Consider the following 72089-nt stretch of genomic DNA (forward strand, 5'->3'; position numbering starts at 1 on the left):
ATGTTGCGGTGTGGCAGAAGCAACTACTTCCTTCTCCCCATCTCACTGGCCAATGTTTGTGCAATTTGTGCTTGAAAAGCCGGTGGCTTACTCGCCCTTGACATTAGGAACCTCCCCGATCACTGGTTTACTGTCATCGGTACATGGCAACAAGCATGCCTGTCCAACCTTTATATTTGCTTCCCTTTCCCCGAGATGGCTCGACACTGATCCAGGCTATCCAGCCACTCTCCTAAGCACCTTTATGGATACAAGATCACCCACCACTTGCTCAGGGTCGTCCAACAACCTCCACTACCTTCGACAACGATACAAGAAAAGCGATTAAGGTTGTCTAATTATTCATCGGTGTAAGTAGATCGGAGCAAGATATGGCATTAAGGTGGGTAGAGAAATCCATTCACACTATGTTCACATCCGACGACCCAATTTCCAGAATTCAAGCTTTCAGAGAAATCTGGCGCCTCACCAAGATGTCTCAAAGGTACCCATTTTTCTTCTCATCTCTAGCTTCTGCGATGGCTGAAAATGTGGCGGAATCCAAGCCACAGACAAGGACTGAGATAGAGATGGGATGGGGGAAGAGGTGAGGGAGGAACCCGTCCAAACCAAAGGCCGTAGGGATGAAATAGGGGAGAGGGACCAAAGGTGGAGGAGTCGATTGCTGCAATGAGTTGCAGCGGCGGTGATGAAACAGGGGAGAGAACGAAGGGGAAGAAGAACTGGTCACCGTGCTAGCAAGAACCAGGAGTAACCAAAAAGGCAACCTCGACATGGAGGTCACTATTCTGACTCATTTCCAATGGTCCATATCGCTTGAGCTGATGAAGGATCCGATCACGTTATCCACCGACATCTCTTACAACCGTGAGAGCATTGAGACATGGATTGAGTCTGGGAATCCAACATGCCTGGTTACCAATCAAGTGTTGAGAAGTTTGGACCAGATACCAAATCATGTCATACGGAAGATGATACATGACTGGTGCATCGAGAATCATCACTGCCGCCTCGAATTCGTGTAACCCCATTTGAGGTCTCACATATTCTTTCGAGGATTACGGATGCAGGTCGACATGGGACCAATTTGGGTGCCAGGAATTGGTGGTGGAGATCAAGAACCTAGGGAAGGAAAGCGAGCGCAATAAGCGGTGCACCGTGGCGAATGGGACGGGGCATGTTCTGGCTGCAACATTCGAGGCTTTCGCTGCGGCCTCATTCGAGAAGAACACCGATGTGCTAGAGGAGATCTTATTTGCACTCACATGGATGATTCCATTGGATTTAGAAGCTCAGTCTTACTTAGGATCCCCAGCTTCTTTACGTTGCATGGTATAGTTTTCCAAGTCTAGAGGTCTCTCAGGAAGGGGCCAAACCCCTCAACCTCTCCGATCACAACCCCCAAACCATGTTTGGCTATGGCAAATGAAAGTCATGTTTGGTTGTCTCTGTTGTACTGATTGTCCTAGGGTTCCAAGCAGGTTCGTCTACCCAAGGAGGGACCGTCTTTGGGTGGACATGGAAAGTTTATCGAGTCCCCATCGGGCAGTCCGGTGGTGAGGTTGTTGCCCTTAAAAGGATTTGGGATAACAAATTGGATGAGAAGTTGTAGAAAAATTCCAAGTAGAGGTGTAAATCGGGCCGTGCCATCTATGGCCCGACCCGACCCGGCATTATTGTACGGGCTGATGGGTGTGCTGGGCTTGGGGTTTCAAGTCAGTGGGTCGGGCTGACACAGCCCGCACTATCGTGTCGGGCCGCTTGTGGTCCCGAGCTAGCATAGCCTGGCCTAACCCATATATATTTTATATATTTAAATTATATATATATATATATTTATATATATTTATGTGTATATAATAGATAATATATTATATAAATTATAATTATATAATAATATATAGTATAAAATATATTAATAAAATAAACTATTTTTATCAAATTTATTATACTATTTTATTTAATTATTGTATACATCAAAATTCATATAAAATTAAAGTTTCAAGTTTAATTTTCATTTTTTAAATAAATAACTTTGGCCCAGTCCACAGCCTGGCTTGGCCCAAGGCTCAGCCCATGGACCAACCTGGCCTATGGGCCATGCCGGGCCGACCCCCCAAAATATCCCAAGGGAGGGAGGCACGGCTTGACATGCACTTTGCGTGGGCTGCATGTGGACCGTGCTATATTGGCCCAGCACGGCCCGTTTTACACCTCTAATTCTAGACAGAGGTTCAGATATTGGGGACAATCCGACACTCTAACATTGTGAAGTTAATGTGTTGTATTTCCGGTGAAAAATCAAGACTCCTGGCTTATGAGTTCATGGAGAACTGAAGCTTGGATCGATGGCTTTCACTTTGCTTTCCTGTAGTGAGAATTTAGAAAAGAAGGGAGTAAGCGAACAAGAGGGTACTGGTTGAATATGAGGTTACGGCAATGTGGCTTATAATAAAGGGATGGATGGTAATATTGGGTTTTAAAAAATTTATATGTCACGTGGTATTTTGAGAGAACATTAAGGGATAGTAATGATAAGGATAGAGTTAATCAATTGTTAGAAATAGTAGGGGAGTGATTTAAGACAATATATAAACAGCAAAGATATAGTTTATCAATTAGGTATACTTTAAGAAATTTGCCTAATTATTATCATTCATTCATAAAGAAGGAAAGCTTTAATGTTGTAGAGCCCACCCCGTTTAGTGTTGTGATGATTTCCTCTAATGTGTAATCTGGTAATTGGTTTCTAATTAAAGCTCTCGTTACTCGTTAGAGCATTCAAAGGCCGGAGGTGAATGGCACATTGGTGTCTGGTAGCCATGAATTACCGTCTATGAAGTTTCCTACGGTGAACTGTGATGCTTCAGCTGCACTAGTTATGACATGATAGCCACCCCATTTCACTCGGTTGGCTGTGGACGAACCCGGGCCTGTGTTCTGGAACTCCCCATAGTATAATGTATTCAGAGCAAAAGTTCCATTCCATTCCATCCAACCGGCCGGATTGATCAAGCTATCAAGAAACGTCTTGAGGATTACAGTTCGAGAATACAGCTGCCATGGCCTTCCAAGGTACGTCTCGACTGATCTCTGCACCGGCTTTAGGTCCGGAGCGGCTGTTATCCGAGAATTATGGATCACAATTCCGGTGGACTGGTTGGCGTTAAGTCGACCTTGTGCTGTTACTACGACGGTGCCGGCGATGGGCTTTCTGGCATAGATGTTACAGTCCTGTAGCACAGCAGCTGCATTTCCAAATATGAAATCAACTGTACCGTAAATATCACATTGCTTGTAGAATTGCCTGTTAGAGTGGACGTAGAGAGTGTCTTGATATCCTTCAAAACTACATCGGTAAAATACTGAGGCGTCCGACCCCGAACGAAGCGCCACTGCTTGGTGGTTCTGCGGTCCGGCAGTGTTCTGGAATGTGATGTCGCGAGCGATGAATCCATCTCCCATAACCGCTGAAATCAAGTTTTATTTCAGAGAATTGGAAAAACTAACTAACTTCATTTCGGAACAATATATATCATTAATACGCAAAATTACCAAAGCAACAACAACAGACACTAGGGCCAAAACTATACCAGAAACGCCACCAAACTAAGAACAACCAATAAACAATGAAAACCCACCATGAAACCCCGTGTTTTCGAGAATCCATTTTTTTTTTTTTTTTTAAATAAAACAACTATTGTTTAAAGTTGGATACACCTCTGTCACACACAAAGATGTATTAATACTTTGAACCATGGAGTACTCCCAAAACCAGCTCAACAACCTTTACACAGTGACCTTTCTTCTCATGCCACCTCTATCCCTTCTCCGGAAGCTACTAACTCCTCCGGTTTGAATTTTCACCACCACATCTTGAAAGGAGTCGGCCAAACTTTTTTGTTTTTCTATACCCTGCAGGAAGACAATCTAAACCATATGTCAAATGACCAATTTGAATCGTCACTCCCAGAGCTTTAGTCTTTAGCTGGTCCCAATTTAAACTTTGATTTTGCACAAGCTTTGAAGTCAGTCAAATTTTTTTGCTTTTCTATAATCTGGGTGCATTTCTTTTGTTTGTTTTCTCACTTTGTTATTAGTATTATCCATATACACCTCCTACACCCAGCAGGAAAACAATCTAAACCATCAATAATGACCAGCAACCTGAATCATCACTCTCAGAGTTTTGATCTTCCCCTTGTCCCAACTTACTCTCCTTTGATTTTGCACAAGCTTTTCGGCTTATCAACTCCAAAAGGCTTCCTAAGCCTCAGCCCCGACTCCACTCATAGTTCGATGGAATCTCAGTCATTGCATACTTCCCCTCTAACTAGATATCTTCTCTCTCACCTTAATTTATGGTGTAGTTTCTGCCTCGTAGTCATAATCATCAATGTTATTCCCCTTCATTGGTACTAGTCGTCGAGACCTGTGGCATGCACAGCTTTTATGTCTAGTTTATTCTAGAATTTTTTGGGGTTATCTAGTTTATTGATCATAATTCAAGTTGGACTTTAGTGAGATTGGCTAATATGCTATGCTTTAGATAAATTTATATTTCTTTTTGTATTTTGATGTTAAATTTTTTTATTAATGTTTAAAATTTTATGGTTTATAATTATTTTTGTATATTTTTAGGTAAGAATATTTTTAACAAAATATTTTTTGGTTTATAAGTATTTCTGAATAAAGTTGGTTAAGGGTAAATTTGGTATTTAAAGAAAATTAATGCATTACATGAACATTTTTCTATTTCGGATGTTAACCAAAGGAAAATATCTGCACATTTTTCAAAACAATATGGGGGAATTTTGTTAAGGTCAAAACATATATAGGGGAGGTTCATAGGATTGTTAGAAAACACAAGGAGGTTTTTATAATTTTTCCTATTTCTAAATAGAAGTTGATTTTAATTTGACTAAACTATATCAAAGGTTAATGAATTTTTATTAATCCTTATTAAATTTAATGAATTATATTACATTTTTTAATGGAATTTGTTCATTAGTAAAAAATAATATAAAACTAATAATTGTTAGATAATTTTGTATTAGTTTTATATTAAATTTATATGGATAATTAGTTTTTAATTAATCTTATTACATTTTGTTCATTTATTTGTTTTTATTATATTAATATAAATATTTTTATCAATAATAATTAATATTTTTTATCTTATTTAAGTATTTAATAAATTATTTTTACTATGGTTAATTAATTTCTTTTAAATCAAATGGAATATAAATAGATTATAATTTTTATGATATTTTATTCAATGTTTTCAACTCGTTGTTGACTTAGATGGTTAAACCATTTGAACCATCACTTGGCTTTATTTTTAATTCTAGATTTCCTAAACCCTACTATTTTGTCAAAAACTGTTGATTTGGCCAAAACCCATTCAACCTAGACAATTGAACCATTGATCCTTTTGATTTAGTCATTGGGTCATGGGTTACAATATACAATGTATTGAAAACTTCTAGAGGATATAACTTTGTGCTCAGTTATATATCTAATTGGGATGATCTTTTTCATTTTGGGTAATTTTTCAAGATTTTTGCAACCTCACTATAAAAAAAAACTCACTTTGTAGTCTCAAATTTCAATTTTCAACTCTTTTATTTATAAAAAAATAAAAATTAAAATGAAAGTACAAAATAAACCTAAAATAATATACACACAAAATGTAATTATATTATATCATATTATACATATACAGTGGATGATGTATCATTGTTTGATTTGACCAACCCAAATAATTGAACCGTTGACCCACATGACCTAAAAGGCTAAAGGCAAAAACTATTCAGCCTCCCAGTCAATTTTTAAAACAATGGTTTTATTTATTGAGTGAACTAAATAATATTTAGGGAAAATTCTGGATTAGTACCCTATACTTTGGGTTTAGTGCCACTTTAGTCCTCGAACTTTAAAACATGACAATTCAGTACCTGAACTTTCAAAATGTGTCAATGCAATACTTACCGTTAACCAGTCGTTAGGTGACATTTGAAAAGACACAAATACCCTTCAAATGTCATCTAATTTTTTTTTATTAACCATCCAAATATTGATAAAAAAATGAACAGTCGCAAATCCTTGATTCTTCCATTCAAAAAAGTTGGGGTGACCAAAATGCCCACTGAGACATGAGCCCAATTTTCTTGAATAGAAGAGGCAAGTGCTGTGAGGTTGGTAAAGGGGCCCTCTGCGAGGAGCAAACCTAAGGTGGCCAAAGAAACCATTGACAATTAGACTTTGGATTTTCTCCTTAGAGAGTGTACCTCAAACCAACCTCACAGGACATCCCAGCCATGCATTGCTGTTGCGATGGAAGATGTTCTCAATGCATGCCTGTTGCAATGCACAGTGCACGTTTTGTGAGAGAGAGCACCTCACAGCGCATAGCAGCCATGCATTGACAGCATCTTCTCGTGAATCACAACATCAAATACCGTAGATGTTCTGAATCCAACCCTGGACAGGCCTATTTCAGTTTAATTAAGCTTTACATCTAAGCAAGAACAGATGAACTTAACCTAACAAATTAAAGGAAATTAAGCTGGTTGAACTCACCAATTGTAGCAGAATTGAAAGTGGTGGCGCCACCCCCAACGCTCATGCTTCCGGTGATTACAGTCTTTCCTATGCCATCACCGGTAAACATCATATTTGGGGTGTAAACCTGCATATGCTCCTGATATATCCCTGCCTTCATATGTACAACATGCCTGCGGCCTGGCCCCACCCCGGACGGGTTCCACTTTGCCACTTCGTTGATTGCCTCACTAACAGTCTTGAAGTTCCCTGACCCATCTTGTGCCACCACAAGATCTGCCTTCCAAGCCAGAGAAGTTCTCTCCATCTGCAACAGCTTTCGATCTCTGGGCGATGCCCAAGTAGGGAAGCCATCGTCAAATGTTTCTTCCTTGGGCGGTGGCTTGTTGATTGCAAGGGCGTTGATAATTAAATTGGAGACATTATTTGACACAAGAGAGAAGATGTTGTCCGAGACACCAAGCTCCATGACACTGGTGCGGCATGTCTCGAGGTTGGTGAGAGCCGTGCTCAGCCATGTCTGCACATCATAATCAGTGCACATGGCACAAGGGTTGACAGTGAGATTGAGTCGAGCTATGGTGTTCTGGTAGAGCTCAGTGCAGTCTGCCCATGCAGCCTTCTCACGCCCATTGCTGAACTTGGGCTCATGCAACCTGTTATTGCTTTTAGCTTGGATTGCTTGGTCCAAGGTAATTTGCATTGCCAATTTCTTGAAATCTGAGTGACTTTTGAGGCCGGAAGAACGAGAGTCGTGAGCCATGTAGTCCTCGCAGTATTGGGGATAGGGTGTTTGGCTGCACCATGTTTTTATGTTCGGAGGAATGTCGTCGGAAAGTGACAGTGAAACAAGGACAGAAATCAAGACAAATGTTAGCAACTGATGGAACGCCATCTCTCTTCTTGTTGTCCTTCTTCTGGGTTTGCTTGGGGCTGATCATGTCTCTCATGGAGCCCTTTATATATATCCAGAGAGAATAGTGTTATAGCAGTAGACTTTAAGAGGCTGACACTATTTTTATACAGACAATAGAGATATTATGAGGTAGAGATTGCTAGGAACAAAATGCTAGGCACATTAATTGCACTCCACAGTCCACACCACTGTTTTTTGCCACCTGTGTTTGACACCTGAGACACGTCCCAAATGTGCCAAAGTAGTTGATGGGCATTAAGGAGTGGAGATCTGCTAGCAACATAATGCTGGGCATATATAGAACGTGTATGCATGTTTGATATCCATAGCTCTATATCATAGAAAATAATAAAAATAGAGTGTTCAGCCCCCAGATTTCTTTTTGAGATACGGGGGAGATTAAATGACTGAGATATATTTATTGTTGAATGGAATTTGCTTTTAATTGCTCAAGAAAATTAAGATTGGTTTGGTAGATTTCACTTCCATTTTTATACTTTCTTTTTCATTTCCCCTCATAGCAGGCTACGTGTGACCATATTTGTTACACACTTGTATGTCCTTAGCTTCAATCAGAAATATGTACATTATGAATTTATTGTAAATGAATAAAGTACACATTTGATTAATGTTCCTGTATTGTGTTTTTGTGTAATACCCTTAAACTGGACACTTAATGAGACTTGTATTAGTTTAGAATGTTCACAGCCATTGGGTAAGTCTGGGGAGATTTATCCTGCCAAGGCTAACACTGGTGTGCTGCCAATTGTTGGGGTGGTTTGTCTCAGCTACCAGGGTGAGACCCGAAGCACATGTAGTGTAGGATTAATAGAACCTTTGAACCGGACCAGATTTCCAGTATTGCCCTGGACCTTGGAGATAGATGGGCAAAATTGGAAAGTTACACTTGACCCCTAGATTCGATTATGATACTACACTAGGTGTCTGATTGGCTGTCTTTGATGTACCAATCAGTGAGATCCTTAGCGGGGGTCAAAACCTGGGTATGTTGGGATAATCCGAGAATTCATTTGAGTGTGTGATCATAATGACAGGATTAGCCCCTTTGTCGGACAAAGGTAATGATCAGGGATGCACTCTCTCTGATGGAAACCAAGACTGCCAGCAACCGATTTCAATTGTTGAGATTTTGTTTTGCAAAATATATTTATATAAAGATATATATATATATATATATATATATATATGTTATGGTTTCGAAATGATTTGCAAAAGGTTTTAATTCCCGGGATCCATGTAAGCAGAGAGTGCAACACTGTTCCTTGTAGTCGAGGGAGAGGTCCTCCTTTGTCGGGTAGTGTTTGATCATTATGGGCTGAGAGGTTAAGTGTAAGACCATTGAGGATAATACCTGATGGGCTAATCTTGCATTTGCCCACAGTCCCTGGGTGTTACAAGGTGGCTTGGCCCAGGGACCACTTAGGGTAAATGTTGGGCCCATAGAGCCCAAAAGATGGGTTTCAGGGGGTGCACTATCCATAACAGTGTATTCGGCCAGGCCTTGTAATAAAGGCTAGGCTGGGCTGAACCTATGTGGCTGATGTGTAGATCAATGTTTGGGTCCCACGCCATACAAGGAAACCCAACTGGGCAGCAGTTTGGAAGGCTAAGTGAGTACATAACCTTGAATGGGCCTTAACCCCATTTCGAATTGGGCTGATTTGATCAATCAATTAAAGGGGGTGAATTCTGAGATGGATCAGCTGATAGGATTGGGCCTAGACCCTATCCACTGAGATGGATCTGCAAAATCTCTCTTGCCGCTTCCTTTCTACCGCCGCCATTACCTTCAGTTCGATCTCCAGTTCTTGGGAGAAATCAAGATCTGATCTTGATACCAATCTTTTGAGAAAAGATTGATTGGAGCTATATTCACAAGCCATCCAATTGATTCTTGCGAAGGGTCAAGTTCTTTTAAAGAACATTGCTGATTCTACTCCATCCTGCACTGTGCCATCTTCAGTGGGAGCAGTCTTTGGATCCTTCCTTCGGCGTGAACCCCTCCATTGGGAGATACTAATTCTCCGTATCAGGTACATCCTCCCTCCTACTCCTTTTGGTTCAGATCTGGTTTGGTTCATGGTTCAAGATTGATCATTGAAAAATATTTTTTTCTAAAATAGGGAATTCGATTCCCTGCAAAGATGGGGGAAATTTTTTTGAAATTCGCCCAGTCCATTCCGCAAGACTTGGGCGTCCATGTGATGGATATCCCATCCCTTCAATATTTTGGTAACTCTCACAGCTCTCTCCCTGTTCAAAGTAACGTAATTTGATCAAATAACGAGGCTATAAAGGATGGGAAGTTTGTCCATCTTTGAAGACATGAAAGACCTAGTGGGCCAAATTTTAGAAATTCAAAGCTAGACACGTTTGTGAGGCTATTCAATGTGCAGACTACTTAGTTAATACTAGTACTAGCGGAGTAATCCTTGCTGACATGGGAGTGATACTGGACAAAATGTCTGACATTTCATCGAATAGAGATCATGTTAACAGAAATTGAAAAGAGCTTTTTTTTTTTCCTAATGTATACCAAATAAGCTCCAACTGAAAGAAAGTGTATTTTAAGAAGCCTGAGCAAATACCAAAACTTATATTCTAGGTCATTAAAGCCCTGGAATCAAAATATGGAGTTTGAGCAAAACTGGGAAAGGCATTAGAACATCCATAGGAGAAGCATAAGCCTAAGCTCTAAGTTGGTCTCTTAAAGAGATTGAGATGAGTAGAAGAACAGTAAGCCCTTTGAGCTCCCAAGTTCCATATATTAATTGCATGCTCTCCTGTTGAGAAAATTCAAGTTCACCGGAAAACAAACTGCCAATGGATTGTGAGAGTTGAACAATTGGGTTCTAGATCACGTGGAATCTCCTGCACTACAAAAAAAAAGACTTTTAGTGGCAGTAACTGCTGCTAGAGACTTTACCGGCAATCGGCAAACAGCCGCTAAAAGAACTGTCGGTAAAAGTTTCTAGCGGAAATTTTATGGCTACCGGTATAAATAAAAAATTGCCACTAATAATAAACCGACTATCGCTAAAAGTATTTTTGGCGGCAGTCAATGACATCTTTAGCGGAACTCGTGACTACTGCTAAAACCATATATATTTCTTTTCATATAAGTTTTTGATGATGCACAATCCGGTCGGTCCTGGCTGCCGGTTACCTCACCTCTGACGAGATTGGAGGTGCCTGAAACAAGGAAGAAAATGGAGACTTCCGGGGAGGAACCCGGTTGGAACACTCCGAAGCTCAAGTTAGTGCTCTTGAGGAGGCAAGGGAAATGAGGAACTTTAAGACCAGAAAGCGCAAGAATCACATACCTCATTCTTTGAGAGATGGGGGCCTTTTATAATCACCCTGTACACTTACTTCCATACCTCTGCCAGTTTGGGTATCATTACCTCCGCCAGATCGGGTGTCATTTCCTCTGCCAGATCGGGTGTCATTTCCTCTGCCAGATCGGGTGTCATAACCTCCACTGCCAGTTGCCAGTTGCCAGTTCAGGTGTCATAACCTCCACTGCCAGTTGCCAGTTCGGGTGTCATAACCTCCACTATTCCTTGTCAGGGCCATCTCTGTCACGTCTGAGATGGCGGTGGCAGGTGGCCGTTGGAGGGCGGATGTCATGTGTCGGACCCCTAATTAGTCAGGTGTGCCGCCTCCGTGGGCGTCAGGTACGGTTGTTCAGTCAGGCGACTTGGAGCCGAAGTGGTGTTCTATGCACCTTGGACTCAACCGGCCTGGGAGCACTGAGCTCACCCGAACTGGGAGCCTCGTGCTCAATCGGGCTGAGGACCTCGGATTTGAACGTACATTCTACAACAAAATCTGCCAAGGCTTGAGCTTTGATAGCGGTTCGGGGCTTGTATTGGAGATCGTACTCACTGAGTTCGATGGCCCACTTTGTCAATCGTCCAGAGACCTCGGGCCTGAGTAATACTTGCCTCAAGGGTTTGTCAGTGAGGACGATGATGGTATGAGTTTGGAAATACGGGTGGAGTTTGCAGGCCGCAATGACCAGCGCATATGCTAGCTTTTCTATCTCTGGATATCTTGTTTTTGCTCCTTGCAATATTTTACTAACATAGTAGATGGGTCGTTGGACCCGATCTGCTTCCTTTATCAGTACCAAACTAACCACTTCGTTGCTTGCCGAGAGGTACAGTTCTAAAACATCGCCCTCTTCGGGCCGGGTCAACACCGGGATGCTGGCGAGGTATCTCTTGAGCTCGTTAAATGCGAGCTGGCAGTTCAGGTTCCACTCGAATCCTTTGCCTTTTATTGCCTTGAAGAAGGGTAGGCAACGGTCTGCTGATTTAGACATGAAACGACTCAGAGTGGCTATTCTGCCGTTTAGCCTCTGAACCTCTTTTACTTCTCGGGGTTGTCTCATATCTAGGATGGCCTTTATTTTGTCCGGGTTAGCCTCAATACTGCGCCGGTTGACGATGTACCCTAGGAACTTACCCGAGGTGACACCGAAGACACACTTGTTTGGGTTTAGTTTCATGCTAAATTGACGCAGAGTTTGAAAGACAAAATGCAAGTCTTGTATTAATTCATGCGAAAGCTGTGTCTTGACGACCATGTCGTCTACATAACATTCTATCTTCATGCCAATTAAGGGCTGAAACAGCTTATTCACAACCTTTGAAAGGTTGCCCCAGCATTTTTCAGTCCGAAGGGCATAACCTTGTAGTAGTACAAGCCAAACTCGGTTATGAAGGTGGTTTTTTCCTCGTCGGACGGGTCCATCCTGATTTAGTTGTAGTCCGAGTAGGCATCCAGGAAGCTTAGCAACTCGTGTCCCGAGGTCGTGTCCACTAGGCGGTCGATCCTGGGGAGGGGGAAGCAATCTTTTGGGCAAGCTCGGTTCAGGTCGGTGTAGTCGACGCACACACGCCACTTGCTGTTTGCCTTTTTTACCAGAACTGGGTTGGCTACCCAGCTCGGGTAATGAACTTCCCTTATGAAGTCTGCTGTGAGGAGCTTCTCGACCTCCTCATCGACCGCCCTCCAGCGTTCTGGGGCTAAGTTGCGTTTCTTCTGTCTAATGGGTCTGACTACAGGGTCAGTATTGAGATTGTGAGTTCTGAGCATAGGGTCTATGCCGGGCATTTGTGCCGCGAACCAAGTGAAAACATTTAAGTTACTGAGTAAGAAGCGTACTAGTTCGGATCGCAGGGGTTCTTCTAGGGATGCTCCGACCTAAAGTAATCTGGCGGGGTCTTCTGCCGAGACAGAGATGGGAACAGTTTCCTCTGTTGGTGCAGCTCGCTCCTCGTTCTGTTCCATAGGTTGCTCCAGTTCAAGGTCGCTAGTTACCTTGGTCTTTCCCTTGAGGGCGGCAACGTAGCACTTGCGGGACTCGAGTCAATGAGTACTCGCCAGACTTCAAAGTCATTGATCTTCATCTTTATGACAAGTGCATCGTTGTGGGGGTAGTGGACCCCGCGCGCATCGTCTTCGGTGAAGAATATGGGGTCTTCTATCCTAGGCCATTTTGGGGGATTTTGTTCTTCTCTGGCGGCCTCCAGGGTTGATGCCCGAGCTGCTGCCGAGGTGCAACCTGCTACGAATGATCCTCCAATGATCACGTAGATTGTTCCCCGAACTGGTCTTTCCTCCAGGGTCTACTTCTGCGGTTCGGTTGGTCGGCTGCTAGACTCGGGAGCATCTCTGCTGTGTTCTCCCTGCTGACCTGTCCTATTACTATTATTATTATTATTATGCTGTACAAAATTTCGTAGGTACCTGCGACGGATAAACTCCTCTATCTCGTCACGGAGATTATAACAATGCTCGGTGCTATGATCGTGGTCCCTATGGAAGCTGCATTACAAGTTTTTATTCCTCTCGTTCGGGTTTCCCTTCAGACGAGGTGGCCACTTCACATACGGGGGCGTCTTTGATCGTCATTAAGGGCGTGTAGTCTACCCGACCTGCTAAGGGAGCTCGGAACGGCTAGCTTGGCTTCATCCCCTGAGCTGGGTCTCTCTTTCTCCTATCATCTGAGTTGGAGGACTCGCCTTCCCTCTTCCTTTTTTCAATCCCGCCTTCAGTCCTTTGGTTGATCTCCTCCTTTGTTCTTATGAATTTGTCCGCGAGCTTGAGGAACTCAGCTACGGTAGCGGGCTGGTTGACTACCATGTTCCACCTGAACTCCTTGTGTGTCACGCCCCTCTTGGATGCCGCGAGCTGTACCACGGGGTCTAGGCGTGGTATCTGCTAAAGGGATGAGAGATCCATCATATGGACGCCCAAATCTTGCGGAATAAGGGGGGCGAATTTCAAAAATTTTTCTCTCCCTTCAACTGGGAATTGCATTCTCTATTTAGAAAATCATATTTTCAAGGATCAATCTTGAACCATAAACTGAACCAAATCTGAACCAAAAGGAGTAGGAGAGGATTATACCTGATACGGAGAAATAATATCTCCCAACGAAGGTGTTCACGCCCAATGAAGGATCCAAAGATTGCTCCCACTGAAGATGGCGCTGTGCAGGATGGAGCAGAATCAGCAGTATTCTTCTCCAAGAATTCTGTCATTCGCAAGAAACAACAGGATGGAACATGAGCACAGATTTCTATCAATTCTTTCTCAAAGAACTAATGTCAAGATCGAATCTTGACTTCTCCCACAACTGGAGATCGAACTGGCAAACAGGGCGGCAAGAACAAGGAGGTGGCAAAAAAGAATTCTGCAGGGTTGCTTAATTCTTTCTTCTATGTGTTCAAAATCTCTACCAAAGGCTGCCGCCCCTTTTTTCTCTTGTAACCCTAAAGGATCAGCTCCTAATCCAATTAGAACTTGCTGATCCAAATCTGATTTGGATCAGACATCCCTTTTAGGTGATAAGGATAAACCCTTATCTTATCTGCAGATTAGATTAGCTTTCTCCTAATCTCATTAGGAGGTTTGTAGATCTGAATCACATTCAGATCTGGACTCTCTGAGTGGATAGGGTTAAGACTTTATCCTATCTGCTAATCTATCTCAGAATTTGCCCCATATTTAACTAATTAAATAGCCCAGTTCGAAAGGGGCTTTAGGCCCATTAAGCTTATGTGCTCACTTAACCTTCCTAACTGCTGCCCAGTTGGGCTTCTTTGTATGGCGTGGGACCCAAGCATTGATCTACACATCAGCCACATGGGTTCAGCCTAGCCTTTGTTACAAGGCCTGGCCGAATAAACTGTTATGGACAGTGTACCCCCTGAATCCCATCAAATGGGCTCTATGGGCCCAACACTTACCCTAAGTGGTCCTTGGGCCAAACCACCTTGTAACACCCAGGGACTGTGGGCAGATACAAGATTAGCCCATCAGGTATTACCCTCAATGGTCTTACACATAACCTCTTAGCCCATAATGATCATACACTGCCCGACAAGAGAGGACCTCTCCCTCGGCTGCAAGGAATAGTGTTGCACTCTCCACTTATATGGATCCCGAGAATTAAAACCTTCTTGCAAACATTTTAGAAACCATAATATATATACTTTTATATCTCATATAAAATATATTTTGCAAAATAAATCTCAACGATCGAAATCGGCTGCCGGTAGTCTTGGTTTCCATCAGTGAGAGTGCATCCCCGATCATTACCTTTGTCCGACAAAGGGGCTGATCCTGTCACTATGATTACCCACTCAGATGAATTCTCAGACTGTCCCAACATACCCAGGTTTTGATCCCCGCTAAGGATCTCACTGATTGGTATATCAAAGACAGCCCAATCCGACACCTAGTGCAGTATCATAATCGAGTCTAGGGGTCGGGTGTAACTTTCCAATTTTTCCCATCAATCTCCAAGGTCCAGGGCAATACTGGAAATCTGGTCCAGTTCATAGATTCAATTAATCCTACACTGTATGTGCCTAGGGTTTCACCCTGGCGGCTGAGACAGGCCACCCCAACCGACTTAGTGGCACCACAGTGTCAGCCTTATCAGGATAGGTCTCCCCAGACCGACGCACTGGCTGTGAACATTCTAAACTAACACGAGTCTCATTAAGTGTCCAGTTTAAGGGTATTACACAGAAACATACCAAAGGAAACACGAATCAAATATGCACTTTTATTCATTTACAATAAACTCATAAAGTACATCATTCTGATTGAAGCTAAGGGCATACAAAACTGTCTAATAACTCCCACTTGCACTTAGGTCCAATCAGGTACAAGCCGGAGTCCCATGCTTTCCACATGTTTCTCAAACACTTTCTGTGATAGTGGCTTCGTCAATGGGTCTGCCACATTTTCCGCTGACTCTACCTTCTGAATCAGGACGTCCCCTCTACCAACAATCTCCCACAGTACGTGGTACTTCCTCTCGATGTGCTTCGACTTCGAGTGGGCTCGTGGCTCCTTAGCCTGAGCAATGGCTCCATTGTTGTCACACAACAATGGGATGGGTGATGTGTTGGACAGAACTACTCCCAACTCGTGAACGAACTTCTTCATCCACACGACTTCTTTGGTAGCCTCACTTGTGGCAATGTACTCGGCCTCGGTCGTGGAGTCTGCAGTAGACCCCTGTTTGCTGCTTTTCCAGCAAACAACACACGATCCTATCGTGAAAACATATCCAGATGTAGACTTTCTATCATTTGGATCCGATTGGAAATTGGCATCTGTATACCCTTGGATCTGTAGTGAATTACCATCGAATACTAGACAAAACTCTTTTGTCCTTCGAAAGTACTTAAGTATGTTTTTCACAGCAGTCCAGTGCTCCTACCCTGGGTTGGCCTGAAATCTGCTTACTACACTCACTGCCTGAGCAATGTCAGGACGAGTGCACAGCATGGCATACATGATTCTCCCTATGACAGAGGCATAGGGAACGTCTTTCATGCCATCAATCTCCTCAGAAGTCTTGGGAGACATCTTCTTGGAGAGAGTGACTCTGTGCCTGAAAGAAACATTTCCTTTCTTGGAGTTTTCCATGCTGTATCTTTTGACTATTTTGTCAATGTAAGCAGATTGGGATAATCCTATTATCCGCTTCGATCTATCTCTATAGGGTCGAAGACCCAGTAAATAGGAGGCTTCTCCAAGATCTTTCATGGAGAATTGCTGTGAAAGCCATACTTTCACTGTAGTTAACATTCCTACATCATTCCCAATGAGTAGAATGTCATCTACATATAGAACCAAGAAGGTAAGTCACGGGATCCTCCTCATCTCCATTGGTCTCCATTGAGTCTATCTCTGCTCTCATGGCCTCCACCCACTTCTGGGAATCTATGTCCAACATAGCTTCTGCGTAAGTCACGGGATCCTCCTCACTAGTCAAGGTTTCCACCAAGTAACTATCCTGGTCATAACCATAACGGACTGGTGGCCTGGATACCCGAGTGGATCTTCTAGGTTGGTCACTACCTGGAACTTATGCGACATCTCCCTCTGCTCCTGAACTCTCCTCATCAAGAACAACTTCCTAACGATGGGTGTCCAGGATGTAATCGGTTTCCAAGAATTGCGCATTTCGATTGTGGAACACTTTCTGCTCACTTGGGTCATAGAATAGGTAACCTACAGAGTCTTTTGGGTAGCCTACAAATAGGCAACGGCTGGTCTTGGATTCTAAATTGTCTGCACTCGTTCCTTTAACGTGTGCTGGACAACCCCAAATCTTCAAGTGTCTGACAGTTGGTTTCTTTCCGGTCCAAAGTTCATATGGAGTATTCAGAACCAATTTGGTTGGAACCCGATTCAGTACGTGAATCGCAGTCTCTAATGCGTAACCCCAAAAGGATGTGGGTAACTCTGAATGTATGAGAAGCGACCGGACCATATCCAATAAGGTCCTATTCCTCCTCTCTGAAACACCGTTAAGTTGTGGTGTAGCAGGAGGAACTAATTGTGATACTATCCCATTTTCTTTTAAGTAGTACCTAAATTCGTCAGAGAGATACTTGCCACCTCGATCTGATCGAAGGGCTTTAATTTCTCTGCCTAACTATTTCTCGACCTCTTGTCTAAACTCTTTGAATTTTTCAAAGGATTTAGACTTGTGTCTCATTAGGTACACGTAACCATATCGTGAAAAATCATCTGTGAAGGAGATGAAATACATGTGTTGATTCCGTGTCCTAACACTCCGGGGACCACATGCATCAGTATGTATTAGGTCAAGTGTGCCTGTACATCTTTTAGGCTTACCGTTAATTGGCCATTTCGTCATCTTGCCTTGTAGGCAAGGATCACAGGTGGGAAGATCTTCTACAGTTAGAAAATCCAAAGGACCGTCATTTACCAACCTTGTGATTCGGTCAACACCGATGTGGCCAAGTCGGTAATGCCACAAACACGTGGGATTAACTGTATCACGGGCTCTCTTCTTGGGGATTTCAGCCGACGTAGTTTCGGTTATGTTAGTTTCTAGAGAAGGATGTAGAACATAGAGACCGTTCTCCAGTTCCCCGTATGTGATTAATCTATTGTTTCTTTTAATAGTAATTGTATTACTAAAGAAGACAGAATTACCATCTGCACATAGTTTTGTGACAGAAATCAAAATTCTCCTTAAATTTTGTACATAAAGACAATCTTTCAGTACAATCGTTCATTCTCTAAAAAATAACTCCACGGTTCCTATGGCCACGGCTGCAACAGTTGCATTAGTCCCCAAGTAAAGTGTGACTTCTCCTTCACTCAGCCTTCTACTTACATTGAACCCCTGCAGTGAGTTACACGCATGAGTTGAAGCCCCAGAGTCAATACACCAGGACGCAGAAGCTACCAACAGATTGGTTTCTATAACACAAGTTTCGAAATTACCTTTATTGGATTCCAAGTAGGCAGGACAGTTCCTTTTCTAGTGGCCGGTCTTCTTGCAGAAGTGATAGGCATCCGATGCTTTGTCTTTCTTCTACTTCTTTCCCTTAGTGGCTTTCTTCTGAGGCTTCTTTGCCTTCCTCTTTCTCTTTCCTGTCTTGCTAGCTTCAACAAGCATAGCTACAGGCTCATCCTTTTTAATCAGTTCTTCAGCTCTTTGCAACATATTGCTGAGCTCTTGTAGGCTGACATTCAGCTTGTTCATGTTATAGTTCATGATGAACGGATTAACGGAAGGAGGCAAAGAATTAATGATAGCATATATCTGGGTCGCAAGGTCCAGCCCGGATCCAAGAGCCTCCAGTTCGTTGATGTATCCCATCATCCGAAGACAATGGTCGTGAACTTGTTGGCCCTTGGTCATTTGTGCGGTCATGAACTGTTTCAAGACCTTTTGTCGAGTATAACAATTCTGCTCTTCATACATCGCCCTGAGACTGTCCAATATGTCATTGGCAAGTTCGATGTGATCAAACTGCCTCTGTTCAGGCCTCAGAAGCCCTATCACCCGGATGCTCCGGGGCAGGATTCTTTGCCACTTTATCTAACTTTTCAGAAGCTAGGACCAGCATAAGGTTCCTGTACCAGTCGGCATAGTTTGGGCCCTTCAACTTGTTGTCATCAAGCAATTTTGCAAATGATCTGTTTGCCATTTTCTGATAAAAGAGCAAACATCAGTCCACAACCATATTTGATTCATGTTTATTTCATAGATATGGATTTTAATCTACGTTCCATTTCCATTTATTCATCTCTGAGATTTCCCTCATTTCTCAATGACGGAGACTACGGGTTGTCTCTGGAAATGTGGGAAATCACATAGGGTGCATGGAGCCAACTGTTTCAGCTGCATAACCCCACCACCTTTCTGTGAAGGATCATATCCACTCATCATATGAGTTTTCCCTTTGACCTCTGTCAGACAAGGTTCAGAGCCATTTTCAGGTAAACATTTCTGTCCTGTGAGTGCTTACCCATCATATTCGTGAACGCCAAGGTACCGTGAGAGATTTCTCATTTTCTGGTGAAGCCCCTCCCACATCGGTCTATGACGCCCCTATCATCTTATGAAATACTCAGACAAGCCCAACAACAAATGGATAGTCCATTTTCTGGTTCGTTTCCTCATTACTGAAGGACTCATCCTCATGCTAATGATGGAAGGCCTTCAAAGAGTTCATCATATAAATCTCCCTATCACATGCACTCATAATAGCTAGAGGGAACAGTCAATTACGCCCTAGTTTGATCTAGGTCAAACCAAAGTGGCTCCCACTGACTTTCATAAAGTCAGATTTCGGTGGGCCTAAATCGGCTAGGGTTCCGCACGTAACCTCTTGATGAGGTGTGGGGCCCACCACTGAGGGAGGTCATCCATTGACCAAAAGAGACACCATGGCAATGATGTGCATTCAGCCATGGTGTGCGCAAGAGCCACTATCGATTGAGCATGGGCCAAGCACTTATGGCCCATGTACGTAGCACATCACACATCCATACATCTCATGCAGGGATAAGTTGATCCAATCAATTAATCATCTGTAAGGCCCATTTGAAGCCCATTTTAAATCCATAATATTAACCATTAATATTACCTAGGTATATGGGCCGAATGGTTCAGCCCATATAGCTTTACATGTTAAGTGGGCTTTTAGCAGTTTTAACTATTTAAAACTGGGCCTTTACAGGTTGGGCCGAATTAACCATTTAATTAAATATCAATCCTCAAGCCCATTAGTGGGAAAATTAGGGCTGACTTTCAGCCTTGATTAAACCCTAGATTCGGTCCAAACGGTTTGAACTAATCTTGGTTCGAATGGGTCTAGGGTTTGATCTTTAATTAAATCTTTAATTCAAGAAAATAATCTGAAATTAAATAATGATAAAAGAAAATCAAGAATCAGTCAAACACGGCTGTTTGCACAATCCATCATGCAAAACAGAGGTTAGATCACAGTTTGCAGTTTCATAAACTGCAAATCGCAGATTGTATTTCTCCCATCTGCGAAATCTCCTTCTCTGCGAAATCTCCTTTTCTACGCCGCCATCTTCGATCCAAAAAAGAATATTTTATAGACCAAATGTAATAAAGCAATCCAAAAACTGCAAAATCGCAGGTTCCCTACGCAAATCAAGATTTCGATCTCCTCTTGTACGAACAACCCATAAATCAAGAAAATCATAAAGAATAGTTCTAAATAATAATTAGATTTATATAAAATTAATTTCAGATTATTCGCCCATTAATTTTGGGAACAAATTTCCCAAAACCCATATCTGCGCAAATCGGGTAGAACGCCTTCTGCCCATTTGTTCAAGATTTGAACCATGGCTCTGATACCACTGAAGGGATGAGAGATCCATCATATGGATGCCCAAATCTTGCGGAATAAGGGGGGCGAATTTCAAAAATTTTTCTCTCCCTTCAACTAGGAATCACATTCCCTATTTTGAAAATCATATTTTCATGGATCAATCTTGAACCATAAACTGAACCAGATCGAAACCAAAAGGAGTAGGAGAGGATTATACCTGATACGGGGAAATAATATCTCCCAACAAAGGTGTTCACGCCCAAGGAAGGATCCAAAGGCTGCTCCCACTGAAGATGGCACAGTACAGGATGGAGCAGAATCAGCAGTATTATTCTCCAAGAATTCTGTCCTTCGCAAGAAACAGCAGGATGGCACATGAGCACAGATTTCTATCAATTCTTTCTCAAAGAACTAATGTCAAGATCGAATCTTGACTTCTCCCACAACTGGAGATCGAACTAGCAAACAGGGCGACAAGAACAAGGAGGCGGCAAGAAAGAATTCTATAGGGTTGCTTAATTCTTTCTTCTGTGTGTTCAGCTCTCAAGGGGGATGTGAATTATCTCTACCAAAGGCTGCCTCCCCTTTTTTTTCTTGTAACCCTAAAGGATCAGCTCCTAATCCAATTAGGACTTGCTGATCCAAATCTGATTTGGATCAAACATCCCTTTTAGGTGATAAGGATAAACCCTTATCTTATCTGCAGATTAGATTAGCTACCTCCTAATCTCATTAGGAGGTTTCTAGATCTGAATCACATTCAGATCTAGACTCTCTGAGTGGATAGGGTTAAGACCCTATCCTTTCTGCTAATCCATCTCAGAATTCGCCCCATATTTAACTAATTAAATAGCCCAGTTTGGAATGGGCTTTAGGCCCATTAAGCTTATATGCTCACTTAACCTTCCTAACTGCTGCCCAGTTGGGCTTCCTTGTATGGCGTGGGACCCAAGCATTGATCTACACATCAGCCACATGGGTTCGGCCCAACCTTTGTTACAAGGCCTGGCCGAATACACTGTTATGGACAGTGCACCCCTGAAACCCATCAAATGGGCTCTATGGGCCCAACACTTACCCTAAATGGTCCCAGGGCCAAGCCACCTTGTAACACCCAGGGACTGTGGGCAGATGCAAGATTAGCCCATCAGGTATTACCCTCAATGGTCTTACACATAACCTCTCAGCCCATAATGATCATACACTGCCCATAATGATCATTACCTTTGTCCGACAAAAGGGCTGATCCTATCACTATGATTACCCACTCAGATGAATTCTCAGACTGTCCCAACATACCCAGGTTTTGATCCCCGCTAAGGATCTCACTGATTGGTATATCAAAGATAGCCTAATCCGACACCTAGTGCAGTATCATAATCGAGTCTAGGGGTCGGGTGTAACTTTCCAATTTTTCCCATCAATCTCCAAGGTCCAGGGCAATACTGGAAATCTGGTCCAGTTCATAGATTCAATTAATCCTACACTATATGTGCCTAGGGTCTCACCCTGGCAGCTGAGACAGGCCACCCAAACCAACTTGGTGGCACCACAGTGTCAGCCTTATCAGGATAGGTCTCCCCAGACCGACCCACTGGCTGTGAACATTCTAAACTAACACGAGTCTCATTAAGTGTCCAGTTTAAGGGTATTACACAGAAACATACCAAGGGAACATGAATCAAATATGCACTTTTATTCATTTACAATAAACTCATAAAGTACATCATTCTGATTGAAGCTAAGGGCATACAAAACTATCTAACATCTGCAAGCATGCGTCCTTGAACCTTTTGATATAGCCCCGGATGGACTCTCCTTCCCTCTAGACTATTCCGATGAGGCTCTCCTCGGTGTTGGGGCACCGTTTGCTGGTAACAAAGTGTGCGATGAAGACCTGACGAACTGGCTCTAGCTTCTTACCGACCCAGGGGCCAGGTTCCTGTACCAGGTGCGGGCTACTCCCCTAAAGGTTGTAGTGAACGCAACACACATACAAGACTCATTGGCCCTTGCCAGGTACATTTGGGACTAGAATGCATCGACATGGTCATTGGGGTCAAAAGACCCATCATACTTGTCTAGAGGAGGGAGTTTGAAATCCTTGGGCATGGGGACTGCAAGGAGTTTTGATGACAAGGGGGAAGGGACTGAAAGAATAGGGGCAACTTTTACCTCGTCCATGCTTGTTTCTTCTTTACCTTGGAGCTCGGGCATGATGCGGATGGTAGTTCGGCGACTTCGCCGACATCTTCACTGCTGCTTAGAAAGGCTGGTGTTGGTGCTACTTGCCTCGGTGTTGCCGAGGTTGTTCGGCCCAGACTACTGGTAGTCCGCTGCCAGGACGCCGAACTGGTTCTCTGTGAGCGGGAGCTCGAACTTAGAGTGCCGAGGTGCTGACTTGACTGGCAAGGAGGTTCCCGATCTGCCGACGAGCTGCGAGGCGGTGGTGATTAATCTTTCCGTCCTGCCCGGGGATTAGGTCTGGCTCTTGGAGGGTTCCTGGAGTTGGGAGCTCCTCCTCGGTGAAGGCGCCCGCCCTGAGGGGAGGGCTTGGCCAGCTACGGAGCAGGGTGCCGAGGTGGAAGTTGTGGTTGGTTCAGAGAAAGTTGGGGGAATTGCTGTTGATAGTGATACTGAGAAATGTGGTGGAGTACTTGCTGCTGATGGAGCTGATGTTGCTGGAATTGCAGCATTTAGGCTTGCATTGCCCGTATGCACTGCATCAAGTCATTGAATTGATTTTGGCTAGTCGCTAGAGGGACAACAGTAGGTTCAGTGAAAGTTGTCTCGATAGGGAGGGGAAGGGGAACATTCACAGGTGCCACCATGCTTGGTGCATTGAGGCTAGGGATTCCATCCATCGAGAGGGGGACGGTGAATTGTCCGATGCATATAGTGGTGGGCTGAGGGTGTTCCCCTACAACATTCAAGTCGGCGTTGTGCCTGTTGCTGCTGGAGGAAGCCATGGAAGCTAAGGTTTCTTTGAGAGAGAGAGTTAAAGGATAAGGGAGGCTTTTTGAAAGGTTCCCACAGACGGCGCCAAATGATGATGTGCAATCCGGTCGGTCCTGGCTGCCGGTTACCTCGCCTCTGACGAGATTGAAGGTGCTTGAAACAAGGAAGAAAATTGAGACTTCCGGGGAGGAACCCGGTTGGAACACTCCGAAGCTCAAGTTAGTGCTCTTGAGGAGGCAAGGGAAATGAGGAACTTTAAGACCAAAAAGCACAAGAATCACATACCTCCTTCTTTGAGAGATGGGGGCCTTTTATAATCACCTTGTACACTTACTTCCATACCTCTGCCAGTTCGGGTATCATTACCTCCGCCAGATCGGGTGTCATTTCCTCTCCAGATCGGGTGTCATTTTCTCTGCCAGATCGGGTGTCATAACCTCCACTGCTAGTTGCCAATTGCCAGTTCGGGTGTCATAACCTCCACTGTTCCTTGTCAGGGCCGTCTCTGCCACGTTTGAGATAGTGGTGGCAGGTGGCCGTTGGAGGGCGGCTATCATGTGTTGGACCCCTAATCAGTCAGGTGTGCCGCTGGTGGGTGCCGAACCCAACCAAAGATAAACAGTCTTGCTCTGGGTTAATAATTTGCAGATAGTGATGAGCAAGGTCGTTCTCCACAGGGATTGGGTGGATTTATTTCCAAGTAGATGGATTAAGGGGGATTTGTAAAGCTAAGGAAAGCGAGTAAATAGCAGAAAATAACAGAAAACAAAAGATTAAATCGATGGGAGAAAACTTCCGATTGAAGGGATAAGTTCAGCTTTGATTCATAGCATTGATCCTTGATGCAAAGATAGATTCATATGTTTATGAATAAATTGGTTATAGCTATTAACAAGCTCAAACAGCCAGCCGCTACTCTTATTATTCGACAACCAAAACAAGCTCTTTGATTGCTTCCCTTATTAATAGGCAGTCCTAAACAAGCTCTTAGGATTTAACCTATTAATAGCATTAAGAGGGGAGAGACCCAATTCTGGTCAGCGATCTCACAAGCTCGGATCGTTTAAACCAGATCATAAATTTTCCTAACATAGATCGAAAACTTTTTTGCAATCAATTTATGTTAGTTGCCACCATGATCGAACCTATCAATCATATACGAAACTGGAGGTTCAATCGGCCATAGATTATTTCCATTGAATGAGCAAGGGGCCCTTCTTGCTTAATCAACAAAAATAATCCTCACAGTTAATTAGCAGAAAACATATGAATACCCATAAATAATGAACTGAAATAAAAATCAATTAGATCTCACAATGTTACAGAATCAAGGCTTCCCTAACCCTTCAACCAGAAATAAGAACTTACAGACACTTCATGATGAAAATGCAACTTCTAGATGAGAAAGGGGGGCGAACTCTTGCTTCTTCCTCCTTGGTTGCTAATTTCCCTCTCTGAAGACTGAAGCTCTCTTGGAGGAATTGATGCCTTGGGTGCTGGTCTGCCCCCGTTTATATAGATTTGGGGAGAGGGCTGCTCTACAACTCCCTTAAGGAGATTATCCTCAAACTGGAAAGTCCTAGTCTAAATTGAACTTATCCTACCTAACTCTTATCTCTTATCTTTCTAGGATTATAATTTGAGAATTTAAATCTGATAAAACTCTTTTATTGAGATTACATTCAATCTTCTATTCTAATGGGACTCTTGGGTCTTGAATTCGAACTGGGCTTCTTTAACAATTCGGACTTGCTTCAAGACTCTTCTGCGAAATGGGCTTCAGCTTGTGAAATGGGCCTTGCTGCGAAATTGCTCCGACTTTGGGCCCAAATTCGTCTTCAATGCGGATCGATTCTGCCAAAACCCAAAACATAAAAGTTGTGGATCTTTTCCTTATCTTTCCGGTGCTTCTTGAAATGTCCAAATCGGAGTCCGGAATTGAGAGTTATGTCCATATCACTGATCGGTGCCAAAACTATGCAAAACATCCGATTAACCTTGTTTTCTTCCAATCGCCTATCTGCTTGCCCTGAATCGAAATACAAGAGTAATGAGTCCAATTAGGTACCAATTAAGTGCAAAATACTAAATATTGAGGGATAAACATATGACAAATTTTATTCTCATCAGCCGCCTCCGTATACGGGCTTCCTGGGCGTCAGGTACGGTTGTTCAGTCAAGCGACTTGGAGCCGAAGTGTGTGCGAGGTAGTCTTGAATTCGGATAGAAGTATGGCCTGAACTGCCCCTGGGTGGGCAGTTCGGGTTTTTTGCCTTTTGTGCTCCTTGTAAGGCTCAGGACCTCGAAGGGAGAGCTCGGGTTGTGGGTTCCTTTTTTGGGGGAGCTCGGGACTCTTTAGCTCAGAGCTCGGGTTGTGGGCCCGCTGCCGTGCCGAGCTGGCGCTTTTGCCAGGTCACTCTCGATTGCTTCCACGTGTCGCATGGCCAAGGGGTCGGGTCAAATCTCCCTCCATCAATTTTTTTTTGTTTAATTTTTCTTTCTAATTTGCTTCAAGTAACCTGTTTTCTCTATATTCACTTAAATTGAAATGAAATACACAAATAAAAAAATTAATTACAAATAAATTTTAAAAACCCATTCTTCATTCAAAATATTTGAATCACAAATACATCTTAATTTCAATTTGATAAATTCTTGGTTTGTACAAAAAATGTTTTCTTCACAAAATGCCATTTTGGGAGTTTTTCAAATCAAGCCTCATCCCCCCTGTCTGTTACCTTCACAAATACATTTATGTTGTTTGAATTCCAAGAGGAGAGCTAATTTGAAAGATCTTTGAGACCCTTTTTTCAGGTCGAGAAGAGCTTTTCTCTCTATGGTACTGCAAGCCAAGTCAACAGTTATGAAACTCCAGTTGATGGATGCCTGATAGGACTTCAAATGCTGCAAGAAAATATCCAGAAAATGAGATAGGATCTGAAGATAATCGAAATATATCATACTCATTAATTGAACACATTTTCTAGAGAGGAAAAGGAAATAAAGAAGTTGCTAGGAACAATTAACAATTAGTTACTCTTAAAGTTCTGTATGCTAAACATCTGTAACATTCAAGTTTGATATAAATACTGAACAAAAATTTTATAGGCCAGCATGGCATCTAGCGTGTTATCAAGCAGCGTTCCAACTAACATGGCCACGGTTGGAGCTGACGTGAATATTGAATTCCATATGTCATTGAACTGCAAGCATGTACCCAAAGGGAACAAGATCAGATGGATTACTTTCAGATACCCAATTTATACAGATGCTAAAGGTCTAGCAATGCCAATTTATGTGTGTTAATGAGGATTGGAATTAAAAAAAAAAGCACTTCAAATTCCAATTTAAATAAATGCCCTTTTGATTGTTGCAATCTAAAAAATTGCACCTTTTCCCTGATGAAAATCAGGGTGGCGCCTTGGAGCATCGCAGTGTTTCAAAATGATGCAAATCTGGCTATGGAACAAACATCTGATGATTATATTACTCACCCATCCACCACTTGTTTTAACTGGTCCATGGCCTGCCGAAGAAGAGTATTCAATAAAATACTGAGGAATGGAAATTCCCAGGAACAGAGAGAGACCCAATATGTAGAGGTTTCTCATTGAATTATTGTTTGTAAACTGAATAAAGGATATCTCAACAGCAGCTGCAAGAGAAAAAAAATACAAGTTCATATAATAGAACGAGGATCAAAACTATGATATTGATGGAAGTGATTATTCTTCATCTATGGAATACCAAAAAGATTTTTTTTTTCAATTATATGTTATTATTTTCTTAAATGGTAGTATTGCTGCTTAACATACAAATCGTCTGATTTTTGGGCTGTAAACTCACCAATTAGTCCAAATAGAACACAATATATGACAGCAAATATTGGGAAAGGTATCGATGCAAAGAAAGCTCCAAATTTCCCTGATAAAGAAAAATGAAGTTTACTTTAATCAAAAGATTCGAAAATATCTAACTATTCTAATTTCTTGGAAGTCAGAACAAACCAAATATAGAGAAGAAGATCATGAAAGCAGTTGATATCTGCACCACTCTTCAGCTTCCCACATGGGTCAGTCAAAGAAGGCCAACATTTTCACTGCAAGGGAAATGAATTCTATCAGTGGAAGTCGATGATTTAAACTTTACATTATCTGTTGAGGATTCCACTCAGAGAAGGCAAAAAAATTTAAGAATATTGCTTTCTTTATCCCTTTTAAATGGTTAATTGTAGAGAGCTAGGAAGGACACTAGTAATTAGTTATCTTTCTCTTAGAAAATGAAAGAAAAATATTCACTCACATGCCTATAAACTAGGGAAAAAAACTAAATTCATTTATGCTTGGTTGCAACAGTTACAATGTAATAATACAATCTCAATGTGCTTCTAGTCGTCTAAAAAACATTTTTCACTGTCTTCACTTTTAGCAGTTCCGAATTACTATTTGCTAGAGAAGATTAGTTAAGCTTGAGCAGTCACATAAAGCAGACTAGATATACTAATTATAGGCTCATGTATGTCCTTACACAGATGCAGTAGTACCAACAGCAGCTCCAAATATCCCATCAAGCAGCATGCCAATACCCTGCAGTCACAAAGAAACAAGGCTTGTGTAAGGAGAAGCATGCTATTCTCTATTTATCTGAACAAAACCTTCTAAAATTAGTGCATACATTATTATTTGATTACTAAGAAACATGAAGGTTTGGGTGTATGATTCATGAATACACATGGGGTTTCTCTTCCATTTTCAGATAAGAATTAACTCATCAAATAAATATCATGTTTCTAAAACGTTCTTCATTTGATCTCATAAGAAAATATTATCTCTGTTATCCAAAATGCTAGTATCTAGACTATCAGTCAAGTCTTCATCAGACCCAGGACATGCCATCCTTAAATAATTTCCTTGTGAATACATGCATACTGAATGCCTACCAACAGTCCTTTACAGATGGGTGTGCTCCAGCCATTAGTTCTGTTTAAACAATTTTAAATCCATACAGTGTACACCTATAAAAAGAATGGAAAGGCCAGTTCAAAAATTACTATAGGTCTCATTAAAGACAAACTTTGAAGTTTGTCAGACTATAAGAGCAATACTAGAACAATGAGAAGGGAATAACTCAGTCCGGAATTGACTGGTCTCTTGAGTCATTTAAATAGAAAACTGGTTACAAGAGGATAACTATGTATAGAAGATAACAATTATAGAGTTAGAGTTTATCTAAGAAATTATCAGAGGATAAACTACATGATAATGAGATAAGGTGATCAGTTATCTAGGATAGCTAGAAGAGATAACGATCCTAGTTACGAGTCTATCATAACTATTGAGATACTCTAACATCCCCCCGCAAGCTTAGCGGTCTCTTGGAGACGGTAAGCTTGGTTGTAAGGTCATGAAACCTTGTTGATGGCAGAGGTTTGGTAAGAATGTCTGCAATCTGATCATGGTTGGGAATGTGATTGATCAGTATAAGGCCGGCTGCAACTTTTTCCCGTATAAAGTGAACATCCAATTCTATGTGCTTGGTGCGAGAATGGTGGACAGGATTGGAGGAGAGAAACTTGGCACTCAAATTATTGCACCAGATGACAAGTGGGCGAGGGAGCTTCAATCCAAGCTCCGTTAGTAACATCTAGAGCCAAAGAATTGCAGTGAAAGTGGATGCAAGACTACGGTATTCTGATTCTGTGTTGGAGCGAGAAACCGTTGACTGTTTACGGGAGCTACATGAAATCAGATTACGACCCAGTTAACATAGAAACCCCCTTGGGAGCGACGATCAACAAGGCAACTAGCCCAATCAACATCAGAAAAGGCTTTGAGAGCCAATTCTAGAGAAGAACGAAAAGTAATGACATGATCAATTGTGGACTTAAGATAACAGAGGATCCTCTTGACTGTACTCTAATGAACATCAGTGGGCTCTTTCATAAACTGACAAACTTTGTTAACCGAGAAGCTGATGTCTGGCCGAGTAAGGGTAATATTTTGTAGTGCCCTTACCACACTGTCATATTCGGTGGCATCTAGAAGAGGAGAACCATGAGTGACATCAAGTCTGATAGATGCCGCCATAGGTGTATGAATTGGTTTAGCCTCATGCATCTTGGTCTTGATGAGAAGATCATGAATATATTTATGTTGGGATAGGTGCACCCTATCTGAACTGCAATGCAGTTCCAAACACAAGAAGTAATGAGCTTCCCCAAGATCTCGAAGAGCAAAAGTGGTAGAGAGCTAAGAGATGAGTTGAGTAAGGGCAGAATTAGAAGATCCAGTGATCAATAAGTCATTCACATATACAAGAAGAAATATGACATCAGTGCCAGTCCGCCACATGAATAGGGAACTATCTGCTTGGGACTCCAGAAAACCAAGGTGAACCAAATGATCCCTTAATCGAGTAAACCAGGCCCGTGGGGCTTGTTTCAAACCATAAAGTGAACGTTTAAGACGACATACAAAATGTGTCCGTGCTGTTGAGTAAACTGTGAGAGATATTATTAACCGAATAGTGGTTGGTTTAATAACCAGACTAAAGGTCTCAGCAAAGTCAATACTGGCTTGTTGGGTAAACCCTTGAGCCACCAATCGCGCCTTGTACCTTTCAATGGACCCATCCGGACGTCTCTTAATCTTATAAACCCATCGATTTCCTACAATGTTCTTATGAGGAGGTGGAGGTATAAGATCCCAAGTATCATTGTGTAATAGAGCTTTGTACTCATCCTCCATGGCGAGTACCCAATGGGGATCTTTCTTGGCAATAGTGTAGCAAGAGGGTTCAAGATTGGGGTCAACAGAGGCTTCCAAAGCATACCTAGGGTTTGGTTTGCGAACACCACTCTTGCTCCGTGTCATCATGGGATGAGCATTAAGTGGGGTTGCAGTGGAACAAGAGGGTGTATTTGAGGAGGTTGATGATGATGGGATCAATTCGGTAGAACTAACATTAGTGGATATAATAGGTGGGCTAGGGGCGGTGATGCCGGTGGGTACAGGAATGGGTTTAAGAGAAGGGCACGGATATGTAATGGTAGGAGGGCCAACCACAGTGTTGGTAGCCGAGTTGGGAAGTGGAGGTGTGCTGCTAGAAGTACATGGGAAGGTCATCAAAACCTACATTACGGGAAATATATAGACGACCAAATGTTAAGTCCAAGCATTTGTACCCTTTGTGATGTAAACTGTAACCCAGAAACAAACACCATTTGGAGCGATAGTCCAACTTAAAGCGGTTATAGGGTCTGAGATGCGGATAGCAAGCACATCCGAAAGTGCGCAACATAGTGTAATTAGGTTTAGTGCCAAAGAGACACTCTAAAGGAGAGTTCATGTCTAGTATTGGAGAAGAGAGTCGATCAATTAAAAAAACTACAGTCTCAAAGGCATTATACCAGTAATGTTTGGCATTGAAGTCATAGCCAAGAGGGTGAGACCCATTTCAACAATATGGTGGTGGCGTCGTTCTATAGCCCCATTTTGTTCATGAACATGAGGACATGAGAGACGATGAGTGATGCCCGAATTGGAGAGAATAGGGAGAAGTGGTTTGTATTCTGTACCTCCATCTGTTTGCAGAGTTTGATAGAAGTGTTCAATAAATTCTCCACATTCTTCTTAAAAACAACAAAAATAGAGACAACTTGAGTTTTAGAGGCCATAGGAAAAATCCATATATACTTGTTGTAAGCATAAACAAAAATCAAATAATAGCGAAAACCATGTCTTGTAGAGATACGGGCTGGTCCCCAAACATCAGAAAATAAAAGTTCTAATGGATACTTCGCAGCAAAAGTACTATTAGAAAATGACAAGGTATGACTCGCCCAGTGGACAGGATTGACAAAAAGAGATGTCCTTATTTGAAATTGGAAGCTAAAATGAAGATAAGATGTGGGCAGCTACTCGCTTGCTGGGATGTCTTAGCCACTAATGCCATATGGAAACTGATACTTTCTCACCAATGAATGCTGATGGAGCTTTAGTTGTGCAATTTGTCTTCAGTTGATAGAGCCCTCCCTTAATCGGCCCTTGGAGGAGAATTTTCCCAGTCGCTTTGTCCTTAACAGAGAAGCCAGTAGCGTCAAAAATAAAAGTTGCATTATTATCCTTACAAAACTGGCTGACAAAGAGTAAGTTCTTAGATATATTAGGAACTCTGAGAATATTATTTAAGACAATGGACCCAGAATCAGTATTCAAAACAGAAGAGCCAATATGAGATATGTCTAGACCCGTACCATTGCCGACTAGGATATGATCTGTTCCATGATACTCATCGTGAAGAGAGATTCCCAAGATTTGAAGTCATATGATTAGTTACTCCCGAATCAGGATACCAATTATCATTGTGAGCTGAACGTGAAGATGAGGCTGTATGAGTTTGCTTGGTATTCTTATTGGCAATGAGTTCTAGATAACGGTGGCAAGTAGTTGTTGTATGGCCAAGATACCCATAGAGTTGGCAAACTACTGTGGCGTTCTTGGAATTGGATTTGTTGCGATTATTGTTATTATAGGAAGTTTTCTTGAAATTATCAGAACCACCATCATTATTAAATTGTCGAGGCTTATAAGAAGAGGATTGATTGCGATTGAAGTTTTTCTTCTTATTGGCCAAATTAGCAGAGGGAGAGTCCAGTACAAATTGTGAAGAGTGACGCTCTAAGCGCTTTTCAAAAGTAAGTAACAGACTTTGAATTTCAGATAAGGAAAGGCTATCTAGTCTAGTAGTCGCAGAGAGCACAAAGGTATCATATTCACTGGGTAAACCACCAAGAAGATAATGAATTTGATCAACATTAGTGAGAAAGTGTCTAGAGCCAGCTAATGCATCAGATAAACTTTTAATTTTCTGAACATAATCAGTGATAGTGAGAGTACCCTTCTTCAGGTAAGCTAACTCTAATTTCAAATCATGGATTCGAGTCTGACTGGTAGAAGAAAAAAGAACATGGAGTCGATCCCATACCTCTTTGGTTGTCTTAGAGCCAACTACTTGAGCCAAAGCTGGCTCTGTTAATGAAGATAATAACCAGCTTATGATCAATTGGTCTTATTCGATCCATGCTGCATGATCTGGGTTGCTGCGGCTGGATCCTTGGCTACTTCCATCTTCCAAGAAGAGTGGAGGACAAGGGAAAGATCCATCCACATAGCCATATAAACGATGCCCTCTGAGAGCTGGTGTAGTTTGAGAGATCTAAAGCAAGAAGTTATTACGGTCCAATTTTACTGAAACTACATTCATAAAACTGGAAAGGGAGACTACCATAATAGTTCGACCATCTATCGATCCAGGTTGCATTTGTCTCTGAATGGCATGAGCAGTGGTGCTTGTCTCCGAAGCCATGACGTTTGTCAAATGGCTCTGATACCATATAAGAGAAATACTAGAACAATGAGAAGGGAATAACTCAATCCGGAATTGACTGGTCTCTTGAGTCATTTAAATAGAGAACTGGTTACAAGAGGATAACTATGTACAAAAGATAACAATTTCAGAGTTAGAGTTTATCTAGGAAATTATCAGAGGATAAGCTACATGATAATGAGATAAGGTGATCAATTATCTAGGATAGCTATCAGAGATAACGATCCTAGTTACGAGTCTATCATAACTATTGAGATACTCTAACACAGACACTTGAATTGTGAATTCCTTCTCAGATATGACACATAACAACAATCCCTCACTTGTGGGAACAAATAAAAAGAAAATAAATATTCAAAGAGGAAAACTAAAACAAATCAAATAATCTCTTTATCCAACAACAAACCTGCAGGCCAGTGCTTCGACTAAGTACGTGTGCAGGAGGAGGAGTAGCACCCGCAAGCCGTGCAGCTGCAAAATATGTTCCAGTTGACTGCATTTGAGATTATGAGGTGAGTATAAAAGTTTTTTACACAACATATATTCTTAATCTAAAATTAGCTAAAAATGATAATTGAGTATTGAGAATAAGCCCCTGGAATGAAAACAGAGCTTACCTCAGATGATGAAACAAAAGCTGGCCCCATCATGCCAAAGACATGGCTTGCTCGAAAAATGGGTGCACCCCACTGAAAAGTATATGGAATTCTAATCCTGTAATCAAGGGAACAAAAGTAACAGCCTAAAATTAAAAGCTAACTCCTCTAATAGGTAAAACAGAGAGTAATAGAAGCAAGTTGAACACTTAAACTGGAGGATACCAAGTAGCTGATGATATTAGATATGAACGATCAGTGTGGTAATTGATCTTAGTCTGCTCCCGGACATCAGTATAAGCAGCACTTACAGTGAGTAATGAACGATCATTGGGGAGGACCCACTGCTGTCTAGTTACTGAAATGAATCTAGAACAAATAAATAAGTGTAAAACAATTTTCCCCTGCTGTCCATAGAGACTGAACACATTTTCAATCAACATATGATAGGAGGATTGATGCAAAAGCATCAATGGGTAGAGTATCCTTGGTAGACCCTTAGCGCTTGTTGGCCATTGTGGCTGGAGAAGAAAAGAGAATTCTGTATCATTTCATTGAAAGAGAAATATGTACTCTGAACTTATTAAGAGTACCTACCATTTTGTAAATATGAATTGCTGGATTATCTACAACTGCAGCATGTGGTTCAGAACCTGTTCAGGCATTAGAACTTAGAAGTGAAGCATGTGAACTGAAACCAAATTTATGAGACTAGATTGTTGAAATGTAAACACCTAACTTGCATAATGGAGGGAAAAAATCCTAGCAGAAAAGAATACTTGGGTGTCAAAAGTTGTCACTTATTATTCACTTTTCAACTATAATTAATAAAGTACAGTGTTGTTATTCATAAAAAAATAACTACTTATTATATGCTTTAATTACCAATAATTAAGGATTATACCATCACAAGTGTGGCATAGAAAAATCTATGAAGATTCACACAGGTGCAATGAGTTAATCAATAACTATAGATAACGGGAAGGCCTGTAAAGACCCTGACCATGGATGACACAATCCATGAAGCTGCACAAAGCCATGCAAACCTTACATTCAAATTCTGCATATGGTATGTGTAGAAGAACTACTGAAGGGTAGTTTTGTAATTCTACTGTACTTTATTTTTCTTTCTTATATTGTAATAGGTGTGTACTTTAGTGTATAGTTCCTTTATTCTCTTTGTAAGGAAAATATTGTCCATTTACATAAGATTAATATAAATATATCTTTTCTAGGTTGGTTCAATCAGATTGATCAATCCTAACAGATCTGAACCTTTGTCTCTTCCATTGCTCTTTCACTTTCTCACGAGCTGACATGGTATTAGAGCAAGCTGCTCTCTGATCCTTTTCTCCTCTTTTTTGATCAGTGTGACAACTTTAGTCACTGCTGATTGAATCTGGATTGTTTCGATCTATCCAGAGATCTGTTCATTGTGTTTTGCACATCCAAGGAGAGAGATTTCATTAGATCTCTCTCGTACGACATCAGTTTGCAATAAGAATTGAAAGGAAGTGTCGCCTAGGCTCTCTCATCATATTCTGAAACTTTCATCAAGATCTGAGAAGTTTTGAAAGAGATCTATACATCTCTTCTAGGTGGCTGCACCTAGACTTTCCTTGTCTAGATTGTGTTTCAAGTTTTCTCCTTTTGTTGGAACTTGGACAATTTCTTGTGACTGTAAGAGGCTTCTATTATCAGTTTGTTTGATTCTCACAGCTTGATTACTTCTTTATTGCTTGATTAGATCAGTCTTTACTTGTTTCCTTTTCATTATGGCTTTGGAAAAGAATGAATTTATTTTTGTCAAGTTTGATGGGAGCAACTATGCTCTCTGGAAATTTCATTTTTAGTACTTTATTGAAGGGAAACGCATGTGGGGTTACATTAATGGTTCCACTTCCATGCCTGACACCAGTGATGTCAAAGGGTTGAAACAGTGGAGAATCGAAAATGCTCAGGTTACCTCATGGATACTTGGGTCTATTTCAATGGATGCCAGTATTTCGATGAGAGGTCTCAAATCTGTTCATGACATGTTCGAATACCTAGAAAAGGTATATCAACAATCAAATATGTCTAGGCAATATCATATCGAAATTGATATCTTCTCCTATGTTCAAGAGGAGAAGCGGATGTAGGAATACTATGCAGGCTTTGTGAATCTTTGGACTGAATACGAACTAGCTCACTTTGGGGATCTTTCTACAGATTGTTGTGTGAAGACTATGAAAAAGCATCTCACTAAGAGAAAGACTATGCACTTTTTGATTTACCTTAGGCCTGACTATGAAACTCTACACTCCAACATTTTCAGTAGAGAACCAGTGCTTGAACTAGATGCAATCCTTGGAGAGTTGTTATGGGAGGAAACTCATCTTCGTACCTTATTTGCACTAGATCAGAAAAAAGAACATGGGATTGATACTGTGTTTCCAGCCACCAAACAGAAGGGTAAGAAAGACTTATCACTACAAGAAAATAGACTTTTAGCGGGAGTAAACTGCCGCTAAAGGTTTTACCGGTAGTCGGTAAACTGCCACTAAAACAATTGTCGCTAAAAGTTCTAGCGGCAGTTTTCCTGACTATTGGTAACGCTTCAAAACTGTTGCTAGTTATGACTGTAGCTATAGAGATGCACTGACTGCCGCTAAAACTATTATATATTTATTTTCACACCTGCCCAAATAACTTGAAATTCGTTCAAAGTAACCTATAATTGTTTTTAATTACTAAATAAGATTTTAATTTTCTTCAAATAACCTATTTTATATTCAATCATCCAAATTGAAATGAAATACAAAAAAACAAAAATAAAATTCCATTAATTCATTCATTCATTCTCAAAAATTCAAGTTTCAACCATTTATTCTTAAAAATATCAAGCTCCATTCAAAAGACTTTACAAAAACTTCTTCGACTTCTCCCAAAAACTTCTTTACAAAAATACAAGCATGGGTGGTGGCATAGTATGTGTATGGATGGCTTTGCAAATGGTGTTGATTGAAGTAGTAGTAGTGATGGGTGTAGTCATGGTACTCCGGGTTGTAAGGGTAGGGCCACATCTCTGCCCTCCTCCCAGTCTTTCCTCACTGCCTTGAGCACCTTCCTCTGCTCTGCCCACCCAGTTACAGTCACCTTATGCATCTTCATGTCTATGTCAATTTCATCCACTCCTGATTCATCATAACCATGCCATCAAATTTAGAGATACTCTCTTTATGTTTAAAGGAGGGCATCTCTGTATATATATATATATATATGTATGTATACCTTGTAGTTTTTGAAAAGCCTTCTTGATCTTGCTCTCACATCCAGCACAATCTGGACTCTCATCTCGACAATCTGGAAAACCCAAAACAATAGGAGTAAGTGTGATTCATGTATGGCCATGGTAATGATAATGGGTCACAGAACACGAGTGTTGGCTTAAATGGGCCCGGTCAGGATTCGTCTTTCAACTAAAGAGAAAAGGATTTAGTAGAGTTTGTGGGGTATATCCATTCCACCCAATGGAAAAGGTCATGGAGCCCATTTGAGAGTTGAGATGGGTATCTTCAAAACCTAGAGAAATGCTAAAAAAAAGCACCCCAAACCAAGAAATGTATCCTTTTAACTTTGAAACAACAGAACAGCATGGTAATAAAGCACTGCAACAGCTAGCGCCAATCACCCTTTGACCTTCAACAACAGCTTCTACTCACTGAAGGTTATATATATGATCTATGGAATGAAGTTGTACTGTAACACACAAATCACAAGTTTCATGGATGCATGCAGCTATCAAAGAGAAATAGAGGTCTGTTTTTTTTGGCACATGGATGCATGGATGTTTGTATTCAGTGCAGCTATCAAATAGCCATGGATGCATGAAGCAAATTAAACGCTTTGTCAATATGCTTGTATTCAGTGAAGCCATTAATGACCCTGGAATATCCACCTGGAAAATAAAATAAATATTAAATATGATGAGTTATTCCTTCACATGTATAGAACAGCCATGTTAGTTTCAGAATATGTACCTCCAATGCTTGTAAAAAAGTAAATTCCTTCAAAAGTTTTAGTAAGCCATTAAAAGAATTCTGCTCCATTGAACTCATCAAACCAAGTTGAATCCAATAACTGTATATATGATCATCCATGTTTTATATTAAAACTCTTCTATAAACTAGGTCTTAGCTTTTCAAACACTCAATTTGTGGAAATGAATCAGTCTAGATCTTATTTACTCTATCCGTCCCACTTTGCTGTGTGACACCAGATTCTCTGACTGTAAATATTAAAATAATAGAGATTTTACCTGGAACCTCTTCTTGACCACATCGAGTGGGTGGCAGACAGCTTTAGCACATGTACCAGCAGCTAAACTACAGAGGAAGAGCTGGAAGCTCGAAAGACTATCATCTATCTGGCTTGAGGCAATATGAAGAGATCTATATCTGTTCCATGACTGAAGTACAAATACCATCAGACAAAAGCAGAAGTTAATCAAGTAAAAGTAATCCATCAAAAATTAAAGAAAAAAGTTAATCGAGTAAAAAGGATGGTGGAATAATTGTTCCAGTTGAAACCCCTTAACCTTTTCTTGCTATTATTATGATCAGCAATCCAAATGTGTAACAAGATACAAGATGCGACCTTGCATCAATCTAAAGTTTTAAAGGCAACTCTGTTAACAAAACAGTATGACGACAAACATAGATTACATTAGGACATCAGTGCATCCTTGTTAATCCTACTCTTGCTAGCAAATTGGCCAAGACGCATTTCAAGAACCAAAGAGATGAGAAAATTCATTCTTGACCATTCATAAAAAAAAAATGTATTCTTGACCCTCTAATGTCCTTTCTCCCTCAAATCTAACACCCGTAGAGTGAGATGAAATAAGGCAATTCACACATAAAAAACATCAGTTTAAACAAGTCTGTAATCTCAGCTATACAAAAGAAAACATAGATAATGGTGTTGCCACTTTCCCCATATGAACCACCCATCTCTGAAAGCCATAGATTGCCTAAAGAGCCCACATTAGTAGTGCATTTGGATACAGCTTAGACATATATTACATCAGTTCAAAATACAAGTTTGTTATTTGTTTGATCAATATAGAAAAATCCTAAAAAAGATTTTTTGCATGTTTTTATTCAGGTCGGTTTATAAAACAGTTCCTAATTGTGAACCATGCCGCCCCATACAGAGATCTCCTATAGAAGGGTTCTATCTGGCTGGTGACTAGACAAAACAGAAGTACTTGGCTTCAATGGAAGGTGCTGTTTTGTCTGGGAAGCTTTATGCACAGACAATTGTGCAGGTAACACTAGAAGCAGTGATTTTATAGTTTTGAAAAAAAAAAAAAAACTAAAGAGGGAGATCAGTTTCTCATTCTCTTGTTTTGGACACAAATGCTTAAGATGATAGGTTGAGCTGCTTGTGGAGGAATCCTAAAGAGGGTTTGGCTTCTTGGGCAGAGTTCTTGGACATATACGGCAATGGGCCTACCATTATTGGCTTTCATCTAGAACATGCCTTGGAGCTTGTGGACTTAGATTCGGAGCCAAGCATTGCCTTTGACCTAAAATGTAAGGCAGCAGCCGGATCCATACAGGCAGCAACCGGACTTAGATCCACAACACATTTTCTTACACAACAAAGTAAAATGCCAATTTAAAGAAAGAATTCATACATCAATGCAATGCAAATCTGAATAAATCGAAGAATGAACATAACTAGAATTCCTATTTCAGTAACTCCACATACTTTCTACATTTTTCACTTGGATCTTATTTTCCTTCACATATGCATAAACCTTTTTCCACAAAATGAGATGCAATGACCATAATATCCTCAGTACATAAGAGGAATTCTTACCTTCGCCTTTCTTGAGCTTCAATAAAATTAGAGTAAACATTCAGCATGTCCCAAGCAACATCCCTCTGAATCACAAGGCGAATGTTTGAAGGTCTTCCTAGGATTTTTTGGCAGGCTTTCCTTTTGGTCCCTGGGATTCTGGAATGGCCTGGATGCTCTACATCAGAAAGTTGTTTAAAAAGAAATATAGAAGAGAAACCTAAGCCAAGATGAAGCTCCCATTTTAGTGAGATATTAAGGCTGGAGGAAGGTTTTGATTGAAGGTGATGCTAAACTTGCAATAGGTTGTCATTCAAGGACTGACACAGTAGTTCCATGGTTATGCTTTATCAATTATATACACCTGGAGGCTGAAGGATAATATCTTTTGCTGTGCTAAAAGTTAAGGCATCTCGTATCTTTCTTGAAGGCAACAAGAAGATGAATTCATTGCAAATAGAGGTTGAGAACCCAGTTACTCAGAAGGGAATCAAGAGGATGAACAGGTAATTCAAATTCTTGAGCATATCTGGAGAGAGAGAGAGAGAGAGAGAGAGAGAGCTTCAGTAGGGAGAAGGTCCAAGTTGGATTTGAGCTGATTTGAGCCGAGCTTCATGTTAACAAACAGTCAAGAAATGGGGTCCCCTCCCTCCATTTCGTCCATTCAATATTGCTTCTTGCTGCTTAAGGCAATCAGTACACAGATATCCTTAACTAATCAGTATCCTTACCCAATCATAAATTCTTTTGGTTGCTTGAAACAAAGATCAAGAAAATTGCAGATTCATCAAATGATGCATGTCGGCAGAGCCAAATCTACCAATTAATTAATCTATTTTATATATTAACGTTACTAATTTAATATATTTATATATTAATCTATTTTAGAGCAGAATATTATGTAATATTCCTAGCTAGTATGCAAATAATGCATGTCAGCAGAGCCAAATCTACCAATTAATTAATTATATACTACCATATCTAAGAGAAATTTCAGAAAGAAATAAAGAGATATTTCAAGCAAGTACAAGGAAAAAGATAGAGGAAAAATGTACCAAAAAGTGTCTTAATGGATGGCGGTTTTGCCTTGGTATTCTTCTTCTTCAATTCAGCTGAAAACAGGAATGTATAGGAAAAACGGTCAAAATCATCAATAAGATGGAATTTGTGAATAAGATAGCAAGGAATAATAAATGGTATGGTCTTTTAAAGATCCTTTTTTCCTTTATTTTTTCTTATCCTTTGGTTCTATTCATGTTACCCATATTCGTAATATAAATGATCCAACATTAAAGTATCACTGTCCTATGAAAAATTAATAGCAAATAACAGGTGTTTCTGATACATTCAACTAATCCAGACCCATGTATCAATTCAACCATAATAAACTCAAATCTTACAAACATATGGAAGAAACCATTTTGGTCAGGTTTGGTATCTACAGGAAAGGTTAACAAGGGCAGTATGGGCTGTTAGCAGTTGTGTGGATATGCAGGGTAAGTCTGTAGTAGTTTCCTCTTTGAGAACACAGCCTTGGAGTTAGAAATGATCAATGCAAACTCTATGAATCAGAAAGAGGATAAAAATGGCCAATGTAATAGGACGGTTCAAAAGTAAAGAAAACCACCAAACTATTCAGGTGCCGAAAGTTTTTGCCAGATTGAAAGTGGGACTATTTGGGGTTAGGCCTAGTAATGTTGGGGGATTGAAATTTTTATGCTAAAAAACAAAGCCACAACCAATTCTGTTCATATATAAAAAAGCAACGTCTGGGGTCCAAATAAATAGACTTACAGCAAAACTAACCTTAGTTAAAAATAAGCAATTAAACTAGAAAGTGAATAAACATGGTCCACTAACTAAAAAATAATGCCTAACAATTAGGAAGTAAATCACCCACTAAGTACCCACTAAATTTGAAGCACTATTCCACATTCCCACTATGTTTGAAACACTATTCCACATTCCCACTAAGTTTGAAGCACTATTCAACACTCCCCCTTGCTTCAAAACTTGTTACTCCCATCTGCAGTTTGAAGTACACGTGCCTGTCAAGTGGCAGTGACTTGGTAAGAACATCAGCTACTTGCTCATTGGTCCCACAATGCTTCATTGCTATTGTTCCTTCAGCAACCAGATTTCGGATGAAATGATAGCGGATGTCAATGTGCTTTGTTCTATTGTGGAAAGCTGAATTTTTTGTCATAGTGATTGTTGCCTTGTTGTCACAAAACACTTGAGTTGCACCTTCTTGAACTTGGCAAAAATCAGCTAACAATCTCCTTAGCCAAACTGCTTGACAAATTGATGTCCTTGCAACAACATATTCCGCTTCTGATGATGACAAGGCCACGATCTCTTGCTTCTTTGAACTCCATGAAATAGCACCCGAACTAAGGGAGAAAACATAGCCGGAAGTGCTTTTTCTATCATCCAAACAACCTACCCAGTCACTGTTTGTAAAACCCAAAAATTTGAAATCTGATACTTTTGAGTACCAAATTCCAAAATCAACAGTTCCAGCAACATAACGAAGGATTCTCTTTGCTGCCCCGAGGTGATGCATTGTTGGGCTATACATAAATCTAGAAACAACACTGACTGGGAATGCTATATCCGGCCTTGTGTGAGACAAGTAGTTCAAATTGCCAACCATACTTCTAAAATACTTTGCACTCGCCATTATGGTGCCATCATTAGCTACGAGTGTCTCAATTCACATTCATGGGAGTTGGAGTTGTTTTACAGTTTAACATATTGAACATTTTCAACAAATCATTAGCATATTTTCTTTGAGAAATAAAAATCCCATCTGCACTTTGGTTCACCTCCAAACCAAGAAAATAATGCAATAAACCCAAATCTGACATCTCGAATTTTTTCATCATGCAAGACATAAATTCCTCAACAAGAGACTCACAAGACCCCATATAAATTATGTCATCGACATAAAGACACAACACCAAAAATTCAGAGTTACCTCGCTTCTTCACATAAAGTTTTGGCTCATTTTTATTACTTTCAAATCCATTCTGCTAAAAGTAGGAGTCGATCTTGCTATACCAAGCTCGCAGGGCTTGCTTTAGGCCATATAAAGCCTTCTTTAACCTGTAAACTTTGTTGTTATTGCCACTAACAAATCCTTCAGGTTGAGAAACATACACCTCTTCATCTAGTTCTCCATTCAAAAAGGTGGATTTAACATCAAACTGGTACACAACCCAATTTAATTGTGCAGCCAAGGGTAGAAAGGTTCTCACCATTTCAAAGCAAGCAACCGGAGAAAAGGTTTCTTCAAAGTCAACACCTTGTTGCTGAGAGTACCCTTTTGCCACCAATCGAGCTTTGTGTTTCTGTATAGTACCGTCAGCATGATACTTTGTTTTGTACACCCACTTGAGCCCAATAACATTCTTGCCTTCCGGTAGATTGATCAGCTCCCAAGATTCATTTCTTTCAATAACCGACATCTCTTTTTTCATTGCATCCTGCCAAACTTGACTTTCTGCAACTTCATCATAACAAGTGGGGTCAGAAACATACAAAGCAAAGCTACATGAAGCATAAATGTGCCTCAATGATCGGAATTTTCTTGGAGATGTTTCATTAGAAGAACTTGAAGATGAAGACTGCAAGCTTGTTGGAGTAGATGTGCTACTGTTGCTGGAGGGAGATGAGTGAATGGTTGAGCTGTTGCTACTAGCATATGGACTAGCTGGTTCTGGAGGTTCTGTCATAGGGGTTATACTAACATCTATAACTTGAGGTGTTGTAGGTGTTGCATTGTCGTTGTTCCAGGCCCAAGTTTCTCCTTCGCTGAACTTAACATCCCTGCTTATAATTACTTTGCCACTTATAGGGTTATACAACCTATATGCTTTGGATTGAGGGCTATAGCCAACAAAAATGCATTTTTTTTTTTTATTTTTCATCAAGTTTGTTGCAAGTTGGAGAAGTAACCAAGGCATAGGCTATACAACCAAAAATTTTTAAGTGGCTTACCCGCAGCTTCTTGCCCTTCCAAGTTTCATATGGGGTCCGGTTCATGACAGCCTTTATAGGTGAGATTGAGAAGTTATATTGTTGTTGCCACTACTTCTGCCCAAAACTGATTAGGAACACCACTTGCTTTCATCATGCTTCTTGCCATTTCAACCACCGTTCGATTCTTCCACTCAACCACACCATTTTGCTCCGGTGAATATGGTGCCGTCAACTCCCTGTGAATGCCATTTTCTTCACAGAAAACATTAAATTCATTAGAAGTAAATTCACCACCTCTATCAGAACAGAGCACCTTTATACAATGCCCACTTTGCTTCTCCACTAATGCTTTGAATTTCTTGAAAGTTTCAAAAGTTTCTGATTTGAATTTCAAGAAATACACCCAACTCATGCGGCTGTAATCATCAGTAAATAACAAAAAATATCTGCTTCCACCAAATGATTCAATAATCATTGGACCACACACATCAACATGTACCAATTCAAGACAATCAGAAGCCCTTCATGACTTTTCAACAGGAAATGAATTTCTACTTTGTTTCCCATAGACACAGCCTTCACAAAAATCAAGACCATTAATTTTCGGCAACCCAACAACCATATTTTTTTGAGCCAACAATTTCAGCCCTTTCATATTTAAAGGCCCATAACGCAAATGCCATACTTTTGCATCGATAGCTCTAGCAATCAAGGTATAATTTCTTACTTCAGAGACTTTTAACCGAAACATTTTATTTTGTGCCATAGGAATGCTAACTATTATATGTCCTGTTTTCTTATCTTGAACAGAACAACAACCATCATCAAACAAAATAGAGTATCCACCATCTATCAATTGCCCAACACTCAACAAATTATGAGCTAAATTAGGAATATATTGCACATCATGGAGGAGTTTTACATTACCTTGTGAGGTTTTGATGGCAATTGTACATTTCCCTTCAACTTGCATTTGCTTGTTGTCTCCGAGTCGAACTTCACTTTTTTGCGACTTGTCAAGTTCTTTAAAAAGAGACTTTGTTCCAGACATATGGCTGGAGCATCCACTGTCCAGAAACCACACTCCATTGGAAGCATTATCAATAGGAGAATGAGCCGTGAATAGCTTGCTCTCCTCTTCAACTTTCTCTGTAAAATTGGCTTGTTTCTGCTCATCTTTCTGCTTGACCCAACAGCCTACTTCTTTGTGACCCAATTTCTTGCAATACCGGCATTGGATGGTGCTTTTGTGTTGGCGTTGATCACCAAATTGGCCTCTTACTCTACCGCCACCATGACCTCGACCACCTCTGCTCTGTCCCCGGCCTCCTGAATTTTCTAACTTTCCCTTGTAAGAAGACTCCCCCTTAACATGAAAAGCCTTCTCCTCAACCTTTTCATAGGATCTTCTTAGCCTAACTTCATGGGCTAATAGAGAACTCATTAATTCATCAAAATTATAAGTAGACAAGTCTTTAGACTCTTCAATTGCAGCAACTACATGATCGAATTTTGAGGTTAAACTCCTCAAAACCTTACTCACAACAGTTTCATTACTAACATTTTCACCATATGACTTCATATGATTAACAATCCCAGACACCTTAGATAAAAATACTTGCACAGATTCTTTTTCTTTCATGGCCAACGTTTCAAAATCACGACGAAGGGTCTGTAGTTTTATAGTAATTACCTTCTTGTCGCCCAAAAATTCTTGCTTTAGAATCTCCCATGCTTGAGTGGAGGTGCTACCTGCTGCAATTCTTGGAAAAATTTTTTCATCAAGAGCCTGTTGAATGAGGAACAGAGCCTTTGCATCCTTCTTATGGGTTTCTCGCAACCGTTGATCGGGCTCGGTCGGATTTGTGTCTTCAAATCCCTTCTCCACCAAGTCCCATAGTTCTTGAGATGTGAACATGGTCTTCATTTTGAGGCTCCAGAAGTGATAATTCTCCCCTTTAAAGATTGGAATTAGGGGCAGAGCTGATGAATTTGTTTCGTTGCTTGCCATGGCAGAATTTCTCTCTTCTCAATTTGCCTCACCATGTTTCACTCAATTGGGATCCTCTCACTCTTTTTTTTTCTCTTACTTTGCCCAGATAGAGACCCAACCTGGCTCTGATACCAAAGAAATTGTTGGGGGATTGAAATTTTTATGCTAAAAAACAAAGCCACAACCAATTATATTCATATATAAAAAAGCAACATTTGGGGTCCAAATAAATAGACTTACAGCAAAACTAACCTTAGCTAAAAATACGCAATTAAACTAGAAAGTGGATAATCACCCGCTAAGTACCCACTAAATTTGAAGCACTATTCCACATTCCCACTAAGTTTGAAGCACTATTCAACAAGTAAAAAGGTGAAGAAAACAAATAAAGTCTTTAATAGAAGCAAAGATTACAAAAAGCTGAATAAGTAGATAAATATGATGGCCGTGTTGTTAATTTGTGTAGGCTTTTTGTATAAGCTAAAGGTTTGAGTTTTAAGTTTGCCATTTTTTTTTTCTTTTTGGGGTTTGGAAAGTTTGTTTAGATGAGGGAAGTTGGTTATAGGATTTTCTTTTTGTTTCCGGGTGATATCTTATCACCTCTCTTGTACTCTCTTGCTTGTTTTCAATCAGCCAAGTTGGATAATAAGGATGTACATGCCAAAACAATAAGAAAAGCAACCTTCCAAACAATGCAGCCAAACATTCCCCAAGTGCAGATGATGGTATCTATGGTGTGTTTATTGTGCTTCTCACCAGAGCTAGAATGGCCAATTAAGCACCACTGTTTTCTTTGTTTTCCATTAATCAACTAAGGTATAATATTGAAACCAAATTGCCAGTGGCAAGCCTTTGAGACTGATTCACTTTCTCAAAGACTAGGGAACAGACCACACCTTAATTCAGATGAGGTATATGATTTTAACAAATCCGTGAGGCCAATATTTGCTGTTGTCACCAAAAAGTAAAATCAACATTGAGTAAATTTGAATTGAAGATGCACTTTTCACTAAAAATTGACAGAATTTGGGTGCAGATTCTGATTTATTTTTTGTTTAAATTTTACCTTATTATATTCAATTGTAGTACAAATGAAGTAAAATAAGACCTGTCAATAGATTAAAGTAAAACCCAAAACAAAAATAAACTGCAATTTGCATCTAAAATGACTAGTGGGAATTAAACTAGTCAAGCATTTGCTGTAGTTGGGAGAGGTGCTCAAACATTTTCATTCTTAAAACCTTAGATAGCGTATGATGACATTCATAGGGAATGTTTCTGGTGTTCTATTGAGCAGCAAACAATTGTGTTTTTGTTACTAGAACAACATAAATGTTTCATAAAAAATCCACCAAAACACTTTGAAAAAGACCAAAAACTCCAAAAGTAAGAGTTGACTCCAAGAATCAAAGAAAAAGACCAATAATTGCACTTCACAACAAGACAATCTGAGATTACAATGCCGATTGGAAAAAAGAGAACTCCTTATTAAGATATAGAAGTTATTGGTACTCGGTGTGGCCGAGGGCAACAAAGTCAATTCACTCTTGAGCTTCGGAGGATGGCCGAAGGCTTTGAAGATCCAGAGAGGGTATGCCGAGGGCGAGGACTGGAGGCCGAGGCAGATCACTTCCTTGGATGCTGAAGAAGCCGAGGGCTAGTATCGAGAAGGATGTTCAAGGAGACCAAAATATAGCTGCTCGCCTGTGCGCACGAGGGGTCTGGAGGAGCTCTCATAAATTGCTCTAAAAGGAAGAAAGTGTCAGAGGCCTCGGGTGGAAAGGACTCCGACGGTCAAGTTAGTGTCCGCAAGAAGTAAACAGTAAGTCTAGAGCCGAGGGGCCCAGACGAGTTCACTAGTAGCACTAAGTCCTCAAGGAAGAGAATATGAGAGGTCTCAAAGGTTCCAGCCCCCCTACCTTGTGGGAGGAGCCTTGCATTTATAGTTAGAAAAGCCTGGGAGTAGCTAGGCTTGGATGGCCTATATGTGAGCCGTACGAGGGCTGGGTGAGATATTCCAGTGGAGCCACGCGGCATCCTGCGATTGGGCTCGTTTGGTTTGTACCGAATGGCTCCGCGCATCCTTATGGCGACCCTATGCTATCACCAGCTAGCTGACACGCGTCAGCACTGTATTGGCCATTTGAATGCACCTACATCACTTGCCTCTCGGTCCCGAGGCGGAGGCAGAGGCTTGGATAGGGCTTCGGCTTCGGCTTCGGCCAAAGGGTGTGTTGACATCAGTAGGTGCCATTGGGTTCATCCTACGAGGTGTACACTACAGTGGCATCGTGTTCATTTTGCGTATGCTTCGGCCTGGTCTCTTATTTGTGGTGGACGAGCAAAGATATTGGGGCCTTGGCTCTGGCCGGGATGTTCGTGCAGGAGGGTTTGGAGAAGCCGAGTCCATGCCTTGTGCTTGCGTGGGTTGTTGCATCGGAGCCGTTCCCCATATGGGTCACACGTGACGAGAGCCCTCCGTAGGCAGGATGGGTGGTCTGGGTGAGCTGGTCCACACATTCGTTGGGTCAACGGGATCGAACCAGCGGGTTGCGGCGAATGGAGTTGTCGGTTCGGCCGACATCGTTTCGTCTCCCCGAGGTTGAGTGCCGAGTGTCACGCCATGGGTGGGCAACGAAGGAGGAGGCTTCACGACCATTGGATCTGACTGGATCTGGGCCATTTGTTCTTCTATAAATAGGGGCCTTAGTCATAGTTTTTCTTCGTCATTTGACTTTAGGCACCCTTGCTATCGAGTGATTTCCGCTTTCATAACCTTTGGCTAACACACACTTCATCTAGGGGGGGGGGGAGTTCTCCTCAAACTCCCACTCCTCTTAGCTCCAATTTGGGGCTGTTGATTATCAAGGTCTCCCTTGGGTGAGAAGTGGAGGTGCTGAAGGAGAGGATGGCTTCTGGGAGTGCCGAGGGCAGCCGTCGAGGCAATGACCCTCCCTGTGAGAGCACCACATCCGTGACGTTGAGGGAGCCGGAGGGGTCTCCTCTAGACTTGGGTGAGTAGGTCCCTGAGCTCAATCTGAGGGGGGCGGCAAAGTGAGCTGCCCGAGGGGTGGCCTTGGCCAACCTGTCGTATTTGGATTTTGACAATACTCTAGACGTGGACCAGGTGAAGACTCTGACCAGGTGGTTTTACATACCTCAGTTCTACTCACTTAGAGTACCCAATGTCGGTGACCGGAAGTTGGCCTTAGGTTCCCCCTTCACCTTTTGATTTCTGAGTTGCTGAGGTTGTACGCGATCATCATCAGCCAACTCGTCCCCAATGCCCTCTGAACCATGGTTGCCATGCTGGTAGTGGCTCGGCTTCAAGACATGGAGTTGACGCCTAAGTTGTTCCGTGCCATGTTTGCGTCGAGGAAGCACACCTCTGAGGCCAGCATGTATTACCTTCAGCCTCGAAGGGGTTTGCCTATTGACAACCCCTCGTCCATCCATAATTGGAAGGATAAGTTCTTCTACATTTCTTGCCCTGAGGGTTGGTCGTTCAGGTCATGGTGGGGAGAGGCCTATACGATGGTGGAGAGGTGCGACCCCACACTTAGGAACGATGAGGCCACTGACATAGCCCACCTACTCGTACTAGGGAAAGTCAACGCCAAGCCCTTGGTGGAGGTGGAGCTTCATTTGGTGTTCGCATGGCTTAGCCCTGCTCCCATGTAAGAGAGGTCCTGTAGTCTCTTAACATGTTCCCATTATCTTTATCAGTTTATTGACTTGTGTGTTTTTTGTGCTTGCTTGTAGAGGTTTTCGTGGACGCGAAGAAGTTGTTGTTGGAGAGTGTCCGGGTGAGGAAGAAGGCCCAAGGGGGCAGTACGCCAGGAGGGTAGGCGCCGAAGAGGCCTGCCAAGGTGGCACCCGTGAGGGGTGATCGGGTGCCCGCTCCCTCTAAGGGGGCCAACCCGCAGCAAGTCCCAAACGGCCAAGGGGACCAAGGGAAGAAGCCAGCCGAGGGGAGGGAAGAAGAGGTCAGATGGGGAGGCTCTGTGAGATCGGTTGCCGAAGAAGTTCGTGCTTGAAGATCGGCCTATTGAGGTAGTTGTGGCAAAGAAGCCCCCTACGAAGGGGTGTCCCGCAGGGGCTTCATTCGCCCATGCGTTTGCACAAGATCGAGCTAGGGAGGCTGAGCGCCTCACCTAGGTATTTCGCCCCCGGTGGCAGATCCACGAGGGGGACTGTCACCGAGAAGGGTGAAAGGAGGGAGAGATCCATCGTATGGACGCAAGGAATGCAGCGGAATAGGGTGGGCGAATTTCAAAAATTTCTCTCCTCCCTTCCAACTGGGAATCATATTCCCTGATTTTAGAATACAATATTCAAGGATATAATCGAACCAAACCGAACCAGATCTGAACCAAAGAGAAACGGAAGGGTTATACCTAATACGGAGAGTCGGTATCTCCCAACGCTGGTGTTCACGCCCAAAGAATACTCCCAAGATCTGCTCCCACTGAAGATGATGCAGTGATGCTGGAGCAGAACCGGCAGTGTTCGTCCTACGAACCAAATTCTTCACAAGAATTCGATGGAAGCGAAGAGCACCGTACACAATCAGCCTTTCAGCAAAGACTGATATCAAGAACACCTTCTTGATCTTTCCCTCTCAGAGAGATCGAACCAGGCAGTGAATGGCGGCGGCGGCTGGAGGAGAACTCTAAGATCCTATCTCAAATCGCAGGAGAATTTTTTCGCTCAAAACCCTTGGTTCGAATTCTGGTAATTCAAGACTAGGGTTTCTCCTCTTTTTCATAGTGATTAAGAAACCTCCTAATCCTATTAGGAGCTATCCCAATCCAAATCTATATTTGGATAGGGAATTATCTTAATCTTATCTGCAGATTAGGTCAGCCCACTCCTGATCTTATCAGGAGGTTACCATATTCAAATCTTTATTTGATTTTGGTCTCCAAGAGTGGATAGGGTCAAGACCCAATCCTTTGGCCTGCTCTAATCTCATATCCGTCCCTTCAAGTGGGTAATTAAATCATCCAGTTCGAAATTGGCTTTAGGCCCAATATGTATTAAGTGCTCAACAGACTTCCAAACTGCTGCCCAGTTGGGCTTCTTTGTATGGCGTGGGACCCAGCATTGATCTACACATCAGCCACATGGGTTCGGCCCAGCCTTTGTTACAAGGCCTAGCCGAATTCACTAGAGAGGCCAGTGAACCCCATGAGCCCATCACATGGACTCTATGGGCCCAACACTTACACTAAGTGGTCCCTAGGCCAAGCCATCTTATAAAAACCCAGGGACTGTGGGTAGATGCAAGATTAGCCCATCAGGTGTAACCCTAAATGGCCATACACTTAACCTCTCAGCCCATAATGATCAAACACTGCTCGACAAGAGAGGACCTCTCGCTCGGCTGCAAGGAACAGTGTTGTACTCTCTGCTCACATGGATTCCGAGAATTAAAACCATTTGCAAACATTTTGAAACCTTACATATCTATATATCTTATATATAAATTTTGCAAAAACAAAATTCCAACGATTGGAATCAACTGCCAGCAGTTTAGTTTCCATCAGAGAGAGTGCATCCCCGATCATTACCTTTGTCTGACAAAGGGGCTGATCCTGTCACTATGATCACCCACTCAGATAAATTCTCAGACTGACCCAACATACCCAGGTTTTGACCCCCGCTAAGGATATCACTGATTGGTATATCAAAAGATAGCCAAATCCGACACCTAGTGCAGTATCATAATCGAGTTTAGGGGTTGGTGTAACTTTCTAAGGCAATACTACACTACATGTGCCTTAGGTCTTACCCTGGCGGCTGAGACAAGCCACCCCAAACACATTCAGCTTGTTTATATAGTTCATAATGAACGGATTGAAGGACGAAGGCAAGAAGTTAAGAATGGCATTTATCTGTGTGACCAGATCTAGCTCGGACCCAAGGGCCTCCAGCTCATTTATGTAACCCATCATCCAGAGACAATGGTCATGAACTTGCTGCCCCTTGGTCATCTGTGCGGTAATTAAACTGATTCAGGACATTTTGGCGAGTAGAACGGTTCTGCTCTTCGTACATAGTTTTTAGAGTATCCAATATGTCTTTGGCGAGTTCGATCTGATTGAACTGCCTCTGTATCGGATTATCTAAAGAGGCTATGATATAGCAGTGGGCTAGGGAGTTTTTCTCCTCCCATTCTTGGTATTCCCTCTTGCGGGCCTCTGAAGCCCTGTCTCCCGAACGATCTGGTGTAGGATTCTTTGCCACTTTATCTAACTTTTCTGAAGTCAGGACCAGCATAAGGTTTTTGTACCAGTCGGCATAGTTTGGGCCCTTAAGTTTGTTGTCGTCAAGCAACTTAGAAAATTGTCCGTTTGCCATTTTCTGGTAAAACAACATAACATTAGTCCACAACCTTAGTTTGATTCATGTTACCTACATAGATGTGGCTTTTAATCTATGTTCCATTTCCCTTTTTTCATCTCTGAGATTTCCCTCCTATCTCAGTGACGGAGACGGCAAAATGTCTTTGGAAATGTGGGAAATCACATAGGGTGTGTGGAGCCAACTGTTTCAGCTGCATAACCCCACCACCTTTTTGTGATGGATCATATCCACACATTGAATGAGTTTCCCTTTGGCCTCTGTCAGATAATGTTCATAGCCATTTTAGGGTAAACCTTTCTGCCTAGTGAGTGCTCACCCATCATGTTTAGGTTACGCCAAGGTATCGTGAGAGAGTTCCTATTTTCTAGTGAAGCCCCTCCCACATCACTCTATGACATCCCTATCATCTTATGAAACACTCTGACAGACCCAACAACAAATGGATAGCCCAATTTTATGGTGTGTTTCCTCATTACTGAAGGACCCATCATTGTGCGGTCCGTTTCCTCATCACATGCACTCATATTTACTAGAGGGAACAAAAAATTACGCCCTAGTTAAATTAGGTCAACCCAAAGTGGCTTCCACTGACTTTCATAAAGTCAGATTTCTGGTGACACAATTCGGCTAGGGTTTCCGCATGAATCCCTTTTCAGGGTTGTGGGGCCCACCATGAAAAGAAGGGGTCATCCAATGACCGCAAGGGACACCATGGCAATGATGTGCATTCAGCCATGGTGTGCACGAGAGCCACTAACGTATCATCATGGGCCAAGTGCTTATGGCCCATGGTCGCAACACATCAAACATCCACACATCGCATGTAATGGAAGAATTGATCCAATCAATTACTTGCTGTAAAGCCCATTTACAATCCATAATATTAACAATTAGCATTATCTAGGTATATGGGCTGAATAGCAGTTAGCAGTTCGGCCCATATAGCTTTTACACAAAAGTGGGCTTTTGCAGTTTTAACTCTTTAAAACTGGGCTTTACAGGTTCAGCTGAATTGATTCTTCCAATTAAAGATTAGTTTCAGACCTGAAAGTGGGAGAAATTAGGGCTGAGAACAGCCCCGTTCGAACCCTAGATTCGGTCCAAACAGCTTTGGTCCAATCTGGTCCGAAACGGTCCAAAACCAATTTTTAATTCAAGAAACAATTCAACAAAGATCTGAAATTAATATTTCTGATTTTAGACAATCACAAATCAGATATGGACTGTTCATACCACCTGCAAAACAAAGGTTAGTAATCAAGGGTTGCAGTTTCATAAACTGCAAAACGCTGAATGTGATATCACGATCTGCAAATCTCCAGCGCCGCCGCCATCTTCAATCAAGAAAATAAAAAAATTATAGAAACCTAATTTCTATTAATTAATTACATTCTTGATTGAGTCCTATACATTCAGTCTAGAAAAATTAAAAAAAAAATTATTTTACAGACCGAATAGAATAGAAACTGCAAAAAAATGATTGCGTAGACTATCTGCGCCAAATCTGCACTTCGATCTCCATGTATGAACAACCCATTTAAATAGAGAAATAAATCAAGAACATTTCAAATAAATTTCAGATTTAACAAAATTAATTTCAGATCAATCGCCCACATCCATAAACAATTTCTTGGAATAAAAACAACAATCTGCGCAAATCCAGTTAGACTAGCTTCTGCCCATTTACGTAGGTTCAGATCTGATTTTCTTGGTTCAAGATTTGAACCTATGGCTTTGATATCACTGAAAGGAGGGAGAGATCCATCATATGGACACCAAGAATGCAGTGGAATAGGGTGGGTGAATTTTAAAAACTTTTCTCCTCCCTTCCAACTGAGAATCATATTCCCTGATTTTAGAATACAATATTCAAGGATCTAATCAAACCAAACCAAACCAGATCTGAACCAAAGAAAAAGGGAAGGGTTATACCTGATATGGAGAGTCGGTATCTCCCAACGTGGTGTTCACGCCCAAAGAATACTCCCAAGATCTGCTCCCACTAAAGATGACGCAGTGATGCTGGAGCAGAACCGACAGTGTTCGTCCTACGAACCAAATTCTTCACAAGAATTCAATGGAAGCGAAGAGCACCGTACACAATCAGCTTTTCAGCAAAGACTGATATCAAGAACACCTTCTTGATCTTTCCCTCTCAGAGAGATCGAACCAAGCAGGGAATGGCCGTGGTGGCTGGAGGAGAACTCTAAGATCCTATCACAAATCACAGGAGAATCTTTCTGCTCAAAACCCTTGGTTCGAATTCTGGTAATTCAAGACTAGGGTTTCTCCTCTTTTTCTTAGTGATTAAGAAACCTCCTAATCCTGTTAGGAGTTATCCCAATCCAAATCTGTATTTGGATAGGGAATTATCTTAATCTTATCTGCCGATTAGGTCAGCCCACTCCTCATCTTATCAGGAGGTTACCAGATTCAAATCTTTATTTGAATTTGGTCTCCAAGAGTGGATAGGGTCAAGACCCAATCCTTTGGTCTGCCATAATCTCAGATCTGACCCTTCAAGTGGGTAATTAAATCAGCCAGTTCGAAATGGGCTTTAGCCCAATATGTATTAAGTGCTCAACAAGCTTCAAAACTGTTGCCCAGTTGGGCTTCTTTGTATGGCGTGGGACCCAAGCATTGATCTACACACCATCCACATGAGTTTGGCCCAGCCTTTGTTACAAGGCCTAGCCGAATTCACTGGAGAGCCCATTGAACCCCTTGAGCCCATCACATGGACTCTACGAACCCGACACTTACACTAAGTGGTCTTTGGGCCAAGCCATCCTATAAAAACCCAGGGACTGTGGGAAGATGCAAGATTAGACCATCAGGTGTAACCCTAAATGGCCTTACACTTAACCTCTCAGCCCATAATGATCAAACATTGCCCGACAAGAGAGGACCTCTCCCTCGGCTGCAAAGAACTGTGTTGCATTCTCCTCTACTCACATGGATCCTGGGAAGTAAAACCATTTGCAAACATTTTGAAACCATACATATCTATATATCTTATATATAAATTTTTCAAAAACAAAATTCCAACGATTGAAATCAATTGCCAGCAGTTTGGTTTCCATCAGAGAGAGTGCACCCCCGATCATATCCTTTGTCCGACAAAGGGGTTGATCCTGTCACTATGATCATCCACTCAGTTGAATTCTCAGACTATCCCAACATACCCAGGTTTTTACCCCCGCTAAAGATCTCACTGATTGGCATATCAAAGACAGCCAAATCCGACACCTAGTGCAGTATCATAATCGAGTCTTGGGGTCAGGTGTAACTTTCTAGTTTTGCCCATCAATCTCCAAGGTCCAGGGCAATACTGGAAATCTGGTCTGGTTCAAAGATTCAAGTAATCCTACACTACATGTGCCTTGGGTCTCACCCTGGCGGCTGAGACAGGCCACCCCAACACTTGGCAGCACACCAGTGTCAGCCTTGGCAGGATAAATCTTCCCAGACTTATCCAATGGCTATGAACATTCTAAACTAACACGAGTCTAATTAAGTGTCCAGTTTAAGGGTCTTACACAAAAACATACCACACAACATGAATCAAACATGCACTTTATTCATTTACACTAAATGTCAAAAGTACATCAAAATTTATTGGAGCTAAGGGCATACAAAACTGTCTAACAAAGTGGGTCGGCAAGGCCCTAGTGAGCGGGGTGGTCCTCCCGTGGGACCGGTTTGAGATGATGTAGAGTGACCCTCTGTGCATTCGCAATGATGGCTTCACCCACTTGGCCGAGGCAAGTTCTTTTCCTCTCATATTTTGTTTCTTCATGATTCATTGTTCATTTTATTGATGGTGCTCCCCTCGGTGCAGGTCTGCTGTCACTTTGTCGGTCTGGGGGACCGAGTGGAGCTCTTCTATGAGTGCCTCGTCTGACTCGAAACGATCAATGAGAAGCTTGCCGTGAAGGCGGACAAGGTGGAGAGTAGTCGAGACGAGGCCATGACGGCCCTGAAGGATGAGCAGTAGCTCTGATAAACGCTGGAGGATGATCTAAAGAGGGAGAAGGCTCGAGTCGACTGTGTGAAGCAGGCCCTCAAGAAGTCTGAGGAGGATCAGGCCCATCTTGACGGAGGAGTTGCATTGGGGGCCTTCGAGGCCAAAGTACAAGCGGCTGAGGCTGTCAAGATTTGGAAGCAGTCGGTGGAGTACCAAAAAAGCCTTGCCGACTATGCCGCTACCTCCTACCTGGATGAAATCAAAGACATAAAGAAGCCAATTTTACAAGTGATGCCGGACTTCGATGTCGAGGGGCTGCAAGTTTACCCGGAGTCCCCCCAGGAGAGTGTCCAGGTCCTCGACCAGCCCATTGATGGAGCTGAGGTAGCTAGTGGAGCCGAAGACTCTGCCCTCCCCCAAGGCCAAAGGAATGTAAATGTTTACACATGAATGAATGAATGAATAGAGCATTTTTGTATAGTGTTCTCTCCTTTCTTTTTCTCCCCCCCCCCCACACCGTTGTTTTTTACTGAGGGGTCCCTGCCCCCTCATCGAAGAGATCACAATTCAAAAAGTAGCTCATAATGGCTCACTTCAGATATATGCTCACTTTAGATAGTTGGGAGGCCAAGGCCGAGGTGAAAGGTGTGTGACCGAGGTGCAACATGCTTGACTCGCTTCCTCCAAGTATTTACTTAGTCAAGGCCGAGGTGGCCTATCGAAGTGTGGGGGAGGGGCCGAGGCAGATGTGCAGATCGCCTGGCCTATCTTTCCCAAGTGGTTACTTTGGCAAGGCCGAGGTGACTCGCTGGGGAGCCTGGGGTCTCGGGCCAAGGCGAACCGCTGAGTTAGTTGGGGTTGCCATCTTTCTTTAATCGTGCGAAGCATATAAGACCAAGAGGCCATCTGCCATGAGGTGGGTAGTGAGGTGTGCGATGCCTCAGCCATCCTGATGTATTCCTGTTTGGCAAGGTGTTAAATTTGGGTGTTTGCCACTGGCTCAGGGGGAGCTATGTGCCCTAGCGACGGTCCGGCGCTAGCGCCTGGTCCTTGGGAGAGGCTACGTGCTTCAGTCAGTCATGAAGTTGAGGGGTCCTGGAGACATAGTGAGAACATACGCTAAACATTGAGTCGAAGGGGAACTTTTCATTATTCATTCATCATTTGGCCATCAAAATTTACAATTACTGGTAGTACATCCAGAGATTCTCTGAGTTCCACGTCCGAGGGCTCGGGGACCATGACCTTCCTGAGGACGAGGTCCACCTCTTGGTAGTGTCTTTCTTTCACCTTCGAGTTGTAATAGCGGGTCATTCATTGCTGGTAGGCGGCCACCCTAATTTGTGCTTGCTCCCGGGATTTTTCCAGCAGATCTAGGTTTGTTCTCAGTGCTTCATTGTTCTCGGCTTCATTGTACGCTGCGATCTGGAGCGTTGGCTGGCCGATCTCTGTTGAGACAAACCACCTCGGTACCGTAGGTCAGGCCGAACGGGGTCTTTCCTATGGCTATCCGAGGTGTGGTTTGGTATGCTCAAAGGACATTGTTTAGTTCATCAATCCATAGGCCTTTAGCTTGGTCTAGTATGGTCTTCAGTCCATCCAAGATGGTTCCACTGGTGACCTCGGCTAGGTTGTTTGTTTGGGGATATCCTATTGAGGTGTACTGTTGATTAATGCCGAGGGAGGTGCACCATTCCCGAAACCTGGCGTCGTCAAACTACTTTCCGTTGTCAATTACCAACACGTGGGGGGGGGCAAAGTGGTAGATTATGTTCTTCAAAAAGAAGCTCTAGATTGGTCATGTTGTGATGGTAGCCAAGGGTTTGGCTTCTACCCACTTGTTGAAGTAGTCCACAGTGACGATGTAGTATTTTCTGCCCCCCATTGCTTGAGGAAAGGGGCCGAGGAGGTCCATTCCCCACTTGGCGAAGGGCCAGGGGTTGCTAAGAGCTGAGAGAGTTGTGGTCGGCTGGTGGCAGAGGTTTGCAAGCCTTTGGCATTTGTCGCATCTCCGTACCAGCTTGGTTGCATCCTTTTGAAGGGTCGACCAAAAATACCCCTACCTTAGTGCTTTCTGGGCTAGGGCTCTACCCCTGAGATGGTTGCTACAAATGCCTTCGTGAATTTCTCAAAATACATACTCACCGTCTTCCGGACTGAAGCATCGGAGGTAGGGCAAGGTGAATGATCTTCTATAGAACTTTCCCTCGAGTAATGTGTAATAGGCTGCCAAATGTCGGAGTCGTCTGGCTTTGTTCCTATCGTCGGGCAGCTGCTCAGTCAAAAGGAAGTTGATGATGGAGTCCATCTGCGATGGTTCATCCTCTACCAGGAGGACCTGGGCCTCTTCTATAAAGGGCCAAGGTAGCTTCTCTACACGAACAATGTGGCTGAGGGTTGCATCTGAGGTGCTCGCCAACATAGAGAGGGCATCGACTCTTGTGTTCTCAGCTCGCAGGACTTTCTGCAGGGAGAAGCATTGGAGAGGATGGCCTTAAGTGGCTAGCTCATTAAAACCACAATGGTGTGAGCTTGAAAATACGACTTTTGAGTTTCCTAGCCGATATTATGAGGGCGAAGGCCAACTTTTCCACTTTGGGATATCTGGTGTTGGCATCATAAAGAACCTTGTTGACATAGTATATTGGCTTCTACATCCCGTCCTCTTTTATCAACACTGAGTTGATTGCCTCGTCCCTAACTAATAAGTACAAGTACAAAATTTCTCTTCGAGTAGGCTGGGCAAGGAGGGGAGGTGAGGCGAGGTATCTCTTTAGCTCATCAAAAGTGCGCTAGCACTCCTCCGTCCACTAGAAATCTTTTAGTTTCTTGATGGTGCGGAAGAAGGGAACACAGTGGTCGGTCGACTTCAACATGAAGCAGTTGAGAGCAGCTATTTGGCTGGTGAGCCTCTGAGTCTCCTTCACCAACCGAGGGGATGTCATGTCTAGTATGGCATTAATCTTTCTAGAGTTGGCCTCAATGCCTCTTTGAGTGATGACGAAGCCTAAGAACTTGCCTAAGGTGATGCCGAAGGCACATTTCTTTGTATTAAGCTTCATGTTGAACTTCCGCAAGGTGTCAGAGGTCTCGGCCAGGTCTGAGGTGTGCGCCTCAGCTTTCAAGCTCTTTACCACCATATCGTCCATGTAGACTTCGACGTTCCTCCCCATCTGATTCTTAAACACCTTGTTGACGAGGCATTGGTAGGTAGCTCCTGCTTACTTGAGGCCGAAGGGCATCACCTTGTAGTAGTAGGTACCATGCTCGGTGATGAACGAGGTCTTCTCCTCATCTTTAGGGTGCATCTTTATTTGGTTGTATCCGGAGAAGGCATTAATGAAGCTAAGTAGCTCGTACCCTGTAGTGGCATCTACTTGGTAGTCTATTCTCGTCAAAGGAAAATTATCCTTAGGGTAGGCTCGGTTAAGATCTATGAAATCAATACAGACCTGCAACTTTCCATTAGCTTTCTTTACCAAAATCACATTTGACAACTCGTTAGGGTAGGATACCTCCCGGATGAAGCCGACATCGAGTAGTTTGCCAAATTCCTCTCCTATGGCCTTCCAACACTTTGGTGCAAAGTTCCTCTTCTTTTGCCAAACTGGCCTAGAGCTCGGTACCAACCTAGGAGATTCCGTGACTTGTACGGAAGCTATGTTGGACATAGATTCCTTGAAGTGGGTAGATGCCATGAGACCTGATGAACCTACAATTTATCTATAATTTTTGAGGACTTTAGCATGGATTTTTATGTTGGTTTTATTAATTTTTGCCTTAATTTAGCTTAATGCTAAGAATAAGTTCAAGGGTAATTAATCCAAGAAAATGAAGGAAAAAGGCAAGGAAAGAAGGTTCAAAAAGACCAAATTCAGCCTAGCTCGGTTGTGGAAGCAAGAGAGAGCACTTCGGCCCAAGAATAGCAAGTGGATTCCTTGAGAAAACCCAAGAAAAGAAAGCCTAGCCAAGAGTAGAATTCGGCCCAGCAAAGAAGGCCCATTCTTAGCCCAAAAGAGCAGCTGAAAGCATAGCTATCATGTGCTAAGAAAGAACCTAAGTGCAGCCCAAATAGCATCCCAAAGAGATAGGGGTGGCAGCCCTTAGGAGGCTTTCAAGAGAGCTCTAGAAAGTTCAAGAAAGGGGTGTAATACACCCCATTCTAGAGGCTTCAAAAAGGGGCAAGAGCCCCCTTGAAAAACTATATAAGGAGGCCTCTAGGAGGGGGGAGAGGTGTTCAATTGCTTGAGAGGAAGGCTCTCCTACTCTTAGAGGTTCGGCCACCTTGAGAGAAGAGAAGAGAAGAGAAGAAGGCTAGGCGCAAGGAAGAAGAAGAAGAAGGGCTGAAGGAGTTCAAGTCAAGCAAGCAAGAAGAGAAGGTGAGTTCGAAATTGGGGGTTTGTGATTCAGAGATCTTTTGTAATAAATCAATTGTAGTTTCATTCTCCTTTGATTTGAATTCAGTTTCTTTGTTATATTTTCTTTCTTCTTTCTCCTTCTTCCATTCTTCCTTGATGTATTTCAGCTTGTAAAATTTCAGTTCAGCAATCTAATTCTTTTTTATTCATTTGAATGGTTATGAATTGTACTTGAAGTTTCTTGAATAAGGGTGTTATTGTAGATTAATTCAGCCAATTAACCTTCAAAACTCAGATCTGGATTCTCAGATCTGAGATTGCAAGATCTGAATTGCTTGAAAGAGAATTCAGATTGGCCGAATGGATCTAAACCTTGGAATTCCTAGAGTGCTTGAGAGAGACTCTAGGAATTCAGATCTACTATTCAAGAACTGAATTGGATGCAAGATTAGAGATAAATTGCACAATTCAGTTGGTGATCAATTCAGTTTTGAATTGATACCTTAGATGTGTTTGAAGAAATGCATGCATGAGGATTAGATCCTTCATAGAGATATGGGGATCATCACTCATGCATAGATTGAACATGCACTCGAAAAAGGTTGTTCATGAGCTTGAGGTCTGACCAAACCAAGGCTCAATCATGATTTATTCGAATGATCCAAATTGATAGATTGCGGAATTCTGAGATTGGCATTTACTGCTTACTCTTCTAACTTGATTTGAAGGCAATTAGGCTAATGATTTAGATAGATTTTAGTTTAGCATTTTTAGCTTTCATTAAAGTTTTGATTTATTTGTTAATCAGATAAGAAGTACTCAATTTAGTATTGATACTTGTTTCCTAAATCCTTATGGGAACGATACTTGATTCATTACTTTACTACTTGAACGGTTAGTGCACTTGCTAGTGTCACAATGAGCCACATCAAGACCTGAGATGGATTCAATGGAGACCAATGGAGTCTGGACTCTAGTAGATCATCCCCCTAGGGTAAAAGCAATTGGTTGCAAATGGATCTATAAGAGGAAGAAGGGCCCCGATGGTAAGGTTGAGACCTACAAGGCTCGTCTTGTGGCGAAAGGGTACACTCAGAAAGAGGGAATCGATTATGAGGAAACATTTTCGCCCATGGCCATGCTTAAATCCATTAGGATCCTGCTAGTTGTAGCAACATACCATGACTATGAGATTTGGCAAATGGATGTCAAAACCACATTCCTGGATGGAGATTTTTCTAAAGATATCAATATGCAGTAACCCTAATGAGGATAATAGGATTATCCCAGTCTACTTACATTGACAAGATAGTCAAGAAATACAGTATGGAGAACTCCAAAAAAGAAAATGTTCCTTTCAAGCACGAAGTCACTCTCTCCAAGGGTATGTCTCCCAAGACACCTGAGGAGATTGAAGGCATGAAGGAAGTTCCCTATGCCTCTGCCATAGGGAGCATCATGTATTCCATGTTGTGCACTCAACCAGACATTGATCAGGTCATGAGTGTGGTAACTAGATACCAGTCTATCCTAGGATAAGAGCATTGGACCATTATGAAAAAGATACTAAAATACCTTCGAAGGACAAAAGAGTTTTGTTTGGTATTCGATGGTAGTTCACTACAGATCCTTGGGTATACCGATGCCGATTTCAAGTCAAACCCAAATGATAGAAAGTTTACATCTGGATACATCTTTACAATGGTTATGTAGTTAGATGGAAAAGCAACAAACAAGGAACCACAGTAGATTCCACAACCGAGGCTGAGTACATTGCCGCAAGTGAAGCTGCCAAGGAAGTCGTATGAATGAAGAAGTTCATTCAGGAATTAGGAGTAGTTCCTTCCAGCACATCACCCATTCCATTGTTGTATGACAACACTGGAGCCATTGCTTAGGGTAAGGAGCCACGAGCCCATTTGAAGTCAAAGCACATCAAGAGGAAGTAACATGTACTATGGGAGATAGTTGGAAGAGGGGGCATCCTAATTTAGAAGGTAGCATCAACAGAAAATGTAGAAGACCCATTGACTAAGCCAATAACACAGAAAGTGTTTAAGAAACACATGGAAAGTATAAGACTCTAGCTTGTACTCAATACCTAAGTGCAAGTGGAAGCTGTTAGACAGTGTATGCCCTTAGCTCCAATCAGCATGATGTACATTATGACACTTATTGTAAATGATTAAAATACATATTTGATTCATGTTATTATGGTGTATTTCCATGTAATACCCTTAAAATGGACACATATGAAACTCATGTTAGTTTAGAATCTTCACAGCAGTTGGATAGATCTGGGGAGATTTATCCTGCCAAGGTTAACACTGATGTATCACCAAGTTGTTTGGGGTGGCTTGTCTCAATTGTCGGGGTGAGACCTGAGGTACATGCAGTGTGGGTTTTTATGAAACCCTGAACCGGACCAAAATTCTAGTATTGCCCTGCACCTTGGAGATAGATTGGAAAAACTGGAATGTTACACCTAACCCCTAGACTCGATTATGATACTACACTAGGTGTCGGATTGGGCTGTCTTTGATATGCCAATCACTGAGATCCTTAGAGGGGGTCAAAACCTGGGTATGTTGGGACAGTCCAAGAATTCATCTGAGTGGGTGATCATAGTGATAGGATCAGCCCCTTTGTCGGACAAAGTGAATGATCGAGAAAATGCACTCTCTCTAATGGAAACCTAAACTACTAGTAGTGGATTTCAAATGTGTTTGAAATTTGGTTTTGCAAAATATATTTATATAGAGATATACTTATATATTATGGTTTCACAAATTATTTGCAAAAGGTTTTAATTCCCGGGATCCATGTAAGTAGATAGTGCAGCACTATACCTTGCAGCCGAGGGAGAGGTCCTCTCTTGTCGGGTTGTGTTTGATCAATAAGGGATGAGAGGTTAAGTGTAAGACCATTGAGGGTTATGCCTGATGGGCTAATCTTGCATCTGCCCACAGTCCTTAGGCCTTCATAAGATGGTTGGATCCAAGGACCATTTAGTGTAAATGTTGGGCCCATTAAGAGCCCATAGTGATGGACTCAGGGGGTTCACTGTATTCAACAGTGAATTCGGCCAGGCCATGTAACAGAGGCTAGGTTGAACCCATGTGGCTGATGTGTAGATCAATGTTAGGGTCCCACGCCGTACAAAGAGAGCCAAACTAGCCAGCATTAAAAGGAAGTGAGCCTAAAAGCTTAATGGGCCTAAAGCCCATTTCGAACTGGGTTAATTGGATTAATTAAATAGGGGCAGATCTGGGTTTGGATCAGCTGATAAGGATAAAAGGATAACTCTTATCCACTTAAAGAGTCCAGAACCAAATAAAGATTTGGATCAGGGAACTCCTAATTTGATTAGGAATGAGCTAATTTTGAACTACAAATAAGATAAGGGATTATCCTTATCACTTAAAGAGTTCAGATCCAAATAAGGATTTGGATCAAGAGACTCCTAATCAGATTAGGAGGTTGTCTCTTTAAGGCTATAAATAGAGAGCAGGACGAACTTGAAAAAGACAAATAGACATTACAGAAGACAACTCAGTTTGACTAATTTTTGCCTTTAGTTCTTTTTCTCCCTGCTCTTTCCGCCTTGCCCTATCCGATCTCCAATTCTTGGATCTGATCAAGATTTGATCTTGATATTGTTTCTTGCTAGAAGAAACAATTTTGAAATTGTGGTCACTACTCAATTCGATTCTTGCTGAAGAATCACAAGTTCTTAGTGAAGAACTACCTGCTGATCCTGCGTCATCCTAAGCTATGTCATCTTTAGTGGAGGGAGGATTTGGTACACTCTTTGGGCATATAAAGTATATCCCTCCTTAATCTTGGTTTTAGATTTGGTCTGGTTTGGTTATAAGAACGAACCTTGAAAATGTAATTTTCTAAATTGGGAATAGGATTCCTAGATGGGGGTAAAGAAATTTTTGAAATTTTGCCCAACCTTCCTGCAGGGTTCGGCCATCCATATGATGGATCTCCCATCCCTTCAAAAGGCTCTCTCTGCTTCAGTAGTGAATACAAAATTGATTGTCGCCTTCGTACAATTTGTATATGGTGCCATAGTAGTGCTGAAATTACTAATGATTTGCCAGTAGAAGCTTGCAAGACCATGAAAAATTCATGCTTCAATAAGTGTTTTGGGGACAATCCACTCAACAATGGCACAAACCTTCTCTAAATCTACAGGAACTCCTTCCATTGAGATAATATATCCAAAGAATAGAACCCGATCTGTGGCAATAATACACTTCTTTGTGGTTGCATAAAGTTGCTCCCTACACAAAGTCATAATTATATCTCGAAGATGCAACAAAAGGGAGTTCATATCAGTGCTATATATGAGAATATCATCAAAGTATACCACAATACACTAACCAATAAAAGGCTTGGACAAACTGAATGGCATCACTGGCCAATCATACAAACCAACCCGCGTCTTGATTGTTGTCTTCCACTCATCACAGGGACGAATCCTATAATGGGCCTTGTTGGGGAGACTAGCACCTGAAGTTAAATCTATGCATTGTTGGGTATCCCTTAATTGTCATAATCTTGTCAGTAAGTTCTTAGGAAACACATCAATAAATTCATCAAGCAAAGGCCTCACCTCCTTTGGAGCCTCCACACCTTTTAGGTCAAGCCCTTGTTAATTGAAGCATACCCAACACCGATCTCTTTTAGGGCACTAGTGAATTCAGTCATGGCAAAAAGGCTAGGACCTTTTCCAAGTTTTGGTTTAGTCTCTTGTGATGGACATAAGGTCAGTCTTTTCCCTTTAAACTCAAGAGAATAGGTGTTATTTCATCCATCATGGACTACGTAATGGTCAAATTGCCAAGGGCACCCAAGTAGCAAATGGCAAGCATCCATGCATACAACATCAAACCACACACGATCACTATAATTGTTGCCAATAGAAAAGCTCACTAGACACCATTGTGTGACTGAAACCTCATTCTTTCCTTTTAGCCATGCAAGCTTGTAGGACTGAGGGTGTTGTCGTGTTTTTAGGTTTAGCTTGTAGACGACTACTTCCGCTATAACATTCTCACAACTCTTGCTATCAATTACAAGGCTTACAACTTTACCACCCATAGTACACGTGGTGTGGAAAATATTATTTCTTAGTCAATCCAATGATTCATCCCTAAGAGTTAGGAATGATCGCTGCATCGCTAAGGCCTCTCCCACATCCCAATACACCATTTCTCCCTCTAAGCTTTCATTATTATAAGAGTCAAACATAGGAGGGGCAAAGCAATCAAATGCTTTTAATTGGGTTTCACTCTCATCTTCTACAAACATCGCCATTTTCTTTTATCACCCCTCACACATTCAACAGATTTATAGCCTGGTTCACCACATTTAAAACACTTCAGTCTAGATGGACCCACTTGGCTTGGATTCGGTCCACATCCTTGGTTTTGATTCGACTCGCAGGATTGCGGCTAATTTGAAGGCAGGTTAGGATTATTACATGGGGATTGGTCTGGCCACAATAGTTTGAGTTCGGCCTAATTGGACAGGTCAGCTGCTTTGTTTTTCTATGGTTAGAGCATGCTGATGTACCATAGAAACACCATAGTAGTTAAATAGGTCTAATATATCTCGAATATTTGGTCTCAGCCCACCTATATACCTAATTACCAATTGGTCTTCAGTTTCAGTTAACTTATTCCGGGCCACTAAGAGATGAAACTTCTTTGTATATTCATCAACTATATCAGTTCCTTGCTTTAGATTTTGCAATTCTTTATAAAGTAAACGAATAAATTTATGGGGTAGGAATTTTGACCTCATCTTTGTCTTGAGTTTCTCCCATGTCCTAATCTTTTTCTTGCCTCTTCTCTGTCACATAACCTTCAATTTTTGCCACCATACTGCTGCTCGTCCTCTAAACCATGTGGTTATTAAGGACACGATCTTATTTTCCAAAACTTCCTTGAATACAAGGATTTCTTCTACTATGAAGAGCCAATCCATGAATTCTTCTGGAGTCATGCCTCCTTGGAATTCTGGGATCTCAACCATGAGACTTGCTTTCCACCATCTCTGATCACCATCCACAACTACAATTGATCTGGTTGCTTGCCTTGATGATGAAAGGGAATGTGTGGAGATACTTGCATCGGAGTCATTGTCCATGTTTCCGACCGAGAACGTAGCGACTTCACCTCCTCAGAAAATGCCTCAACTCATCTTCTCAGCTCCACCATTTCCTCTTGTGTTTTGTTTTTTTATTTCCTACTCCATGATGTGAGCTACTAGTTTTTTCTTAGGAGCCATAATCCGAAGAAGGATCAACTTGAGCTCTGATACCAACTGACGCATAACAGAAACGAAACATGTAAGAAAAGATTCAAAGAAAAGTGAAGAAGTTGAATTTTAGGAAGAAGAATTCTTCACTAAACAATTAAGAAAAAATTGACAACAAGAGAACTACCTTAGCTTTCCCCTAGCTACTCTTTATATATGCAAACACCGTTATGTCTCCTAATCCTAATCTGGAAACACTTCATAATAGAATCCTACTAAATCCTAGTCTGGAAACACTTCATAATAGAATCCTACTAAAACTCCTTAAAAAGTAAAATCCTAATCTAAGAAAACACTCCAAAATAGAGTCCTACTAAAGTCCTTCAAAAGGAATGTCCTAATTGAAAATAAATTTGAAATAATGCTATCTTGGTAAAATGAACTAAGATGGAAACTCTGAGATGTTACCAACTTGGTAAAAATGTATTAAGATAGAATTCCCGTGACGATGCTATATCAATAAACTTTTACTAAGATGGTCCAGTGGCATCATTTCTGCTTCTTATGTGTCTTGGAACGGTCCCAACTTCCATAGAACGTATCAGCCTTCTCCTGTACTGCATCACTTTTCCTTTTCCTAGTAAACAACCCAAGTTGAGCTTCAACCAGTAAGGAGTTCAACCACAATAACTTCTACTCAAAATTAAAGCAACAAGGTCATTCAGTTCATCCATTTCAGCTGTTGTCAAACAGCCCCTAAATATTTAACATACAAATTTCTTATGAAAACCATCATCCATCTTCCCTTTCAGTTATTTCTTCTCCCCTTCTACTTTATCTTTATTATGTATTTAATGCCTAATAGAAATACCTTGTGTTCTCAGTCCAAGCCCATATAAATGAAATTAGGGGCCTACAGGCATGCAGTCTTAATTTGTGAACATTGATTTCTCATTGCCATTTCGTCTTTTTAATTTATTTATATGCCACAGATCATGTAGATATTTCCAATTCTATTGGTGCACAAGAATGTTGATAGAATAATTAAACTATGCTTTTCTAAGAAAGGCCAACTGAATTCATATTCCATTGAATGATCAAGTGTTCAATTAGCTGATAAAAAAATAAAATATTTGAATTTGAATCCAATTCAACCAATTAATTCAAGGCAAAATTGATGGTGCATTATATGGAAAGTTGAACCCATTTATTCATCACTACAGATATACTTAGAGTTAACAGAGAGATTAACCAAAAGAAAAAGCCAACAACCAAATAGGCACATAATGGGGGAAAGTTTTAGGCATATACTTGAACTGTATTGAGCGTGGGGCATGGATCAGACATAGGCATGTCATATTGTTGTGCCACCCACTCCATGAATGATTGCAAAAATGTAGAAATTGCGAATTCAGTTTCACCATGTTCGATTGAAGACTGTCCATTTTTTCCCAAAGTTCTTGGTTCTCTTGCTCCAAATGTGTCGTGTACGTGGTGGAAGTTGTACTTTGAGAGGTTCTTCTAGACCTTGTAGTACCGAAAGCATGCTTTGTGGTCGGGCCAAAGCCCAAACAGCGCACCCGTGATGGATGCCCATCTCCCAAAACTACTGCCACAGCATCATGGGGACCAACGGCCTCAACCTGTGTGCCACCTTTTGCTTGCTCTGCCACATATGTTGTCATTTTGGCCTAAAACAATTTATAAAAAAAGGCATTTTTTACATGTATAATTGTTTATATTTTATATGGAGATCGGATCACTATTGGCTTTTGAGTTAAGCCAAATCCGAGCTCACGTCTCTACCTTGAATTGATCTTGATCCCAAACTCCGTGCCTCATGTTTTTCTACTAAGCTAAGCTTAAATAGCCATGTATTCGAGTTGGCTCAACTGGAATCCACCCCTATGTATATACAATGCACATGTGCAAATAAATAGTAAAGATATAAGTTCATATGTATATCAAATTTAACTTTTATAGCCTATACCTGCAAGCATTTGCTTTATAATAGTATAGATATTAAGACTTACAACAATTAAAACTAACTAACCTATATATAGTATTTGGTGATTGTTAAACTTGAAAACGGATACATATTGTACGATATTCTATGATATGTATCAACACTTTGAGATATTGTATGACCCTTATGTTTTGACCCCTATCAACACTAATCTATATATACTACTCTGCAATTTGTGTTTCGAGCTATCAGCACTTTGAGCTATTGATGACTTTTATCTCCTCTCATTAACTCTCTCTCCTCCTTTTCATTAATTCCTTTAATTATCTTTTCTCATTAATTATGTTATTAACTCTCTCTTTCAATAGCTCATGCCACTAATTCTCTCTCCTCTCTATTGCTCCATTAAATTGCCTAAAATAGAGAAAAAAAGTTAAATTTCATATAACATTTAACTATAGGGGTCAAAACACAAGGATGGTTTTGACCCCAATAGTTAAATTGTGTATAATAATGCTTTAGCAATGATAAGGGTATTTTTGTAACTTCAATGTTTTTATTACTAAAAAGCTAACGGAATGGAGGTATATGCATTTTTTTCAAAACTATAGGGGTCAAAATACAAGGATGGTTTATAGAATTGTTATAAGATGAGTTTTTTTTTAATTTTACATAAAAATAATACAAAAATAATTTTAAACCAATAAAATTTAAAAATTAATAAAAAATTAGCATTAAGATACAAAAATAGTACAATTTTATGAAGAAAATTAGCTAATCTCACTAAAGCGCAACTTGAATTGTGATTGAATAAACTTGACATAAACAAAAATAATAAATAATGCTTGAATTAAACATAAATGAGAATCATTTAATTGAAAATGTCTTAGAACTCCTCCCTTAATTTTTCCTAATAAAACCCGTGCATCTCATGCCTCCCAATTGGTATACCCTATTTTTTATCAGAGCAAAGACAGCCTTAGATTTCAATGGACAATTAAGGAACAAAAGTTAAAATATGGAATTAAAATATTTGGAAATGGAGAATAAAAGAAGAAAATGTCAAATTCGGTGCAAAAAAAAAAAAAACTAAAATTCAAAATCAAACCCAAAAAAAAGTGGCAGAAATTTAGGGCTTAAATGTCTCTAATTTGGTTTCTTCAAAGTTCAATCTAAAAAGTCAAATTCAACGCAAAGTGTGAAACTAACAAAAGCCTTGGTTACAGTAGGGCCCACTGGTTTGGGGAGAAGAGAGGGTGTAATCAATCAATATATCATCATTGCCATGTGGCCACAATTAATAGACCAGATGTAATTAATTTAGCTAGGCTGAAAGCTGGTAAAATCAAGTGATTTGCTCAAGAACCGGTTACAATACCATCTTTTAATTTGATGGGACATTCTACACAATCGGAAGGAAAAGTCTAAGTGTCCAGTTGTCATAAGTTGCCCAGTCAGGTATGCACGATTTTGTCTCCTATCAATGTCAATCGGTATTCTTTAGACTCTATCAATTTTTTAGTTCTGTCCAACTATGCCATTTTCACCCTTCTAATCCAATCTTCAACCATTAATTCAAAAAATTTAAGCAACTAGGAAAGATCAAAAATTAAGCAATCAGAAAAGTCCTCTTCAAGAAAGAGTCGTGCTCTAGATGTTGAGTTGAGTGGATTGCTATGTGAAGGGATGAGAGATCCATCCTATGGACGCCCAAAGATTGTGGAATAAGGGGCGAATTTCAAAAATTTTTCTCTCCCTTCAACTGGGAATCGCATTCCCTATTTAGAAAATCATATTTTCAAGGATTAATCTTGAACCATAAACTGAACCAGATCTGAACCAAAAGGAGTGGGAGAGGATTATACCTGATACGGAGAAATACTATCTCCCAATGGAGGTGTTCACGCCCAAGGAAGGATCCAAAGACTGCTCCCACTGAAGATGGCGCAATGCAGGATGGAGCAGAATCAGCAACGTTCTTCAAAAGAACTTGACCCTTCACAAGAATCAACTGGACGGCTTGTGAGTACAACTCCAACCAATCTTTTCCCAAAAGATTGAAATCAAGATCCAATCTTGATTGCTCCCAAGAACTGGAGATCGAACTGAAGGAATGGCAATGGCAGGAAGGTGGCGGTAGAAGAGAATTCGCCGTATACAGGAAATCTCTCAATCTCTCTTTCTTTAAAGAGAAGAATGCTATTGATGTTGTTTTTTTTCAAGGCTGCCGCCCCCTTCCCCTTTTATAATCTTAAAGGGATCAGCTCCTAATCAGATTAGGAGTTGCTAATCCAAATCATATTTGGGTTAGAAGTCCCTTAATGATAAGGGATAAACCTTATCTTATCTGCATATCAGATCAGCTGTCTCCTAATCTAATTAGGAGGTTTCCAGATCTAAATCTTATTTAGATCTTGGACTTTCTGAGTGGATAGGGTCTAAGCCCAATCCTTTTAGCTAACCCACTTCAGAATTCGCCCCCTTTAAATGACTGATCAAATCAGCCCAGTTCGAAATGGGCTTAAGGCCCATTTAAGGTTATGTACTCAAAAACATTCCAAATTGCTGCCCAGTTGGGCTTCCTTGTATGGCATGGGACCCAAGCATTGATCTACACATCAGCCACATGGGTTCAGCCCAGCCTTTGTTACAAGGCCTGACCGAATGCACTGCTGAAGACAGTGTACCCCCTAAAAACCCATCAAATGGGCTCTATGGGCCCAACACTTACACTAAGTGGTCCCTGGGCCAAGCCACCTTGTAACACCCAGGGACTGTGGACAGATGCAAGATTAGCCCATTAAGTGTTATCCTCAATGGTTTTACACTTAACCTCTTAGCCCATAATGATCATACACTGCCCGACAAGAGAGGACCTCTCCCTCGGCTGCAAGGAACAGTGTTGCACTCTCCACTTATATGGATCCCGGGAATTAAAACCTTTTGCAAACATTTTAGAAACCATAATATATATATACTTTTATATCCTATATAAAATATATTTGCAAAACAAATCTCAACGGTTGAAATCGGCTGTCGGCAGTCTTGGTTTCCATCAGTGAGAGTGCATCCCCGATCATTACCTTTGTCCGACAAAGGGGCTGATCCTGTCACTATGATCACCCACTCAGATGAATTATCGGACTGTCCCAACATACCCAGGTTTTGACCCTCGCAAAGGATCTCACTGATTGGTACATCAAAAATAGCCCAATCCGACACCTAGTGTAGTATCATAATCGAGTCTAGGGGTCGCATATAACTTTCCAGTTTTGCCCATCAATCTCCAAGGTCCAGGGCAATACTGGAAATCTGGTCCAGTTCAAAGATTCAATAAATCCTACACTGTATGTGCCTAGGGTCTCACCCTGGCAGCTGAGACAGGCCACCCCAACCGACTTGGTGGCACCACAGTGTCAGCCTTGTCAGGATAGGTCTCCCCAGACCGACCCAATGGCTGTGAACATTCTAAACTAACACGAGTCTCATTAAGTGTCCAGTTTAAGGGTACTACACAGAAACATACCAAGGGAACATGAATCAAATATGTATCTTTATTCATTTACAATAAACTCATAAAGTACATCATTCTGATTGAAGCTAAGGGCATACAAAACTGTCTAACAACTCCTACTTGCACTTACGTCCAATCAGGTACTAGCCGGAGTCCCATGCTTTCAACGTGTTTCTCAAACACTTTCTGTGATAGTGGCTTTGTCAATGG

At 41.4% G+C, this 72089-nt stretch overlaps 2 protein-coding genes, 1 long non-coding RNA gene and 3 pseudogenes across 4 annotated transcripts; 1 reads left to right on the forward strand and 5 right to left on the reverse strand.

Annotated features, from left to right (window-relative positions):
• LOC104612077 (U-box domain-containing protein 21 pseudogene) overlaps positions 1 to 1930 on the forward strand; it is a 2729-nt pseudogene extending 799 nt beyond the window's left edge.
• Positions 1931 to 1936: 6 nt separating this feature from the next.
• Positions 1937 to 7459, reverse strand: LOC104612038 (pectinesterase 2-like). The gene is made up of 2 exons (XM_010279344.3): positions 6583 to 7459; positions 1937 to 3470 (listed from the first exon to the last, which is right to left on the reverse strand). Exons 1-2 carry the CDS (start codon positions 7457 to 7459, stop codon positions 2782 to 2784), a joined length of 1566 nt encoding a protein of 521 aa, XP_010277646.1. The 3' UTR covers positions 1937 to 2781.
• Positions 7460 to 27631: 20172 nt separating this feature from the next.
• LOC148803105 (uncharacterized) lies at positions 27632 to 33717 on the reverse strand. The gene is made up of 4 exons (XR_016080049.1): positions 33630 to 33717; positions 33419 to 33505; positions 28153 to 28211; positions 27632 to 27724 (listed from the first exon to the last, which is right to left on the reverse strand). It is a non-coding gene; the product is annotated as an uncharacterized LOC148803105 (long non-coding RNA).
• A 2737-nt stretch (positions 33718 to 36454) lies between these two features.
• LOC148803106 (uncharacterized) lies at positions 36455 to 40720 on the reverse strand (annotated as a pseudogene). The gene is made up of 6 exons (XR_016079859.1): positions 40717 to 40720; positions 40511 to 40567; positions 39477 to 39633; positions 37909 to 37949; positions 36882 to 36953; positions 36455 to 36784 (listed from the first exon to the last, which is right to left on the reverse strand). The product of XR_016079859.1 is annotated as an uncharacterized LOC148803106 (transcript).
• Positions 40721 to 41439: 719 nt separating this feature from the next.
• LOC148803107 (secreted RxLR effector protein 161 pseudogene) lies at positions 41440 to 42138 on the reverse strand (annotated as a pseudogene).
• Positions 42139 to 43530: 1392 nt separating this feature from the next.
• Positions 43531 to 45450, reverse strand: LOC104612075 (retrovirus-related Pol polyprotein from transposon TNT 1-94). The gene is made up of 3 exons (XM_010279392.1): positions 44125 to 45450; positions 43939 to 44015; positions 43531 to 43855 (listed from the first exon to the last, which is right to left on the reverse strand). Exons 1-3 carry the CDS (start codon positions 45448 to 45450, stop codon positions 43531 to 43533), a joined length of 1728 nt encoding a protein of 575 aa, XP_010277694.1.
• Positions 45451 to 72089: the final 26639 nt, after the last annotated feature.

The sequence above is a fragment of the Nelumbo nucifera genome, chromosome 1 (assembly GCF_055504915.1).
Source record: "Nelumbo nucifera cultivar China Antique chromosome 1, China Antique-T2T, whole genome shotgun sequence".
Lineage (NCBI taxonomy): Eukaryota > Viridiplantae > Streptophyta > Magnoliopsida > Proteales > Nelumbonaceae > Nelumbo > Nelumbo nucifera.

Bases quoted from the DNA above. Each gene is read 5' to 3' on its own strand.
- LOC104612075 (XM_010279392.1), bottom strand. From the start codon at position 45,450: ATGGCAAGCAACGAAACAAATTCATCAGCTCTGCCCCTAATTCCAATC. The intron at 44,016-44,124 runs GTATGGCATTTG...ATTTTTGTGAAG, and splicing joins CTAGAGCTATCGATGCAAAA to GCTGTGTCTATGGGAAACAA. The intron at 43,856-43,938 runs GTACATGTTGAT...TGATGATTACAG, and splicing joins CTTCTGATTGTCTTGAATTG to CCGCATGAGTTGGGTGTATT.
- LOC104612038 (XM_010279344.3), bottom strand. From the start codon at position 7,459: ATGGCGTTCCATCAGTTGCTAACATTTGTCTTGATTTCTGTCCTTGTT. The intron at 3,471-6,582 runs GTGAGTTCAACC...ACTTGATTTCAG, and splicing joins TTTCAATTCTGCTACAATTG to CGGTTATGGGAGATGGATTC.